This window comes from Lygodium microphyllum, chromosome 23 (assembly GCF_053477565.2).
Source record: "Lygodium microphyllum isolate KBCC chromosome 23, Lygodium_microphyllum_v1.1.10, whole genome shotgun sequence".
Taxonomy (NCBI): domain Eukaryota; kingdom Viridiplantae; phylum Streptophyta; class Polypodiopsida; order Schizaeales; family Lygodiaceae; genus Lygodium; species Lygodium microphyllum.
The window spans coordinates 49,608,986-49,681,074 of NC_141157.1; the positions used below are offsets into that span (position 1 = coordinate 49,608,986).

At 39.4% G+C, this 72,089-nt stretch overlaps 1 protein-coding gene across 1 annotated transcript; it reads right to left on the bottom strand.

Moving 5' to 3' along the window:
• Positions 1-31,427: 31,427 nt before the first annotated feature.
• Positions 31,428-45,532, bottom strand: LOC148016164 (3-dehydrosphinganine reductase TSC10A-like). Its single transcript, XM_087664357.1, has 4 exons — positions 44,887-45,532; positions 32,328-32,475; positions 31,923-32,214; positions 31,428-31,659 (listed from the first exon to the last, which is right to left on the bottom strand). Exons 1-4 carry the CDS (start codon positions 45,415-45,417, stop codon positions 31,650-31,652), a joined length of 981 nt encoding a protein of 326 aa, XP_087520483.1. The 5' UTR covers positions 45,418-45,532; the 3' UTR covers positions 31,428-31,649.
• Between the last annotated feature and the right edge of the window lie 26,557 nt (positions 45,533-72,089).

Below are 72,089 nucleotides of genomic sequence, written 5' to 3' on the forward strand. Positions count from 1 at the left end.
TAAAATTCACACAAAGAAGCCAAATCAAGTGTTGTCAAGTCCATAGCATAGCTAGATATACCTAATACTATCTCAAGTCAATAGACACCAAATGTGAATTCCACCAAGAGAATAGGACACAATCTTCTCATTACGTTGTGTGGATCTAAGGACCACTTTAGTAATTAGGAAATTGCGTGACTTATCTCATGGAAATATCCATAATTTCTTATCTTGGAATCCAATTGAGCCATTGTATAAAGCAAAACCTAGCCAATTGTGTCAATCACTACTCCAAGTAGTGCAACTTTAGTAGCAAGACCCAAATCTAGAGCCAAGATACTCCAACTTGTCTTGTTGACTAGAGCTAATATCTCCTCAACTTTGATCAAAGAGATTCAAACAATTGCATGGTGTTTTGTGGTTGATGTGTTGAATATTGGGGCTTTGAAAGTGAGGTGTGCAATTTCCCTCGATTGATCCATGCTTCAATGACTCAAGCATTTATGTCAAGAGATGTTAAAAGAGGAAGCATCTCTATCTACAACTTGAAGATTCTAGTGATCCTAGGCTAAGCTTGGTTAGGATGAAAAATTTGTGCTTGTAGAAGACTCTTATTGGCTCCATACATGCCTAAGAAACATCTTGGACACCTCTTATTAGAACATTGTAGCATGCGACTACTCAACTAAAATCCACTCATAGTTGCGAAGAAATGTGTTTCATACCTCCTATTTTAAAAACCCATGGTAGCTATGCTCACTGTAAGGGGTAGTGATATCTCATGCAAATCTTATAGTCATTGTAGCTATTCTAGTATCAAAGAGTGCATACAAGATCATAGGAGACTCATCAAACTTAGACAACACATTTACAATTGACAATAACTTGTTCCCATGTGCATCCTCAATGTCATAGAAGATTCATTGAATTCAAACATTGCACATAGAATTGACTCCAACCCTTGACACCTTATTCCTAGTAGCTAACAACATGCTACAGGGAGCTCTTAGTAATCCATTGTGTTTGTAGCTAGCTTGAGCTAAAAAATGCATTAGAAATTGATTAGCTCTTTAAAGTAGCCCTAGAGCATGCTAATTACTAAAATTTTTTGTAAAAGGTCACAGTCTTAGAGATTGTATGTGTCCCATAAGCCAAACCATGATTTGGGAGTATCCAATCATCTATAAATGAATAGGCTACCCACCATTTGCTATGGTTGGCCAAGGAACAACCCTAATGGTGGCCACATGAGTTGTAGAGACAAAGGTGTCATTCAAGCCCTATTCTTGGCCACATGAGCTGTACGGACAAAGGTGTCATTCAAGTCTACTCTTGGCCACTATGCAAATCCTTTGGCAACTAATCTTGCCTTATCTTTGTCCAATGTGCCATCGTTGAGATACTCGGTCTTCCATGGCATCTTAATCATGCTCTTGCTCTTCTCCTTCAATATGCCATTCTCTTGAGGTGCGTTGATGTTAGCAAACTCTTGATGAATACCTTGATCTACTCTTGGTCACTATACAAATCCTTTGGCAACTAATCTTGCCTTATCTTTGTCCAATGTGCCATCGTTGAGATACTTGGTCTTCCATGGCATCTTAATCATGCTCTTGCTCTTCTGCTTTAATATGCCATTCTCTTGAGGTGTGTTGATGCTAGCAAACTCTTGATGAATACCTTGATCTAAACATAATAAAGCAAATTCATTGTTACAAACCATGCAACCCAAAAAGAAGTAGAGGAAGACCAAGGAAGCCCAAGTTGGGAATGGAAGACGGTCGAGGTGAGAAAAGCATAAAAGAAGGCAAGCTCAGAAAGAGTGCACCGAGTATTCTAGCAAGGAAAGTGCCAGGTGCAATGCAATTTATTTTATAAAAGAGCACCATGTTCCCTCCTGTGCAAATTGTAAATGTAGAAATGCAAGAGCATAAGAACAGTCGGTCATGTAAAAAAGGGGATGGGTGCCCAAAGGGATGAGGGCATGTAAAAAAGTCAAAAAGTGAATAGAGAAGCTCATTCTTGATGTGTGGCTAAAGTGACTCTCTTCTTCTCTTCTTCCCTTCTTCTTGCTTGTGCTTGTGCTTGTGTATGAGAGAGGGAGTGTGAGAGTGTGAGAGTGTGAGGGAGCGAGTGAGGGTGAGAGACCATGGTGGAGAAGCCCTCCATCTTCTCCAATATTTTCTTTTCTCTTGTGCACATAGTTATGGAGGATGGAGCTTGAAGGTAAAGGGTTGACCTTGCTTGAGCTCCCATCTCGAATTGTGGAGCTATTGGAGTGCTTGAGGAAGGAGGCTATTCTATTGGGCATCAAGGTAAGATCACTATCGAGAGCACGCACGACTAGGTGAGAGATAGCCATTAGTTGCTCACTTGAAATGCTTGAAGCAATAAGTGGTCCGTGGGTCTTGGTGGTCGAGCGTGAGCTCCCACTTCATTTTGGTTTTGTTGTCAAGACAAACAGATTCAAGCTTGAGCACTTGTGCACTTCAAATCTCGAGTGTCAAAGTAGGGTTTCATTCTTGAATCTATACTTGATGTAGGGAGAAGATTTAGGAGTTTAATATTCAAAGCAAGTAATTATTTTGAGTTTTTAATGAGTAGGTAAGTAGGTTAATTCATTTCAGTACTTGAGTTGTGATTTTTGTTACATTTAGAGTAGGATAAAACTAAGAAATCCAAGAGAATTAGTTTAGGGTTGCTATTGTAAACAGGCCCATAACAAGGAAAAAATAAGGGAAAAAAGGGGTTAGAATCCATTGACAAGGCAAGAGCACAAATGGGGCAACACTCAATATTGGACCGGGGGTTTAAGACCCAAGGGAATGAGAGTGAAGGCTCATTTGCATTTGCAACACAAAGAGAGAGAGAGAGAGAGAGAGAGAGAGAGAGAGAGAGAGAGAGAGAGAGAGAGAGAGAGAGAGAGAGAGAGAGAGAGAGAGAGAGAGAGAGAGAGAGAGAGAGAGAGAGAGAGCTAGGTTTTCTTGCAGGTGTGGGAGATTACAAAAATCCTTGTGATCGTTGCGAGTCTTTGTCATCCTTGCTCCAAGTGAGTTACACTAGTCCGTCAGGTGTAGGAGCTCAGCCCCATGTAGTGTCAGTAGGACAAGGAGGCATTGAATAAACAAATCATCGAGTTTCATCTCTTTTGGTGAAAAACACTACTACACTCACCATGTTGGAGTCTAAGAAGTTAGATGATTACAATCAGCCAAAAGCTCTTGGCCATTCGGCCACTTTGATTTGGCTACTCGGATGGGTGCCCTGTTTGAGTCGGGACACTCGGATACTTGGCCATGCGTCATTTGGCCAGGTGACATTTGGCCCACCTACATTCGGCCATTTGAGTCAAGTCTCAGACTTATACCTTTCCAATTCGGACCACATGGGTTGATTGTGAATTTAAACAAAATTGACATCCTCAAACCCCGCCAAACTTGGAACGAAGGCCAATGAACCTCTAGAAGCCTTACATACGAGTTTAATAGCTTCCACACATGAGAAGCAAAAGAAACATTGATCCGACGACTTAGAAGCGACCACTAGCTACAGTTATCCACCCCCATGTAGTGCCCCAAATTGACCCGCAAATCCTGATTACACCCTGACCAAGCTAGGAGACACAGTAGAGACCCTAATCAACCCTTGAAAGTAGCCAACAATCACACCTAGAGCTATGTTTGGCTGAAATCGGAATGAGGGAAAGCGAGAGTTGCATAGTTCATCTAGTATCCGCACCTCACATTGTTTTTGACACTTGAAGTGCACTCGAAAGCTGAAAGCTTGATTTTGCCCCATGCATGAAAAAGAGCACCACACACACATTGAGTATACTTAAGTTGAGGGTTGCTTACAATAATAAGGAACACAACGAGACATAATAAGTGAATCAAACCCATTAATAGGAGATGACTCTCACATTCTTAGCGCTAGGAGACACCACAAGAAAAGGGATTGTGGACACAAGAGCTGTAGTCAGTGTACTTAGCCACATGGTCCTCTAGGCTTGGGGTAACCCTCCTATCGAGAACGCTAGGTTTAATGTCACATTGGAAAATGGAATGAAAGTTAGGCCATTCGGAGTGTTGAAGAATTGACTATTGAAGATCGCAAGAGTCCAGTTCTCAATTGACTTCATGATCATGAAGGGAGTCGACTATGACATCTTGCTAGGCTGACCCTGGATGCAGAATGCATGAGTTATAGAAGAATGGGGCAATGGTCTAATCTTCTTGAGCAACCGAATGGAAGCAATGAGAGTGGAGATGGATAGCTGGAAGACAATGCCAGCCGACCTGAACACCATTTTCATTGTGCCAAAGGGTAATGCTCAAGTTAAGAAATCTTACTAGCCACTAACAAAATATATCCCTAGCCTTGAGGATGAGCAAGATTGGATGCACGTACTAGCCACTATCGATCTTTTATTCTCAGATAACGAGGAGGAATATGAGCAAGCTATCAAGATAGCTGATGAGCTCACGAATAAGCCCTCGGTACCATTATGCATGATGGCCAGAAGCTCTTGTAGCTGGCACACCCCTGCCATGTTCCACATCCCGAACAACAAGTTAGAGCTCCACGGGATCTTAGAGTACTTGATGAACAAGGATGCTAGAAACCTAGCCACTAACCTTAAACCCCTCAAAGATCTCATGGATGAACCCAAGTGGAAGTGGACCAATATACACAATCTAAACTTGATGCACAATTGGGCATTAATCACAGATGAGAATGAAAAAATGCATAGAAACCTAGGAGATGACAAGCAATCAGATGAGGACAACTTGGATGACGAGTACGAAGATTGCTCTTTCCTTAGTGAAGAGAGCAAAGAAGAGATTGACACATTAGAGTATGACACTGCAACGGACACATGATTGAGCAAATATGAGTAGATTCCAAACCACAAAAGGGGAATACCTTTAAAATCAAGAGAGGATTCGTGCGAATGGGGTGTGATCACACGTGGTTGGAACATAAGGGTAATTGATTACGAAACGAGTAGGATTCACCTAACCAAGTGTTGCACCATTATTTAAAATAGTATCACCTTTAGAGCTACGACCACCAGGAGAGACTCCCTCTTTTAGCAAAGACGGAGAGTTCAATTCCGAGCCAAAGCAAGCTTAGATAGCGATCCTAAAATACCCTAACCACCTCAGACCAAATGCACCAAGGGGGACCTACTAGATCACCTAAGGCGCAGACGGTTGAGGGAGGAGAGAAAGAGACAACCTAGAGAGTCAAAAGCTGAGGAGTAGAAAAAATTACAAGATCTACCAAAGTGATTCACAAAGTTCAAGAAGGGTGATAAAGTAGTAATCTTTCTGGGTGCGAAGAGGCAAGGATAAGCAAACAGAGGCCTATCAAAGTCAAGGGGGTTGACTTGGCCAGGGAAGAGGAGAAGCCCTGACCTATTTTCATAATAGCTGATGACTTGACCAAGGAAGAGGAGAAGCCCTGACCTGTCTTCATAATAGGTTGACTTGGCTAGGGAAGAGGAGAAGCCCTGACCTGTCTTCATAATAGCAGGAAAAAGAAAATCTCACTTCACTTCTATGAGAGTACATAGACATATTCACTTGGTCCCTAGACGAGCTGAAGGGAGTAGATCCAAGTGTAGTGACTCATAATATCCCCATGACACCATATGCAACACCAATCAAGTAGTGGCCCTATCCAATGTATCCCAAGCATGCTCATGCATTAAGAGTTGGATTTATCTATGAAATTGAGCACATGGATTGGGTTTTGTCCATTGTAATCATCTTGAAGAAGAACAAAACAAATCCAGAGTGTGCGTCAATTATAAGAAAGTCAATGGTGCTACGAAGGGAGACAACTATCCACTACTATACACAGAGCATATGCTTGAGAGAATGGCTAGTAAAGAAGCCTACAATTTCTTGGATGGCTTCTCACGTTACAATCAGGTGCAAGTACATCTTGATGACATGCATAAGACTGCATTCGCTATCGAGTGGGGCGTCTTTACCTACATAGTCATGCCCTTCGGGTTGACAAATGCACAAGCCACATTTCAATGGCGCATGTGTGCCATCTTCATCAGGGACATGCTTAGGTGCAAGCTAGAAGTGTTTGTTGACGATTTGTGTGTTCATACAAGTTGGAGGGAACACCTAGACAAACTCCGTGCAATCTTTGAATGATGCAAATTGTATCATCTCTCATTGAACCCCCTTAAGTGCCAATTTTGGGTGAAGCATGGATGCATCCTAGGGCATGTGGTGTCCAAGAACGACATTGCTACTGAGTTCTCGAAAGTCAAGGTTATTGTCAACATTCCACCACCAACCAACTATGAGGGAGTTTAGTGCTTCCTAGGACATATAGGGTACTATTGACGATTTGTGTTGAGCTATGCGCTAATTGCTACTAAGATGACTCTACAAACTTCTGGTACTATTCGAATGGACTGAGGAATGACAAGGCACATATGAAGAGTTGAAGAAGATTCTAACAACCATGCCAAAGAGCCAAGACTAGACCATAACCTTCCACGTATATATTGATGCCTCGAAATTTGTCATGGAGCTGTTTTGTGCCAACCAGGTGAATACAACCTAGACTATCTAGTGAGCTTTACTAGTAGAAAACTCATGGATACTGAGATGAACTATTCCACACCTGAGAGAGAAGGGCTAGCCATGGTGTTTCCTTCTGAATAAATTTTGGCATTATCTTTTAGTCATGCCTTCCACTTTCTTCATAGACCATCACGCTATCTCTGTTGTATCTCGTAAACAAACCTTGTGCTATAGGACACATAGCTAGGTGGCTACTAGTTTTGCTAGAATTTGACTTCTCTTTGGTTGTATGCAAAGGGAAGTAGCACTACATGGCCAATCACATGTCCTGCATATCCACGAGAGAAGTTGCATTGGACACGGTATCATAGATGACTTACCAGACGCACATCTTTTAAACCTATCTAGTGAGAAGGATTTATTTAGAGCTGACTTGACACCATACTAGGCAAATGATATAGTCCAACTGATAGAGCACAGACTATCAGAAAGACCTATCGAGAGAAAGCCTAAGTTAGGCAACTTATCCTCAAGATACAACCTTATCAATTAATAGCCAGTTAGCATTATAGATTAAGGCAAGATGGCCTATCGCGATGATGTGCGTGGTGCAAACATGAGATGCATGATGCACTTTCCGTTCCAATACAATATGAGCCAAAATGAACATCAGATGTAGAGGCACTAAAGTAATAGCCAATACCCTATAGAAGGTGGAAGCTAAATAAGTTGGGTCGTACTCAAAGGTTTTGAATGCATGTCTCTACTCAACATTGGTCATAATTTGGTAGCCCTCTTATTCCAATTAAAGCCAAAGAGCATACCATTTTTGTAAGAAAGAGGAGTCAATGTCATCTCCAGGGTTTTCAACTCTTCAATTTCTTGGTTTGTGGCCAAGGCTGTGCTCTTGTCATAAGATGTGATGAGTTGCTATTGGCACGCTTGCTCACGAGAAATTTTTTTTGCCATTAATGCTTCAACTACCATGGTGGGGGCCTTAACGAACACGAATTTTGATTCCTCTTAGGTGTGCGCAAGGCATTGTATGCACTTCTGTTGCTAAAGGCTCCCCTAAAAGACCTAATTCTAATCGCTCATAGCTTTTAGTAAGCATGGTAAATGTAGCATCCAAACGTCGAATGCAAGTGACCAAGTCATCCCCTGTATTTTCAACTAAGTCAGAGGCCAAGGTAAGGATGGATCGCCACACATAAGAGAGTCTAAGGCTTGCAGGAGGTTGAGGTTTGACTGGGCTAGATAGCTCAGTGACTAGTGTTTGCGACTTCTTCAGTTGATCCTAAGGGCACAATTTAGCCTCTTATGTGATAGGCATGGTTTGTGGCACTGATGTTGTGCTCTTAGATTCTTGTGATGCCCTTTTAGAACACAAGCAGCGCTAAGTTGAGGCTGTTTGGAAGCAACAAGCTATGGTCTCTATCAGTAGACATGTTGAGGCTCTACAGACCTAGCAGTTTTTTGGGTTCTAGAGGCTTAGCGGCTTGAGTTTCCTGTGGTTTTGGTTCCTTAACTATTGTGCGGCCTTGTGTAAATGAGTTCAAGGTGGTGCTTGAGTGGTGCCCTTGGCACTCTTGGATTTAGGTACCCATATCCAAGTATTTCCCTCGTAATAGCCTTGCACTTGCAAGAGGGTTTTGGGGACCCATAGTGGCTTGACCGTTCGTTTATGCCTATAATGTCTTCATTCCCTCCTAGATCTTGAGTATGAGTTTCTAGCAACGCAAGGTCATGTTTGCTTATTTCTAGGTGGGTATCCTTGGTGCTTAGGCACCCACTTGAACTTGGAATCATTGGCCTTGATTTCACGCTCGGTAGTTGGCGAGCATTGAGGCTTGGCGGGTTGTGACAAGTCACGACCCCCCACCTTAGACTAGGTTGTAGGTTCATCTATCGATGGCTTTGTGGGCTTTGATGGAGCTACTGTGCCTTTGCTAAAAGCTGACATGATGTGTACATTGCCGATGACAAAGTGAATGCATTGCAACCCATAATCAATATTGCAATATGCATGCTTCTTAAATGCATGTCCCAATACGATTCCTTACTAGCATCCTTTGTGTTTAGCAACACATAAAAAACCATGGATATGCACTCAAACTCGATATAGAGACTACAACCTTGCACTTTTCCAAGAGCGCATATGAGTGATCCCCAAATGAGCTAAGTTTAGTGTTCGTGGATTGTAGTTATGGTCAACCAATGAGAGTATAATGATTGTGAGTTAAGATATTACAGTTGGCCCCCTCATCAATCAACATGTTGAAAGTATGCGATTGTTGGGTGATGACGTTATGCGTAGATAAGCGGGTGCTACTACTTCCTCATCTTTGTCCTCCATGTCTATAATTGTGGCAACTTATATGTTGGCAAGGGACTCTCGCATCAGAGGCTCGTGAAGTGGATGTGTAGGAGGATGGTACTTCTTTATGCGGCTACCATTGAAGAAGCCTATGCTCTCTCCATCTAGGGTCTCAAGCTCTACATTGCTAGTTTAGCTGATGATGCAGACTTTGAAAGGCCCTAATGCCCTAAACTTCATCTTTCGTTTATGGCCTTTTACTAAGTATAACAATACTAGGTCACCCTGCTTGAAGTCTCACTACTTGACATGCTTGTCAAACTAGCTCTTACGCCATGCCTTTCGTAAATTAGTGCGTATGGGTAGCTAGAAGTTGAGTCTCTGATAGGCATTCTAGCTCAACTAGGCATTCCATCCATGCCTCCTTTCCATCCCATCACTCTTGGATGGTGACTCTTAGGCTAGGGACAAAGAATTCCACTAGTAGAATGGCTTCAGTGCCATAGGTTAACTTAAAGGGATTTTGCCTCCACATCCATTTTATAGGCTATTCGATAGGCCCATAAGGCTTCCATTAGCTTGTTGTCCCAGTCACTACGTGAAGCAGAGACTACCTTAGTTAGGACATTCACTAATATCTTATTTGCGGATTTTGCCTGGCCATTTGCTTGAGGGAAGTAGGGTGAAGATTTGTTGTGGATGATCAAGAAGGTAGACAGGAGGTGGGCAATCACTTCATCGATTAAGTGCATACCTTGGTCACTAACTAGTTCAGTGGGGCAGCCACCGAATCATGAGATCACCTGTTCCCAAAAGAAACTTGGACGTGGTCCTAGTATCATTTTTCCTAGTGGCTCGTTCTTCTATTCACTTTGTGAGGAAATCTATGGTGACAATGATATACTTGGTCTACAAGTATTGTGATGCAGGACTAATCAACCCAATGAAGTCGATCCCCCATTTTTTGAATGGTTGCCTTGCAATGATAGGGGTTAGCTCCATCCTGTCCTTACGAACACGGACCTTGGTCCATTTTTGCACTCATCACATTGCTTCACAAATCGTGCTGCATCACGAAAAAGAGTGGGCCACTACAATTGAGACTACAGCACCTTGCACATTGTCATGTCTCCTCCACTAAAGTTTCCTCTAGTGATTTCGAACTGACCTCTAAAAGAGCATGTCATGACCCACCCCTATTTAGATCGCATCCTTACTAAAGAAGAGCTATACATTTCTAGTAGAATCAACTCTTGTGACTTCCTAATGGATGTCCTCACCTACATCCCTCAAGTAGGCATCTTACCTTTCGACATGGAGCCGCTATGCTAACTTCGAGTACAAGCCACACTTCTACGCTTGGCTCGTGCAAAAGTAAAGCACCCTGAGCATGCACTGAATGCCCTCAACCCTTCAACCTATAATCTTCAAAAGGATTCATAGCATTCCTGGGGGGGGGGGGGGGGGGGGAGGGGGAGGGGATAAGGTGGAAATCAATTGAAAATCAAAACAGGTGGAAATCAATTGAAAATCAAAACACCAAAAAACAAACAAAACAAGTACGAAAAGAAAACAAAACAATAAGAGAATCTTAAAATTGAAAAGTGATTTTACACTTTAAAAAGAATAAGGAGGAAATTCTTGCTTGGAATAAATGAATTCCTTGAAGTGAAAATTGTGCTGCAATCCCTTTGTCTTCTTATAGAGAAAACAATTTTGCAAATAAACTAATGGAAGCTTGTTGTGCTGCAACAGGAGCTAGAAATGGCATGATAGCAAGACTACGCTCATCGACTTCCATTCACACAAGAAGAGAGAAGACAATATGGCATTGCCCTCGAGAACTGGGCCTATAATCAACTGAAGTTCAGGACCATTCATAACATCGACAAGGTAGTGGCCGAGGAGGAAGCAACCAAAAGGATCATAGAACAATGCAACCTTGCAAAGTACATCGAGAAGTTTGGGTAGGAGGTCGACTACAATCAGTGCATGGAATCTTGAGAACCTGTAAGACTCTGATAGAGCATGTAGCATTGTGACTATGGGCAGAGGCGAAGAGGCCAAATAGGTGCACGTAGAGCTGAGCAAGGCCTTGGTGGGGAGAAGGTACTGGGGCTAGCATACAAGGTGGAGAGGAGACCAAAAAGGGATGTCTATGCCATGCTCAACATGAACAAGGACCCAGTCCTAACAAATGATGGCATCAACATCCAAGATATCCCCAATCTTGAAGTGAGACTGCAGGCCAAGGTTATCCATACACTATTTTCAAGCGAGAGGTACAACTCACTCATGCACAGGATTGGAGTGCCTCTATTGGAGAGCTTGGCAGCCCATTCACTTGATGAGATCAAAAAGAATGCTATGCGCAAAAGACAATCGACCAATCTGCCAGAGCACTAGCCTTAGCCGACAGAGAATCTTCATCATCAAAAGCTGGAACAGAAAGAGAGAAACCTCTCTCAAAAGCCTCATTCATAGGGCTCAGTGGAGTACTAGCGACCCTCATCTAGGAGGCAATGGGAGAGGTAGTAGGTGAAGAAGAGGTAGAAGAGACACCCGAGAGGACACTGCCTAGGAGAAGGAATAGTCTAGCGAGAGAACAATAAGGGAGAAGGAAGAACATGAGACACAATCTAGCCAAGGAGTGCTTAAAAAGCCAAAGAAGAAGACTCCCCAAAAGCAACAATAAGGAGCCAGGGAAAGAATGACAAAAAAAGAGAAGGCAGACTTGCAAAAGGCACAAAAAGGTGTCAAAAAAGGCTAATAAAGAGAGATAGAGGAAAGAAAAAGTTGAACTACGAAGGATCCAATAGGAATCTAAGAGAGCCAAAGAGAAAAGAAAGAGGAGACAGATGAGCTACAAAGAAAGGAGGAGGAAAACATGGCTCTAGCAATACGCATGTCAGCAAACCAGCCCTCTAAGGCAGGAGGAGTCGATTGCAATGAGCCTGCTAGAAGAAGAAGGCCTAAGCACAAGTGCCCAAGTGCTAGAAACTGCATCACTACTAGCAACAAAAGGCAAGGGCAAGAGCCCATTGTATCCAATCCTAGCTGTTCTTGTGCTTACTACCCTAGCTACCACATCCACCCAAGGTACCTCAACCACAGTGGATGGGAGCAATCTCATGGTGTAGGTTCAATTCTTGGTAAATAAGGTGCAAGAGGAATCCCAAAATCCAAGTTGAGGAGCCTTGAGAACTAGAACAAAAACACTGGCAGCTACAAATCTTGAGTCAAGACAAGACCCAAAGAAGCTAAAAGTAGAGGCATCCACAACATCCATTCCTACAACAGTGCTGCCATCAATGGGCTACGATGAGTACGTTATAGAGCTCCTCTCTCAACTAGAGAGGGCTAAGAAAGAAAAGAAAATAGTAGTGGATGACTTAGAAGCAGAAAGAGAGACACTGGCAGCCTTTCAATTGGAGAGGACTCGCGCCAAGTGGCCAACTATAAAAAAGAGATAAGAGAACTAAAGGTAGCCAAAGAAAGAGACAAATACAAGTGGCAAAAAAGGCTTGCAAAAGAAGCACAAGAACTAATAGGATTACAAAGACAATACAAGCTATTAATAGTGTGTAGCATGAGGACCTAGCAGGGCAAATGAGAAGAGTTCAAGAAGCCATGGATCAACTCGCCGCAGGAGAAACATAAAGGGGTTAGGTAGGAGAAGAGCATCAAAAAGAGGTGGAGGAAATGAGGTACAAACTGCTAATGGAGATAAAGGAGCAAGGACAATTGGAAAGAGAGATCAAGCACTTGGAGGAGGAGAAGGAAAGGGTGATCCAAAAATGGAGAGACTAAGAGCCAACGATAATGGCCTTAGCCCAAAGGCACAATGAGAGCCTAAAGGAGATGAAACATAAGGTTGAAGCATGGGTGATCTAGAGGAAAGTAAGGGTAAAAGATCTAGCAAGCCATTTAGCTCATGCAGAAGGTGATAGGGTATTAGTGAAAAGCAGGGCAAAGGCTGCTAACACAAGATTGGAAGCCCAATAATGCACCTTTCTCACTACCATCTTGGATGTCACACAGTCAGAAGAAGAGGAGGCCATTGAAACTCTAAAGAGGAAGCTGGAGATTGCCTACAGAGCCATAAAGCATGGGGTGTGTGTCCAACCCCAAAGAGTGGGAATCAACCTAAGCCAACAAGAGCAACATGAGTATCTATTAAGGATAGGGCTAACAATCCAAGAGGTGGAGCATCTAAGATTTAAGGAGGAATGATGATTGCAAGAGCCAATGACAGGAGAAGAGCAGCAGGTGCTGCTAGAAGAAGAGGGGAAAGACTTTGAAGTAAGGCAACAAGATGAGGAATAGGTTTTCCAACCACCCTCCCCAAGACCGGAAGCCCAATAGGAAGTACAACCTAAGGATGAAACAATTGAAAGAAGAGAGGAGGCCAGGAAACGAAGAAAAAGGCTGCTAGAGCAAGGATGACGAAGATTGCTAGAACATGTTCCCCAACCACCCTCTCCAAGACCGAAAGCCCAACAGGAAGTACAACCTAAGGATGCAACGACTGAAAGAAGAGGGGAGGCCAAGAAATGAAGGAAAAGGTTGGTAGAGCAAGGATGACAAAGACTAAGGGCAGGATCCCTAGCAACCCCAAAAGCCCCCATTCCGCAAAGAGAAGAATGCTCTCTAGTCACTTGGAACCTAGAACTCATGGTGTGGAAGCAGTGGGAGAACAAGAGCAAGCCCTTCGAGTTCACCTTCCATTACCCATCCACACTAAGTATGGAATTCAATTCACATTTTCAATCAATTGGCACTATGACGAAGAATATTCCACCAAAATGATGCTTTATCTACTATCAAAAGTAGTTGGCAATATACTTGATTTTATCTTTTTTCAAAAAAGCTTCTTCATAGACATTGAACTAGCTCAACTAAGACAAAAAAGTTTTTCCATCCCATTTTCATTAAAAAAAAATTTAAAAAAACACTTATAATTGATTTTTCGATCCTTCTTGATTTGTTGCACTTTAAAGATGCCTGTTAAGATGCAAGTGATGCAATCATCCTTATCCTTGCACATTAGGATTTCCTTATTTTTGCTCTTAAATAACTTTCATAACTTTGGGTAAGTAGAGATATCTTGAGAAGAGGAGATTCCATATTAACTTTGTTTGTGTTAGAAAGTCTTAATATCTTTGGAGTCTATGTCAATGTGTTGAAAAATGTCTTTTAGGTAGAAAATCCCTCTTACTGCAAACAATCATTCTAAGTTCGCCAAAGGGTCCCAAAATAAATTTCTTCCTTAGTGGAAAGGGTGGAACAAAATGTTGAAAAGTTGTCTACTTTGTCAAGTTCAAGGGGAAACTATTTATAAGAGTTCCCTCCCCCGTCCTTCCACAATAGTCCCCCCCCCCCAAACTTTTCATTTCTAGCTTTAAGCTTTAATAGAAAAGCTTAAGAAAAAGAAAGAAGATGCCTTTGTATCATTCCACAAGCGTAGGGTGAACGGCAACCATCCCCATGGAGAAGGTAGTAAGTTTGGTAGTTTTGGTAGTAGAGAAGGGCATGTTAGAATGTATCTTGCTAGCACATCTTGATCCCTATCAGCACAGCAGCTGATTGAGCTAATTCAACTCTTTTGAAAAACCATATCTACTACCAAAGCCACATCTTGTGGTGGTTTTCCTATAAGACTCGTGGTTTAGTTGAAGGCTAATGGTTAAGGTCTTAGTAAAGGGATGGCAATGGTAAAAGAGAACTTCTTGGAGCATGAACCACTGTACTTTCTAATTGTCCATTAGATAGATCCATGGGTTCCCCTTCTTAATGTTGATGTGTAGACCAACTAGCTTGCTTCGATACAATGTTGTAGTCCTTCACCATATAATAACCTAATCGCAAGAAAATTGAGAGAACTCACAAATTGCAAGGAGAGAGAAGAAGAGTGCATGATGATATAAGCATTGGATATAAAATTTTAAATTTTTTATTTATATTTTCCTTTAATACTCAAAATACAATGAAAAGACATCCTTTTTGGGCTTCTTGCTTTCTTTGCATAAACATCACAAATTTGTCCTAATAATTTCTATCTCTTATCTAATACATCTATTGTAAGGTTTAGAAAATAATAGTTTAGCCCTTTAGGCATTTCACAAAGTTTACAACCAAATACATTATTGTTGAGATTTTTGCAATACACCTACTTAGCCTCTTTGTATGGAGCAGTTTGGGCTCAGGACTAGAATCCCATAAGCATAGTAGGAGAAGTGCTACCATCCAGTTTCTATAAAGCATTGTACTTGCTCTCTTTTATAATGCAATGTCATAGTACTTTTGTCATTCAATAAAGTCTCTATGCCATTGTCAATCTATACACAAGATTGTGGTTATGAGTCCAAGCTTCCATCTTGAAACCTAATTCACTTGTGTAACAGTCAGTCATGTCAGTGTCTTCATGAACTCACTCTTTCTCTTCCAACCTCCATAGCTTCCGCCTCAAGCCATATTCTAGATCCATGTTTTTACATGTATGTGTGTACATACTGTATCTCTATACTAAAGAATGCATAAATACAATAATTTCGCACTAGTAAAGCACCCAAAAATAATTAATTCTTATAGGTTAAGTTGTATTCTACTCTAAATAATTGATCTATGTGACTTGGTCTAATAATCTACTCACTGTAATAGAAAGCACATTAGTTCCCTACCATCTATCTACCAAACACAATTGCAATTAGTGCTACATATGAGTCCTTGCATAATAACAAGTTAAGAGGAGTTGTGGACAAAAATGGATGACTACACCTAGTGAATTGGCTATCATTAATGTCCTCTAATAAGGCCATGCAAAAGGATGGAAAGAGGGCAACTTGCATCATTAACCTAGCCATGGTGCAGCTATCTATGCCAACATTTAGATCAAAAAATAGGGGTGAAAGGTAGCATTCATGATAAGTAGGCAGTTGCTTGAGAAACACCCTAAGTAGCCTAAGGTAATTACAAGTTGTGATAAAGGAAAGATCAAGGCAGGAGGAAAATTTGTCAAGGAAGTGGGTGATTGAGGGTTCTAAGTCAGTTTCAAAGATATAAGAGTTGCCTCTGACATAGTAGCGTTTATGTTGTAGATTTTAGGGAAGTCGTAGCGACCATGGATGTCAAGATTGAAGTCCACTCCTACCCTTCTTGGATATGGCATGTACATTGGGTTGTTTCTTTCATGGGGTAGGGTGCTACAAAATGACATCCATATGTCTACATTCCCATCCTAGATTCTCCTCCTCCATTTCGGTTGTGATTCGTACCCTTTGATAGTCCTAGGCACCTCCATGACCTTGTCTTCCTAGTAGTCATGTGCTTCTTTCCCCCATAGCGTTGGATGTGTTTCGCTTTTTGTGCTCCACCACTCCCCAAGCCTTCGGCCCATGTTGATCACTTCCTCCACCACTTTAGAAAAGAATCCTTCATTCCACCTCAGTACCATCTCCATGCAAGGTGAAATCATGCTAACTTCTCTTGGAAAGAATGTGATACCATGACTACTTACACTGAAATATTTTAGCAACATCTAAAGAGCGAAGCCCAAGTAAAAGCATGAGCAAGTAGAAGCAAGAGAGATGTGAGTGATGGTGGATGGAGCAAGAGAGAGAGAGACAAGATGTGGGAACTCCAACAATCACAATGTGTGTCATTCCTTCCCTTATTCAATAGTCACTAAAAGAATAAAGAATAAAGAATAAAGTAACAGTGATGGGCACACACCACCTATAATATACAAGTGTGTGATCATGATGTGTATAGTAAATATAGGGCAACATAGACACATGCACTTTTACCCCAAAAACAACTTCCCACTTAAAGGCAAAAGTGCCTTGAGTGAGGAGAGAACAAGAAAAAAGTGACAAAGTATAAATGTATATAAAGTACAATAAGACGAGGAATGGACATCATCTCATCCTATGCCCATCATCTTCCTAAGTATGGCAAAATGTTCCGCTGAGAGACTTTTAATGAGCAAATCTATAGGATTCTCATGAGTTGAGATCTTAATAAGCGCAACAAACTTGTCCTCTAACACCTCCCTGATGAAGTCCGCAATGGGTTTATAAATTACGGTAAAAATTCATGGAAGGAAATATCTCAAAAAATGTTACATAAAGTTATATAAAACATGCCACGAATGCACATGATATAAAGGATTTATACATAGTGACCCCCACCCCCTCCCCCGGCGGGCCTCAAGTTTATCTACAAGACATTTGTGTTTCTTACAATAATCTTACTTTTGTATGGGCCTTTGTTTTGGGTAGAGATAAAGCACATGTAAATATTAGTGATAAAAATTGACAAAAATGAGGCTATACTCTAAAGGAATGAATCGATTGAGGAGATAAGTAATTATATGCTTTTTGACTTTCTTCACAAAGAAATAAATTAATCTAAGTTCAAGAATATCAAGGCAATGTTGAATGTTCCTTTCAACCTTCAAGAGCTTATGGAGGATCTTATTGTGACATGCTTCAAGTTATATGAAAGATTATATTATATATTATAGAGCCTTACAATTGATAGTTATATATATTATACTAGTTCAAGCAACCAGTGCTCCCAAGTTAATTCTTATTACCATGTGAAAGCTTTAATAATGAGGAGCTCAATCTCAAAATATCTTGAAAATCAAGTGAATGGATATTTTGTTAACAAAGTAGGGAATTTATCTAAGTTCAACTATATTAAGGTAAGGTTGAATATTTCTTTTAACCTTCAAGAGCTTCTAGATGATCTCACTGACAAGCTTCAAGTTAATAGGGATGATTATACTAGGTATATAGAGAATCTCACAATCAATAACTATGTACATTACGCTAATTCAAGTAACCAGTGCTTCCAAGACAACTCTTATTATCATGTGGAATCTCATTGAAATTAGGTTAACCCTTATCAAAGAGTATATCCATGAACCACAAATTTGGCATGTGAATTAGATGGATCTAAATATTATCTAGAATGCAAACTTGTTACATATCATTGTGCAACTCTTGAAACAAGGAATCTTAATGCATAATTTGCAAAACATTATGATTTGATTTATAAAATTTGATTGTTTGCCTATTTTCTTAATATGTTAATGCTAATAAACACAAAATCTATACTAGGTTAACTTGCCTTCACCATGCAACAACTCATCTCTATGTTTTGTTAATAAGTGATTTTTCAATCTCAAAACATCTTTCTCTACAGCAAGATTGAGTTATATCCTTAAAAACAATTATAACCATCACCAATACAACTCATCAATGAAGAGTTTTTGTAGAAAGGAGATGTGCCATTGTTTATGGGAGCTTTAGGATATAACCTTCCATTCAAGAAAATATAAAGTTTTTTTCCTTCAAATCTCCACACATGCTTCATAGACTCTAAAACAATGTTGAGTTTTGCATTTTTTATGATTGGTTCATACTCATATTGTGGCTAAATATAAAGATAGTAAGAGAGCTTTTACAAAAAATGTAAAGATTATTGGATGATTGATCTATAGCTAAGGATGTGATTTAAATGTCAATATCAAAAAACTATATGAACTTGGAAAAAAAGAAGAACGAGGAAGAAACTAGCAAGAAGAAGGAGAAAGGAATAAGGAAATGAGGATATGGAGGGAGACTAGCAAAAGTTAGCTATTAGCATAGTTATGTGTAACCATATGCCATGTGAACACAAGAAAATATCATTGAGGGTAGTACCCTAGGAGGTATGAGGCTCTCATATTTATTAGGGTGCACAAGTATTTGATTGGTTTGAATACTCACATAGTTATGTTTGAATAAAATTACCTTAATTTTCCTATGTATCTTAGGCTAATGTTGCTATTAGAACACCCCAAATCCTAATCCTACCCACCACACTGTTTAGGGTAGAGAGAGAGAGAGAGAGAGAGAGAGAGAGAGAGAGAGAGAGAGAGAGAGAGAGAGAGAGAGAGAGAGAGAGAGAGAGAGAGAGAGAGAGAGAGAGAGAGAGAGAGAGAGAGAGAGTGTGTGTGTGTGTGTGTGTGTTGGTGGTGTGCTTGCCTCACTCACGATAATTACTCATTTCTAAGTTCCATCAATCTCCTAACTTGGGAGTTTGTGACACTCTCAAAATCCTAAACTCCTTGCCCCCAAAACACCAACCTTCCTTACAAACTTGAGTCTTCCTCTTGCCTCTCTCCCACAAAAAGGGAGAGACCTTAACCCTTGTCCCAAACCCTTGATTTCCTTTGAACATCATAATCTCTCATGCCCTTAAGCCTAACTCTCTTATTTATTGCTTTACCCCAAACCTCCAAAACCCCTACTCTTATTAAGCCCTTAGGTCTTTAGGCCACTTTCTCCTCATGAGAGCAAAAGAAACAATGATATATTAACATCTATTGAGGCCAAAGTTGGACTATGAGATATAACCATGTACAATGATGATCCTCCCTAAATATCAAAGTGTGACATAGTATACATACATAGAGAGAGAGAGAGAGAGAGAGAGAGAGAGAGCCTATATTTACTTCCCAAAAGACTCCTAATCCCTAACATAATAGGTCCACAGTCCTGAATATACATATTTTCCTTGCAAAATGTTTGACTCATTGTCCTCTTAAGCACTAATTAATGCTCCATACTCATCTAAACCCCCTCAATTTGCATGAGAGAAATTTTCTTTCCTCATGATATGTATTTTTAGCAACTTTGCACATCACGTGGAGTTTTTATGAAGTGGCCTAATGTTCTCTACATGCATAATATCATTCTTCTTTGGTTGAATTACCATGAGGGATATACTTTGCTTTGTTGCAACTTTAAGTGATAAGTGACCTAGCATTCCTTATGTATAGGAAAATTTTTACTTTCTCTTATGGATGGTTCAAGAAATTGGTTCAACTTTTTTTTTCTTTCTCTTATGGATGGTTCAGGAAATTGGCTATGTATGTTAGTATTGTTGCTTTAAAGTGTTGTTGTTTTTTTACATGTGTTACATTAGGGGAGTTTTGAGGTCCTGAAAATACCTTCTAAGAAATCTTAGAGAGGGAAAATATTTGGAAATTAAAAAGTCATTTTTGTTTTTTCAAAAAATTTATTTTTGGTAAATAAGCATATCTGAAATCATAAAATGTCATTATCATAGCATTCTCATAGCCTACATCAAATTTAGAAATCTAGGGCTCCATTTAGTATAGTGATTGGAAGACCTTAACGATAGTTCACTACTCATTATTTCAATTAGAAATATAAACAAATACATAACATGGATTTCAATTTTATCTAGTAATCATCATCAAACAATAGGAAATAATAAAAGTACAATGCTTTGCCTCCACCACTAATAAGAAGTTATCATCGAGTAGGGTGCTGCCATGGATAACTAAATCTTCTTGGGATTCATGAAAGCCATCATGATGAGAGTAATGTTGTTCATACCATTGTAGACCACATCACTTTCTCACCAAATTAATGTTATTGTAAGGGTAGGGTCTCTACCTAATGTTGCCCCTATGGTGATGGCAAGTTCAATCAACATGAGGGGCTACCTCTCCATCTTGTGGATGGACCCATAATACATCATGGAGGTTGATCTCCTATTCAAGATGGTGAACCAAGTGGATTTTGACTCTGAGCTCTTGGCACCTCTCATTGTCCTAACTCTATGCTTGATTATCATGAGGCTCAATAGCTACGAGTGTTGGGGGTAAAGGCACCTTAAGATGGCTGAAAATGGAGTGGAAATCATTTAAATGAGTAGACATAGGTATATCCTCCTTTATGGGAAGGTCCACAAGCTTGTTCAGCTAATATAACTGAGATGTAGGGCCCTACTTATCATAAAGATCACAAATCCTTTTCCATGATGCATAAGCACAACCCTTAGTATTAATGACATTGAGACACACCTACTTTGATAATGATAGAACGATAGTGGATTTGCATAGCTCATCAATTTTTGCCCAAACCTCTACATCATAAAGCTTAGCCTTTACGTCCTCTAACTTTAATGGTTTAACCTATCTCTTTTACACCAAGACTTACCATATTTGTGTCTTCCAATATTGGAGGGTATTGCCATCAAGCTTTTCAATGTTGAAAATAGCACTCTCAACTGATGTACCTGCCATAATGGCTACAAATGTCTACAAACAATGAGAGTATGGGCTGGTGTAATTATAGCAAAACAACCCCAAAAGTGATCCAAAAGGATGGGCAAAAGGGAAAGAACAAATGAGGGTATAGATGTCCATAAAATGCAATCAAGAGAGTACCCAAACAAATCGTCTACTCTCTAAAAGAATGCTAAGAACTATAATTATAGCACAGCTATAATAAATGCAATAGTGTATATTGGTATAATTATGGGAAAATAGACAAGAAAACAAGCTTCCATTGCAAAGGATATCTAGGTAGCAACTAATATATAAAGATTATAACTAGTAGTGAATGAGCATAGACCACTAGAACCAAATTCTATTACGAGCTCAAAGTGTTAGTAAACCATATATCCCATAAGCATATACATCCTACATGTAGAAGATCTCAAGAGCAAGTGTTGAGATCTGCCAAATGTACAACTAACTAAGCAAAGAGCAATGATGCTCAATACATAACCAATGTGCATGTATACATCATTGACAAAGGCAAGTGCTAGTGTCCAAAGCATAAGAATCAAATTAGCCCACAAGCAGAAGTAATTGCATCCAATAGCATACAAGAGAGCATATACATGAATCAAGAGTCCCATTGATGGTATGATGATGTAAAAACATGTGCATGACATAGATTTGACTTATGGATGTTCTTTTCATAGTACAAAACACATGTGCTTGGATGGTGGAAAATTCTCCTTCAATCAAGGAGTTAATTTCTCTTTTACCACCTTTACTATAAGGAATTTTGTAGAGTTGATATCTCTCAATCTAACCATTAAATTTTGGAGAGTAAAAAGATGAATGTCCATCTCTTTGTGTACTAAAACTTCACTATTGGGATCTTCCAATATAATCTTTGGATCATCTTATATAGCCATCAAGTCAGTTGGTCACCTCTTGGAAAAAATATGGATAAGATATACCTATCTACTTGGTGATCTAAATAACTAAACGTAAAGCCATTATATTGGCAAAATTTTGAACTATACATACTTATGTACCTAGGGATCTAAATAACTAAAGCTACATTCATTTTCTCAAGATGTAATGTGAAAAAGAGTTGTTCCCCACTTCATGGATCATGTATCTATCAAACAGTTCCTCGAGATTTAGTCAACCTACACAGATAAGAGTAGCTATTCTATATAACTAGATCATAGTCCTAGACTGTTAGTATGATAATAGAGAGTGAGACACTATAAAGGTATACCATTAAGTATGGAGTGGTTTTGAGTGTAGCCCACAATCTCAGCAATGTATGCATTGTTATATTAGAGCTAGTTGAGCTTGTTAGTGTTAGTTCTAGGTTTGGGAGTTAGCCCATCACTTATGCTTGGTAGCCTTTACTATCTTTTTCTATTGAATAAGGACAACTATTATTTTCTCTAAATTTTCATTTTATTGTTGATTGCCATTAGGTTTCATTTCCTCCTCCTCACCAAATTTTTCTACATGTTTGATAATATTCAAATATTCTACATCTATGGATATGAATATTATTGGGGATGCAGGATAGTAACTTTTTGCTATTGTGCACTTAAGTACAAAAATTAGTAGGGATGCAACATAATAAATTTTTCTATCATGCACTTAAAATCCAAAATGAGAAACTTTAAATCGCATTTTAACAATATGAATTCCCAAAATACATGCCATATCAAGTATATGTGCTTTCAACTTTGTGTTAAATAGTAATTTTTCAATTGTCGTTATGGTAGCCTAGTACTAAATATGAAAATGTAACAACCTAATGATGAGATTTGGAAACCAAAATAATACTCAAATTTTGGACTAAATTAATAATAATAATGGCATTCTAATGTGCAAAAAAAAGTGATATAAATCTTGAAGCTAAGAGCAACTCCGCCACTTAAACCATTGGAAACAATAGCGAGAGGGCAAAGCAAGAATGCAAGTAGTGATGAAGCTTATAAATATTTTATTCAAGATAATGATGGAAAAGGAGGTAGAAATCATAAATACACAATCCTAAGGTGAATACCAATCTAGGAGAAAATCCACTTAAGGAGGAAACAAACCTAGGTAGTCCTAAGTGTGTTCACACATCACTACCATAGTATATGCTACAAATCCCCCTAGGAGAGATGATGTGAACAAGTAAGGGACATGGAAAATCATGGTGGAATCATTATGATGTTTCACCTTCTTTATGGAAAGTTTCAAACTTCTCATGAGTGAGCCTTCACGAAGAGATTTGTGGAGTTATCATGTGTAGGACATAAACCAAGTTGATCTCACATTAAAAGAGTTTCTTCCATGCAAAATGGTAATATATAGCAATGTGCTTTATGCAAGTGTGAAGGATTAGATTCTTTACAACTACTAAAGCACTGTGATTGTCCTTATAGAAGTGGTAGGGCATGACTAATCAACAACACTCAATTTGTCTGAGCAATACACACTCAACTATAGCTTTGAAGGTACCCTATACTCAACTTTAAAAGTACAAGTGGCCACTATAGTTTGAAGAGGAACATAGGATGTATACTCATCTTGCATGACATGCATGTAATGAACAGACTATTTTTCTTCTTCAAATGAGATTGATTCCTCTCCATCACAAATAGAAGCAACAAGAGTGTGATCATCAAGAAATGAAGCATGAAAAGAAATCCCAACACGTGTCTTACTAGGCAAAAGAGTAGCCAATTTACTATCTCTTATAGTTTGTAAAGCCTATTTGGATAAGTATTTCGATTCATCATCTCTCTTCAAGCACCACCTCATGCAAATCCATTTTATCAACATATTTATTAGTGGGCAATATCTTTAGCTACCATGAGCGTTTGTAGATGTCAAAGAGCCCTAATATCCATTAATTTCTCAAGCACCAAACAAGGGAAGGATAGTATCAAATATTATCTTCTATAACAATGATTTGTTGCCTTTTACATGTGAGAAATCATGAACTACATTTTCAGTGAAGACCGCATCCATGCTAATAATCACTTTCTTTATAGCAATATTACAAATTCTAAACCCTTTACTTTCATTGATGTACTCGTCAAATTTGCATCTCACTTATTTGCTATTTTTTTAGCAGGAGAGAACAAGCCAAGCATCTAAAAACACATAGATATTATCCCACCTCATAAAGTGTAATTATTTGCAAGGCCTTAGTTGTGGACACCTATTCACAGCATATAATCAGTACACAAAATACCTTCCAACCAAAGACTATGAAGCAAAATCTATGCTTTTAGCATGTCATCTCCATGATAGCATCGTACATTGATTCTTGATACTGTCGTCGAATCAACGCATGAAACTCATAGACATATACTCCTCTCCATTGTCTCTACATAATGTACTAAGAGTACAACCTTTCTTATTCTCGGTCATATATAGAAAACATTTAAAGAACATAATATACTAAGAGTAAAACATGTCTCATTCTCGACCATAGATTAAAATTGTTTAAAGAACATAAATACCTTACCTTTAACTTTAAGGAATAGACCCATGTAAATTTATTGCAATCATCAATGGATAAGACAAATTAAAAATAACTACCAACTAAACATGTCTACATAATACCACAAATATTACTATAAACTAGTTATTACATCTTATTCACCTAAACAAAACCATCCTTAGAAAATGCAACATGTTGAATTTTACCAAGGATATAGCCCTCAAATGCATGTTTTGGGGGAGTCTTCAAATGCGGCAAATCAAACACCATGTCTTATCGAACTAGATACAATCCGGAACCATAATTCAAATGGCCAAAGCATGCATGCCACAATTTAGCATCATCAATAGAATTGGTACCAATAACACATGCATCATGTGCAAGCTCTCATTGACTTCCATCCTATAATGTCCACCATACAAGGTCCTTGATGCAATCATAAATGTGATCATTTTTTGCACATTAATAATCCACTAATATAACTAAAAAGCTAGCTTTTGTCATTACAAAAACTGACAACAAGCATTTTCTTCTTGATCATAAACACCAATGAGAATGTAAGTAAACTACCATTAGTTGTTGTAATGTGGAGTTTACCAATACCTTTAACCAGGTATGAGATGTTACTGCTACACTAAATAGACCCTTTCTACAATGCATTTCCAAAGAGCAAAACAACTCCTTTTGAGAAATATGCTTCCTAACACCACTATGAAACAACCAAAAGTGAGATTTATAAACTACCATACATGTGTCATGCACAAGAGGATCGTAACTACAATGTATGTTGAATGCACAAACCACTTAAACATAAGGCACAACATTCTTCTTCTAGGAATCGAAATCTAATACATCAACAATTGCCAACCTTGCTCTTTCTCCTTTTTCTCTCTTTCCTAGAAGTTTTGATAGTCCTTAAAAATGTAACCTTCATGCTTGTAATCATGATAAAAAAGCTTCCTCCTCTTTTGACCCTAGTCACCTGTTTTACCAAGTTTTTTCATAATTAGAATTAGATTTTAAGCCATCAACAAAAGAGGCCTTTATCATGACTTTTTAATGACCTATAACAAATGCATAATCACATGTACACATCACAGGCCGATTTCTACTAGATTATTCTTCTTACAATAGCACTAAAGTCAGCTCATCGACTAGATTGTTCTTCCTACCTTGGTAACCAACGTGCCATTTGGTACAATTTGGTCAATTGCACCAAGTTTCTCCTTGAGATCATTTATTCTCATGAGAAATACATACCTGGAATCATCGTCATTCATATACTCAAAATTCAATTGCTTCCATATCTAGGCAACATACCACACATACCTCATTACACACTTGATAGAGCTTAGCAAGTGCATCTCAAACCTCCTTTGCTGGTTTACATGATTAAATATGAGGTATGATTGCCATTTTTACAAAAAGAGCCATTAATACATGAGGTTTTGCATCCTTTGTATCCCATCTAGATTGTTATTCAGTAGATATAAAACATTTGGCACCACATTACTTGGACATGCATTATCCTCCTCCACTATGCCTTCAAAAGTAGTAGCTACAGTAGCAATTGCAGCAACAGACTCAAGCTACTTCTCAATACTTACAATAACATTCCATAGCCCTTAAGCAACTAGCACACATCAAATCCTATAGGGCCTAAGTAGGTAGTTTGTCCCATTAATCTTTTCATATGTGACAACAAATTATTGACTCCATCATTGCTCCCCTATCTCCATTGCGCCAATCAACTACTTAAGGCACAACCCATGAAGTATCCCCAAATCACAAAAGCAATTTGTATGCTTCCAACATGAGAATGACGTTATGGAGTTGTTGTACTTGATGTTGCAAAATCGAAAAAAAAAAAAGTATAGAAAAGACTATATCAAGAGAAAATTTGTTGAAGTTGAAAATTATAATGGAACTTTGTGCAAGACTTAATCACGTAAGGTAGCAAAATGGCCAAAAAAGTCTCCTTTAATCAAGTAGTAAATTCCTAGCTACCACCTTCATTGTAAATAGTTTTGCAAAGCCAATATCTCTCGATCCAACCATTTCCTTTTAGAATAATGAAAAGATGAAGTATTCATCTCTTTGTGTACTACAACTTTGTTGTTGGGATCTTCCAAATTTGATCTTTGGGTTGTTTATACAAATATCAAGTTGGCTAGATATCTAGTGGTAGAAATCTGGACTACATCTACCTATCTACCTAGGGAGCTAACTAACTAAAGCTATAGCCATTATCTCAAGCTAGAATGTCAAGAAGAGTTGTTGCCCACATCGTGGTGCATCTACCTACCAAAGGGTTTCTCGATATTCACTCAACATGCTGATACACATCAATTGTTCTATATAATCAATTTGCAACCTTAGACTGTTAGAGAGTACTTGTCATTGTAGACATTGCTATATTAGAGCTAATTAGGCTCCTTGGTGCTAGTTATTGGCTTGGGTATTAGCCCAAGTGTATTAGCCCATCACTTATACTTGGTAGCCATAATTGCCCTTCTCTATTGAATAAAGTTTATTATTCGTTCAACTACATTATCATTGTCTTGTTGATTGCAATTGTGCCATATCTCCTCTTTCTCAATAATTTTCTCAACAAGAGAGCAAGGCAAGAATGCAAGCAATGATGGCTGAGAGATGAAGGAGCAAGAGAAAGATCATAGCTCTACTATTTAAGATCATGAAGGAGAAGAAGATACAAAAGATAAGTGCAAACTATAGATAAAGTGTGTACTAACCCAAGGGAAAACATCTTAACGAGGGAAAAGCCCAAATAGTTTTAAGTGTATACACATATCACTACCATAGTATATGTTATAAAAACATTAAAACACAAACTAAGGTGAAAACACGATCAAATTGTATCCTTCTAAGGTGCTAGGCAATAATAGTTTCAACTTGAACAACCTCAAGTCGGCCCTGCCCATTAAGGCATCCTCCACACCCGTATGTTCCCAACAATGAAACAAGATCACCAAGAGCTACCCCTTAATCTCTCAATTGGCTATGATGAGAACAAAGAAGTGGTCCCTAAAAGAGATTTACGACATGATCTCAATTTCATGAATTAACATCTACCACAATCTAACTTTCTTTTCTGCTTTATTGACATTAATAAATTGGGTGACTTCTTTTATCAATATTAAGATGGGCATTGTCAAATAGCATAAACATGGCACTCCTACCTCAAATCTCCTAGATAGTGTAACATCAAACGTAGCGATCTTTGAATTTTCATGAGTAAAAGCATAACATATGCATTTGGTTCACAAGGCATGCACTACACCTTCACTCGTTGGCTAAAAGACCATGACTCTACTAAGAGGAGTGTATTCAAGAAATGACAAGCTAAATGTCATGAAGTGTTGTCTCAAAGACAAGGTGGACCAATTGTTATACAATAAACTCAAAGAATAAGCAATTCTAATGTGGCAACTTGGAAAGTCCATCATCACTACATGGTTGAGAAGGCCATGAAAGACATTGCTATAACTACACATTGTGAAGTCACATGAAGCACTACATTAGGATCATGGTAAGTCATGTTATGTTGGTGATCGAGTATGAGGCTAGAGCACGCTACGTATTATTATGGTCCATCAAACCGTACCATTTGGGTGGTGAGTGGCCCAAAGTAGAAACATAAGGAAAGGAACTCTCATGATAGTATATAAGTTGACACCACCAAGGCCAAAGAACAATGGATGAGGCAAAGATTGACATACATTGTTACTATCAATGGAGTGGGAGAGTTGTCAATGTAGAGAATTGCATGGAAGTAACCTAAGGCTAGATATGGCTCCCATCTACATTTGGTAAAGGATGTAATTAGCCATGGTTGTGTTCCATAAAGCAAGATACATATTCGCATATTAACTCTCCACCATACATATTATATGGCACTCTTGCATCTTTACACAATACACCATTCACAAGTAACATTTGGCCAACTATTCATGCCATGTTGCTCAAGGACACCATACATGATAGTACAACTTGTCGATTCCAAGCAAGAGAAGAGAAGCAAGGAGCTAACACGCAAAGGTAGGAGAAATATGTATTGACACAAGACCAACTTAAAGATGCTAAGACCTAAATTGTAAATTTAAGACAATTGTACTTGCATGAATGTGGACAACACAACTCTCAACTCTACAATTTTGGGTAACATATTCAATGGCCTTTACATACCAACATTTATAGACAACTATTGTTTTTCTCATTTGACTCTACCAATTGATGTGACTGTTGATGCTTTGTTCTTTGTTGTGTCACCATTCATAATGCCCTTAAGCAACAAATATGGGCATAGCAAGTTTTCATTGGTTCCACGAAAGAGTGAATGAGAGAAGTTATGTGCATAAAGAAACAAGCATCAGTACACTTGAATCATATATATTAGGACACATACTTTGGTGAATAAGTAAGGTCACAATATTTTTCTTTACAACCTCACCAACTCTCCACTACATGCTGCATAGCACTCTTGTAGCTTTACACACTATACATCCAAATCTATTTCTTTTTCTATTAATTTGGGTAATGATTTGATTGTTTATGCCTTTTTATGTGGAGCTACACCAATTTCCAACAATATGGAGCAAGAAATGTTGGCATCACATGTATTCATCAATTCAAGCAACACCAAGTGTGTTTTTTGGAGCCTTTCCTTGTACTTACACTACTATAATTGACTATCTAACTTCAAGACCTGCGCCAAAAGCTTAACATAGCAAAACTAGTTCTCTAGCTTATAGCTTTGGGTTTCAACTTTCCCCTCACATAGTTACTTTTCCCAAAAGTCAATGCTATGCAATCAATCAATATCAGATAACCCAAACTCATGAGAAGTAACAATAATGACTATAGTTGACATAAACTTGCGAAAAATCTAATATTGGGTCTCTTCTTTACTCAAATCAAATGAATTAGCTCCATGTTCTTTATCCCCATCTAAAGTAGCTTTTAAGGTTGATAGTTCTAACTTGTAAAAAGTAGTGAGAACACCTATAATTGTTATAAACTCATAGAAAAAAATAATAACAAGGCTTCTTGAATCAAAATCAAGTGAAAAATAGTAGTAACATTTGCAATTGTCATAAACTCTTAGCAAATTGATGAGTAAAATGTGCATCAAAGTTGTAATACATGATATACACAAATTTGGATTTTTCTCCTAAGCCCTTATGGGCCCATCATCATACAACCATTTCCATCATGTCTATGAAGTATCTATATTTTGTCTAATGCCGACTTCATTACAAGTCTCAATTAGAGGTACTTCTGAGCTAAAATTGAGTCATGTCCATGCAAACCCCTAAATGGGCTATGGGCTAACTTTAGTGGATGCTTATGTTGGAATTTTAGCTATTCTAAGATCTCACTGTTTTGGTGAATCCAAGATGTACAAGTTTCACAAAGCATTAGTCTTGAAAAGAAAAACCTTTTCAATGTATATATATTGGCACAAGCTTACATTTGATAATGCCTCTTCCTTGGCAAAGGGTTCAACCAAGCATCAACAAGTTTGTCATTATATGCTTGTCCAAGGTCTTCCTTTGTCCTCCACATTTCTCCCACTTCCTTCCTCCTATAATGCAAGCTCATTTCCCCACACCAATGGATGTCCCTTCACCTATGGCTACTTGTGTAACAATCAACATCCTACTACAAAGAGGCATGGCAAGTGACAACAAGAACCTAGAAGTTATCCATAGTCAACACATTCTACATGTCATTGGATCACAATAAGTCGTCTTCCTTTTTCTTTTTCTTTTCTTCTTTCTTTTTCTTCTTACCACCACCACATTTCTTTTAGTTGCAAAAAGAGTGAAATTGTTCTACCACTTCCTTCAACAAGCGTACATGTTGGGGCAATAGGTTGGACTAGTAAATTGCAAGAGATGTTCGATTGTTCTTCTACCATGGTGAGTGACAAGAACCTAGAAATTCTCCACATGCCCTTTGATACCAATCACTTTTTTAGTTCCAACGAAAGGTATACATCTCCTGCCATTTACATCAATGAGCATACATGTTGAGGGGATAGGTTGGATTGACAAGTTGCAAGAGAAGAGGTATATAAGTTGACACACTAGGTTGGACTAGCAAGGAAGAATCCCATAAAAGAATAGAAACATGAAAAAACTGTATGGAAAAATGATCCTAAAAACAAACTCAATTTGGTAAATATGGCAATTGCAAGCCGCCTTACTTACAATTGATGCCTCCTATATTTCTATAAGACACATTATTTGACTACAATATTTGGCTATTTCCACACTTTTCAATTCAAATGCTTCTGATTAACAAATTCTATAACATACTCTACCCAATTCCGTAACTAAGGCCATCTACATACCAAGAGATTCAATGCAAGGCTTGCCCGAGTTCATGTATTGAGCACTATGCAATTTGTACATATATCATAGATTCAATGCAAGGCTTACCCGAGTTCCATGTATTGAGCACTATGCAATTTGTACATATATCAGAACCTTATCGAAAAGCATGTAAGGAACCATTCTTTAAAAATAGTCAGACCTGCTACATTTTGCCAAGAGCGTTGGACCTCACTCATTCATTGAGAAGGTAAAAACCATGCAACACTTTAATATTACATTGTACTAATGTTCTCTAATAAAGGATGCCGACTAGAAATCCCCCCTACCCCCAAAAAAACAAAAATAAAAAATAAAAAAACGAAGTGTGTAAAATCACTATCCACAACCTCCACTATTTCATTAGGTCAATTGAGTGCTATTTTGAAGCCTACACTTCAAGTGCTCTTCTACTCACATATCCAACACAATAATTAGCTTCACCATTTCTTGAGGAAATCTCTAGGCATTTGTTACCCGGTTAAGTTCCTATTTGCAAAAATGTTACCGTTTGCTGTGTTTTGGCTTGGCTGCGTTTTGGATTGGGATAATTTGCAAAAATCTTATAATTTACAATATTTCAGTTGAGAAATCAAGAAGCGTGCCAAATAACTTTGAAACAATCACATGCAATTAGCTTCACCATCACTAAAACTGGCATGGTTAACACATCCAACACAGCAATTAGCTTCACCACCACATGGAATAAATTGCTGAGAAGAAGCATCTCCAGAAATCAAGGAGGAACTGAACATTGCAAGTTGCTATTTCGTGGAGAAAATGCTTGTCAACTTTTTCAAATTAAAAAGGTCCAAAAGCTCGTGGAGTTCTGCACCTACTTGACTCTGAAGCAGCCCAACCACATAAAACAAGAAGAGAAAATCATATTAGTACAATCATCCTGCTAAACAATCTAATATTACAAGAAGGTGCTGCTTTGACTACACACTATTAACATTGGTGAGGGAAAGCAGGTGGAAAAGCAGATTAAGCTCTAAAAGTATCATTTCATACACAACATTCTTATACACCGACAGCTAGATTACTATAATGGTTTTTCAATTAGAGTGGTTTCATCATTAAAAGAAATTTCAGCCATGGGACTTACTTGTTTTGGTTCTTATGCCACTTTGACAAAATGTGGTACCAGTTCCATGTCACACAAAGTGCAACTATCCGCATCAACCCTGACAGCATAACTTCTGCAAATGCATGTAGTACAGACGGTTGAGGAGACATCCCTGCCGTTGCAATGCATAGCATGGACCCATCAAAGTTGCAAGGAATGGAAAACTGCCCTTGCTTGATGCCATTCAATGCCTTCCTTGCAACATCTATAGCACTCATGACACTAGAGGAATCTGAAAGCAACTTTGTGATTTCTGGTTTTGAAGCATTCTCTATCCAAACAAAGTCATGAGTGAATCATGTAAGTCCTTGGGAGAAAACCGTTGTTGCTCCCAATCAACCAAAAGATGTATCCACTTAAATGCTTTTAAATGGGACAGATTACCTTTCTCAAATCCTGGTGTGATTGTGTCAGGTGGATAGATGACTGAAACTCGAATATTGTAGCAAAGGACTTCCTGCTGTAAAGCCTCCGCAGTTCCTCGAAGACCAAACTTGCTTGCAGAATAAGCTGTATAGCCATATAAACCCACCTGCATTAAAGTGAGTGATTAAAGGTTATTATTTTTTTGGATAACCATGTAATAGTGTCTAAAACAATGAATCAAAAATGCTCAGTTTACACCTTTTATGTGACGACAGGTAAATAATACTTATAAGTTTCATACAGTTTCATATGCTTCCAATGCTTCTATAATCTATTTCACAGCTGAATTAGCTTACCCAATTGATCCAGTATGTCACTGTGCCCTACGTGCCTTCTTTGTGCACAATCACAGTAATACTTTTTGTAGAGAAACACAAACTTGCATTAAACTATAGGCTTCATAAGAGTACCATGGAATGTATGCTCATCCTATTTATTACTGGCGTTAAAATTGGGACTACACATCAGCAAGACTACCTATACCTAGACTTGAAATCTCATACTTGAACAAAACTCAGGACTTTTGTCTCATTTTAGGCTGGATTTTTGGATCAAAAGTTACAGTTGCAAGATGGATGTGATCAGGCACATTTGGAGTTCAATATGTACAATTCCATCGGATTTTTTGCCTCTAGTTTTCATGTATTTATATTTGGCTTAGTCACTTCAGCTAGGCACTCATGTACTCACTGTTGATCAAGGTCTACGTATAACTGATTTGGTATCAACCCTCTCTCTCAACTTGGTCTTCCTTCCCTATGTATGTGCATGGGGGTTCAACCTGCATCCACTCAAGACTTGCAGATTTGTGATCCCTGCCATGTGGGCGACGGGTTAGATCAAAGGGCAACGGGTTAGATCAAAGTACTGTAAGCAACTATCCCCACTAGAATATTGTCCCAAACCAACATCATCCATCGAACTACCAACTATGTCAAAATCCTCTACAATACTCCTTTGGAAAAATCGCCTACATGTGGCTCATCCGTGATATCTTTTGAGAATTCATGAAATGGTGGATTGAACTTGCATAAGGTTTCATGCGGAACAAGTGAGAGTTAAAAAATCAAGAGCTACAAGCAAATTAAATAACCATCAAAATAATTTTGAGCTTGAACCCTTCAGCCTAAACCCATGTGGTGGATGAATGATGGCATGCATTCTCTAAAGATTGTCAAGCCAAAGACACACGGAGAGATCCCCATGATTAACCCTTGTTCTCTCCGTTTTCAACATCTACTATCAGTCCCTGCACATGCCTCCACATCGCTGCACTTTGACATGGTATAACAGCAGTGTTAGGGGCTGATTATGTATGGAGAGACTTGAAGAGGAAGATTCGGCATGACACAAAGGCCGTGTTTTCAGCATTTGGGTGCAAGCAAGAGTGTTGCGCATCAACACACGACTAGAGTGAGCGAAGCTACGTGCAACCAGAGACTTGTTTGCTGTTTTTTGTGTAGGAACAATTGTCAAGGCGTAAAAGAAGCTATGTTTTGAGCTAAAGCATCATGTAAAGAAATAGGTTCCTCATTGCACACAATAGCTACAAGTACCTATGCAACCAAGTTACCCTGTGCATGGCAAGTGGCTGCTCTAGTCCTATCAGGAAGCGTAACGGACTGTTTGCTGTCCCATAATCTATCCAACATCCATCTAGGGACTGTTTTAGGTACCTGAATAGCAGCCCTCTCATCGGCCACTTCATCATTAGCAATGCCCTAATCAATGGGCTGAAAATTAGGCTATTGTTCAGCATGTAAACCCTCAATAGGTTGTTGAAATTGACCAAAATCGGGTGCTGAAATTGACCAAAATAGGTTGCTCAAATTGACCAAAATCGGGTGTACTGTGCTGAAACAATGGTAGCAAACTGTTAAACGTATCCATTGTTGGAAATGGAGGAAGAGAGAGAGCGAGTAAGAAAGTGAAGACAAGGCAAAGAGCAAGGGTCGTAATTCTACACTCAAAAGATGCAAGTACTTGAATGATAGAATGAAAGTATAATAGGTCTTAAGTAAGGCAGGCTATCCGTAACTCTAACTGGAGTTAATTTAACTTTAGACTCTTGTGTCACTACTTTTAAAGTTCTAAACACACTATACTTTGACACTTTAATAAGTGTCTACACCACACAACTTACATGGGGCACTCCCCAAAATTGGCAAATTCTAACATCCCCTTGCAATGCCAATGCAATGAGATACAAGGATCATCAATCACCAAAGGGTAACAAGTTCAAGGACTTGTGGAAATCCTGAATCTTTTGACATGATAAAGCCATGGTGATTATATTTGCAACATGTTCCTATGTGTCTATACTTTGACACTTTAATAAGTGTCTACACCACACAACTTACATGGGGCACCCCCCCAAATTGGCAAATTCTAACATCCCCTTGCAATGCCAATGCGATGAGATACAAGGATCATCAATCACCAAAGGGTAACAAGTTCAAGGACTTGTGAAAATCCTCAATCTTCTGACGTGATAAAGCCATGGTGATTATATTTGCAACATGTTCCTATGTGGAAACATACATCAAGCTAATCTCTCCTGCATAAGATCTCTCTATGACATGATGGTAGTGAATTTCAATGTGTTTCATGCAAGCATGAAACACAAGATTTCATGCTACTGCAATAGTACTAATTGTCCAAGAGAATGGGTATAGAATCCTTCAACAAAACCTACAGATCAACTAGCAATCTACGCAACCATACACATTCAATTATTGCTATAAAGGCTGCCCTATACTCAGCCTCACGAGATGAGATAACCACTATAGATTTCTCTTACTAAGCCATAAAATACATGGACAGTCCAAAAAGAAAAAATATCCACTAGTAGACTGTCAAGTGTTTAAGTCTCTAGCCCAATCTGAATCGCTATAAGTGTGTAGCTGCAAGTCTCTTCCCCCCCTCCCTCCCCACCTCTCCGGCCACATAGGGGCAATGCTTGCTCACCTAAGATACTACAAACTGTATGTCAAACGTATGTTGCAAAAATAAATAAGACAACCAACAACCTATGTGTAGATTGCAACATCATGCATCTCACTACCATCATGCATGGACAGTTTCATCCCTAGCTCCATCAAAGTGCTCATATGTTGGACTAAGAGGGGCACAACTAAGAGAGATGGAGATCGAGCAAGAGTGAGCGTGTGTGACGGCTAAAGAGAGTGTGAGCAGAGTGAAAGTACGAGTCGATTAGAGTGTACTAACAATATGTGTTGGTACACAAAGAATAAAATGTATTTATACTTAGGAAACGTAAAGGGTATGTTCACATGTACAATGTGCGTGTACTATACACGGAGGTTACCGGGCCTTTATCCCAACAACCTTCCACTTAAAGGTCCGATATAAACCTCTAGCTAACCAACTCCCACTAGTCGAATGCAATGCTTGTGCTAAGCTTTGCTTAGACTTTTAGTGAGAACATCTGTAGGATTATCTTGTGTTTTAATCTTGGTCAATGGGATTTGACCATCTTCCAGAATCTGTCTGATAAAGTGATATCGCACATCCATATGCTTTGTGCGTGAATGATACATGGTATTCTTAGCCAGATACACAGCACGCTGGCTATCACATCCCAAAACTGCAATACCCATAGACATGCCAAGATCATCTGCAAGTCTGCTCAACCATATAGCTTCCTTAGAAGCCTCAGTAGCTAATATGTATTCAGCTTCAGTGATACTCGGTGCAACAATGTTCTGCAACCTTGAACACCAAGAAACAGCTCCACCAGCTACTGTAAAGACATACCCGTTGGTGGACCTACAAGTGTCCAAGTCACCTGCCATGTCTGCATCACAATAACCCTGCAAACTAAGTGTACCCTGCCCAAAGCAAATACTTTTTCTCTGTGTACCCTTAAGATATCGAAGAATACACTTGACAGCCTCCCAATGTGCTTTGCTAGGATTTGACATAAACCTGCTAACAACTCCCACTGCATGAGTAATGTCTGGACGAGTAGCACCCATAGCATACATAAGAGAGCCACAAGCTGATGCATAAGAAACACCCTTCATAGCATTTGCTTCCACGTCATCTTTCGGGCTGTTGGCTTTGCTAAGCTTGAGATAAGGAGGTAAGGGTATCCCAAAAGGCTTAGCTTCAACCATGTTAAATCTGTCCAGTACCTTTCCAATGTACTTTTCTTGAGATAAAGACAGCAATTTCTGCATTCTATCTCTATGAATCCTCATGCCCAAAATATGCTCTGCATTCCCCAAATCTTTCATGGAGAAAGCTGATTTCCGATGATTTTTGAGAGCATCCAAGATAGTCTTTCTTTTCCTAGCTAGTAACATATCATCCACATACAAAACAAGTATTATGGGGCTGCCATCTGTATCCTTTTCATGTACAAGCAATAATTTGCATGGCTGCGTGTAAACTCATGAGATAGCATAAAAATGTCAAACTTTTTGTACCACTGCCCTGGTGCTTGCTTTAACCCATATAGGCTGTGTTTTAGTTTACACACCATCTGCTCTTTTCCAGGAACTACAAAGCCCTTAGGCTATTTCATGTAGATTTTCTCATCGATGTCACCATGCAAGAAAGCTATTTTTACATCCATTTGATACAGCTCTAAATCCAAAACAGTAGTAAGAGCAAAAAGCACACATAAAGTGGTCATCTTCACAACACATGAGAAGACCTCTTGGAAGTCAATCCCTTCCTTTTGTGCATACCCTTTGGCAACTAGCCTTGCCTTGTACTTGGGTTTCCTGTCAACTATCTTGACTTTGTATACCCATTTGTTTGGAAGTGGCTTCCTTCCCTTCGATAGTGACACAAGATCCCAATTATCAATTACATATAGAGATTTAATCTCTTCATGCATAGCTAGCTCCCAGATACTGCTGAACTCACATGACTTGGCCTCTTTGTATGTAAGAGGCTCACCCTCGTCACTAAGCATCACATAATGTAAGGAGGGGTCACACCTATGTGATTGCCTTATTACGCGTGTAGACTTGCGTACCTAATGATCAACATTTTCAGGAATTGGGTCCACATCTAGAGGTATATTATTTTCAGCATTTATTGGCTGCTGTAAGCCATTTTCAACATGTTGTTCATGCTGTACAACACCTTCATTTTCATTTTCAACACTTGCATTTTCATAATCACAAGTCTATCTTGCTATCCATGACCTCCTTGTGCTTCTACTTGGTATCCATCATCATCTAGTTCAAAAATAACCGGCTAATCATCAGTTTCAGTCTGTGATACACCACCATGATGCCCATTTTCTGAAGTAATGGGTGGCTGCAAACTCTGAAACTTCACATTTTTCATATCTTCATTAGAGGCTAAAGCGCCTTTCAACAATTATGCCTCATTAAACACAATATTACGACTATGAATAATTTTCTTGGACTGAGGTAACCACACTTTGTAGCCAAATTCACCCTCATTACCATAGCCCATGAAAATGCCTTTGGTGGATTTTGGGTCGAGTTTGTTCCTCAACTCATCCCTAATATGTACAAAAGCATCAAACCCAAATATGCGTAAATGGTCATATAAGGCCAATTTGCCAGACCAAACCTCCTCAGGGATGCCATTATTTAAGGATCTATTTGGAGAGTGGTTGCAAATGTGAACCGCGGTTTTGAGTGCCTCTCCCCAAAATGCAAGAAGGGAGATTAGCAGTGGACAGCATGCACCGCACTCTTTCACATAAAGTCTTGTTATATCTTTCCACCACCACATTTGAAGAAGGATTGTAAGGGATTGTAAGCTCCCTCTTAATACCATGCAAGTCACAAAAGGACTTAATTCAATCAATGTGAACTCACCCCCATTATCAGTTCTCAAGGATTTCAGCTTTCTACCTGTCTGAGTGGTCACAAATGCATAAAAAGTTTTAAAAACAGCAAACACTTCACTTTTCTTTTTCAACAAGTACATCCGAATCTTCTTGGAACAGTTGTCTATAAAGAAGACAAAATATGCAGCACCACCCAACGATTTCACGAGCATACTACATACATCAAAATGCACTACATACAAGACATTGGACTTACGAGAGACACCAGAGTAAAAGGAATTTTTAATTTGCTTTCCAAACTGACACTCCTTATAAAAGTCATGTTTAGAGCCTTTTCCATGAACCCTCTTCAAAGAGGCAAGGACATCAAGTCCTTTTTGGCTCATATGGCCTAATCTCTTATGCCATAACTCCAAGTGGCTGCAAATTTCAGCAACTATAAGAAACTTGTCATTTAAGGCTTTGCAATGCAAACAATACAAAGTGCTCTTCTTGGTTCCTTTTGCAATCAGCATGGACCCCTTTTTCACTTTCCACCAACCACCACCAAACAGTGTGGTGTAGCCATGCAAGTCAAGCTAACCAACAGATAGTAAACTCTTTTTAATGCCAGCTAACATCTTTTAGCACAAGCTCTTAACCATTGTCTAAAGACAAGTGTACTGTGTTAATCCCATCAATACTGCAAGCATGGTTATTTCCAAGATACACCTTTCCATAAATGCCTGCATTGAACATACCAAAACACTCCAAGCAAGGAGTCACATGGAAAGAGGCACCAAAGTCTACAATCCAAATCTGAGTGACACCATCATCAACTCACAAGAGTACATCAATCCATCAACATGAAAAGAGGCACCAAAGTCTACAATCCAAGTCTGAGTGACACCATCATCAACTCACAAGAGTACATCAATCCATCAACCTTGGTAATCTGCATATCCTGCAAGTGCATACAAGGGCATCACAATCAGCTACGCATAATACCATATAATTGGTCAATGATTTTGTGATCAAATTATTAAAGGCATTTCTATGTGTTTCAAGTCTTCATATCTCTAGATGCTAAGTGTTGATTGTGTGTGTGTGTGTGTGTGTGTGACCTCTCTCTCTCTCTCTCTCTCTCTCTCTCTCTCTCTCTCTCTCTCTCTCATATATATATATATATATATGTGTGTGTGTGTGTGTGTGTGTGTGTGTGTGTCATTCCCTCAGTTCCTGTTCCCTAACTTTGGGCGTTTCCCCTGTTCCAAGGGGTTCCGTTCCCCATTCCTGGTAACTATGTTAGCAAATCTTTTGGGTCTCTCCAAGATTGTATCTAATGGAAGGATCCCTAAATCTTGCATAGTACGCTAGTCCCAATAAGGTAACGCATCCACAGAAGGGGGCCCAAGAGTCAAAGACTCTATTGGCAAGTCAAGAGTGAGTAAAAGACCAAGCTCAAACAGCACAATCTCAAAAAGTGCAAGCTGAGAGATAGGCTCAAAGGAATTGGTCGATACAGTGGACTACACAATGTCCCTCTCATCAAAGACAACATCTCTTGTAAAGATACAGCTTGTATTATGTATATTCACGTTTCGGCATTGTCTTCTTGTTCTCGACATCAACATCCCTTCCATATTGTACTTAGCCTTTGCATCGCATAATCATCATCATCTTTGTAAAAATATGCTTGGGCAAGTGAAAATTTTCCCCCACAAGGGACACTATCCAAGTGGCACCTTATTGCATGAGCATTCTTATTTGCATCATGTAGCATTACTCTATGCATCTCATTGCGCACAGCACCCATAAGCACCTTGCTCACTTCAAATCCTGAGTAGTCTCCACCTATGGTTTAGTCACCTACATACCTCTTCACCATTACTTCATTATCAACACCCTTGTGGGCGGTTGAATAGTTTCCCTATTGACAAGCATGTGAGCTAACCATTCCTTTTCCATTGGACACATACTAAAGAAAATTTGACGATTTTTAAAAAAATCAAAAGAAAAGAAGAATAAAAGTCCATAAAAAATACTTGGGCTCCTAAGGAAAGAAAACTATCACTTCTATAGTCTTGGTAGATTCTTGGGCAGCCGACGAGCACCCATTGACTAATCCCCTTGCTACTTTGGGATGGGAACTCTCGGGGTAAAATAGAGGTACTTTCTAATTGCCTCTGTAGCCTTGGTAGGCCATTAGGCAGCTGATGTGCATCCTTTGTCCAATGCCCTAGCTACTTTGAGACCAAGCTAAGCTTTGCAGTCCCTCTTGGCTAGAGTTTTTGAGTTGAGAGGGGATGTTAGGCAACAAATGATTATTCCATGCATGAGGCAATGTGGTTGGATGATCTTGATTCAAGTTGACCTTTGAAAACAACCGCACCGCTAATGGGGGAAATATAATGAACCTAGGCACCGCTCACATTAAGGTCGTCATTAATCCACCAACACAAGGGATGGGTAGCATGGTCACCTAGCAAGCAAACAATAGAAGTGTTGATGTTAGCAATTGCCATATGGCAAACTGGTCAACAGCAATCTACTAGCAAGGCAAACATGTGGCGATGCAGCAAGTTGAACTAATGCTAGGCAAATACCATCTTCCCTTTGTTAAAAGACAGGCATAGGAACCCACTATAAGCAAGGAAGTATAAGGGCAGATGAGTGTGAATAGTTCTAAGGGCAGGGAAAACCCTAACCCTAGCTTGGCAAAGGCTATATAAACATCCTATGGGTCACTATCATATGTGGGAGAGTGTACCCAAGTTGTACTCTAAGCAACTTAGTAAGCAAGATTTTGTTCTTGTACTTTGAGCTCGCTTCTCCCTCTTGTGCACACATTCCAATGCTGCAACTCTGATTTCCAACATGGTATCAGAGCCTCCTCTGATCCCCTCAGCTTCCTATACCCTCAGCTACCACTAAGTGCACATGAGCTATCATCTCCTTCATCTTATCCTTCTTTTCTCCATAGTTGCCTGCAACCTACCTCCATTAGAGGACTTGGGGAGGACAAAGGAGGCCATATCAGCTCTTGGTTCCTTCTGAGGAACTCTTCCACATCTCAAGGCGCAGCTGCCTATCACCATAGACCGTGGAATAAGACGCGCAAAAGGATGGCATTACGTTCTAAGTCAGAACGGCACAGTTCTGGGCAGGCGACTACCTCATGTTGAAACACGGGTTGTAGGAGGTGCATTAATGGTGGCTACCATAGGGCTTTTTTAGCCCCCCTAGTGGGCCATCTACCCCTAAGAGGGCTCTGAGAAATTCAACCTCTGTTGGCTGCTACAAGCCAAACCCTAACTATGTGTTTTGTGGTAGCCATAGCCAGCAAGCTCTAAGCTTGACATTTTGTCATTTTTTCACTCTGAGCTTCATTAACAGTGATTCTAATCACTGAAGCATAATCTCTGAAGCTTATTCCAGATTCAAAAGCTCTTGGACATGCTCAATGGACATTGGGAAGCCGACTTCCAACCGGGTTCCATTCAAGTACTTCACTAAGCTTGACATTAGTGTTTCTAAACACTAATCATGAATCATCTAATCATTTGCTTGCTAGGCATTCACTAAAATCTAGTGAGTTTTTTTATTTCTCTTCGTATATTGTTGTAAGGTTATGTGTACAATTATAAACACATAGACCATCATACACTAGAAGTGTATTGCCTACCGTGAGTGACTTTGTTTCAAGTACATTGGTCAATGAAATCAAAAGGATTGAGTGTCATTGTACTCTCCTCGGAATCATCAACAACAAGCATTGAGATCATAGACCAACCTTGTTCAACCCAAGCTTCATCTACTAAGCCATACCACAAGAAGGAGCCTTAAGTCCAGTCTAGGTTTGCTTCATTAAAACCTAAAAAGACTATTAAACCTCGGAAGAAGTTTGCACATAAGAAATGACCACCACAGTCATACTTTGAAATATTACATTTATATGATTTTCAGTCTTTCTCTTCATTACAACTTTGATTTCAAATTGTCTAATTTGCTTCCGCATTCAGTGGAAAATTTGTAAGGGACTAAACACTGCCCTTGTCCTAACAAGTGGTAAGACCTTTCCAATGACCACAACATATGCTGATGTCCATCCTCAAATTCGAAAGTTTGATGGCAAAGATTTCCACCCATGGCAGGTACTTATAAAATACAAAATGATGGAGAGAAGGTATTGGCCTCTCATTCAAGGCAGTAGAGCTGTAAACTCTGCAAATCTAGTTGATATAGAGGATGACCAATGTGCTCAAGCAATTATAATGTTACGCTTAGATAAATCCCTGATTCATCATGTTGATCAACTAAACATTGCGAAAGAAATATGGGATGAGCTTGAAAAGCTCTATGGAGCCACTAGTAAAAATACTAAAATCTTCCTTAAAATTGAATTCTTTAGCTTGGAATATCGATCAGGAGAAGATTTGGGAAAATTCATCTCCCATATGAAGGGACTTATGGCACAGCTTGCCTCTGTACAAGCTCCAATACATGAAGAAGATGCTATTGCTATTCTCCTAAAAGCTGTAAAACAGGTGTTTCCTACTCTTGTAACCACTCTCACTAACATTCGAGATCCTATATTGGCAAGTACCATTCAATCCTGTTTGGATGAAGAAAAGAGGAACCACAAAGAAAGCAGCAACAGTCAAGCAACTTCAACTTCCCGTGATCAAGTATTGGTACATACAGCTCTCACTAGATGTTCTTTCTGTAAGAAAAAATGACATCTTGTAAACAACTGCTGGAAGAAGTATCCTGAGAAGATGAAATGTAACAAATGCAAGAAGACAGGGTATATCACTAGTAAATGTCCCAACACTCCTAATATACCCAAAGAATTGGCGGCCAACTATGCCTCCAATCCATCTGAAGATCGACTGTTTTGACTCTTTAAATCATATACCTAAAACAACCTTGTAAGCCAGATTTATAAAGACATCCCAAGAAGGGGGGGAACCTCTTACATGCTTTGTAATCCAATGCCACCTTGGCATTGAGGGGGGGTGTTAGAAGACAGACATAGGAACCCACTATAAGCAAGGGAGTATAAGGACAGATGAGTGTGAATAGCCCTAGGGGCAAGGAAAACCCTAACCCTAGCTTGGCAAAGGCTATATAAACAGCCTATAGGTCACTATCATGTGTAGAAGAGTATATCCAAGTTGTATTCTAAGCAACTTAGTAAGCAAGATTTTGTTCTTGTACTTTGAGCTCTCTTCTCCCTCTTGTGCACACATTCCAATGCTACAACTCTGATTTCCAACACCCTTGGCCAACACCAATCCGCTAGCAAGGCAAGCGTGTGACAATGTGACAAGTTGAACTAATGTTGGACAAGTATCATCTTCCCATGGCAAAGTCACAAAAAACTATTGTTTTCTAGCCTTTTCACTCAAAAACTCCATTTCCTATGAGTTTTCATCGTCATTTCCATTTCCCTGTTTTGTAATATTTGGCCCAAGTGTCATGCACAAGTTTCCATCGCTCAGTTTCTCACTACCTTTGGAAGTTATGTTAGTTGCTTCTCAAAGTTTTCAGCTTTGCATCATGAAGAGTGAACAAGTATACATGTTTCACAATTTTCAATCATTTTCTAGTTATTTCCTTTTCCTATTCTTTAGCCATTTCCATTGTGGTAGACTCCGCCATTGCCAATTGTTGTTTTGATTGCATGCGACTATGGCCCAACGGCCCATTTAAGGCAAAACACTACACAATCATAATGATCTTACTCTATTGACCAATGCCTTCTTTGGTAATCATCATCAACCACCATTAACAAAAATGCAAAGCCGAATGGCAAGCACATGGATCAAGGTGCACAAGCATGAGTGTTCATGACATTAGTTTTGTTGTCAGGTCTTTCCCTGTTGCTTTGTCATCTTGAGATGAGGTTGCCACTTAGGCAAGGCTTTCCCAATAGACCACTTCCAATAGGGTGACTAAGGCTATTTGGAGGCAATTTTCTTCGTCGTGAGCAATAAAGAAACCCTGCTTAAAATCAATTGGTGAAATATCAAAGTAGCACATAGCTGAATCAAGTTCTGTGAATGATTGCCATTGCAAATGATAGCAAATACTGCGAATGGATCTCCATCATATATATCCAGGCTTATCCAAGGTTCTAACAACTATAGCACAGGACAAGCATATGAAAATACATGGATCTAGGACATGGCTATGGAGATTGAAAGAGGAAGAGTGAGCTCATGAGGACATAGACATTAAGATTGACTTTCACACAAGTGCATTAGGTTCCAAGATTAAGACTTGGACTCATAAACAAAGTCTTGTGTGTTGATAATGACACAAATACTTTGTTGGAAGGACAAAAGTACTATGACATTGCATTAAAAAAGAGAGCAAGTATGATACTTTATAGGGATAGATTGGGCTACACTTTCTACCACTGAGCATATGGGATTTTGCATCCTGAGCCCACACTCCTTCGTACAAAGCAGCTAAGCTGGGTGTGATTGCCAATATCTCAACAAAGCATACATTTTTCACTCCAACGTAATTGTGTGTATGAATTTGAGGGACCTCGAAGGCAAATCATGCAACAATTACTATTAAACAGTCATTGAACAAGCGGGTACAGACTGGTGAAACTGGGAAACGGTCAATGAACAAGGGACATGTTCAATAAAAACAAAGCCTACACTGCTTCTCAAGACAACAAGGAAGTAAGGTCCAGAGACAATATGTAAAATTGTGATGTACCTGACCGGCCTGTGAAGACACGAGGGCAATGCAGGCAGGATAAGGATCTTCTGTTCGGTGCTTTAGAAGAGGCAGCAAAGCTTTGACAACATGCAAGGTACCTCTCAGATTGGTATCCAACACATGGTTCAAATCATCTACGGAGGAATCTTCCAGGGATTTGGGAACGGACACGCCATGGCTGCAGATCAAGATGTCAAGAGGCCCAATCTTGTCGGCGGTGGCCTTGAGGCTGTCGAAATTCTTCACATCCGCGCTGTAGACGCTCACTTGTTTGCCTGTATCCTTCTCTAGGGAGCGCTTCGCGTCCTGTAGGCGAGCGAGATCGCGAGCCATGATGGACACAGAGGCGCCTTCGAGGAGGGCGAGTTTGGCGAGCTCGAGGCCGATGCCGCTGGATCCACCTGTGATGAGGACATGGCGGCTGCGGAAGGGGATGCGCGTAGGGCGAGGATAGCACACGAAGGAGACGACGGTGAAGAGAGCTGCAAGCACTGCCAGAAGCACCAGCGAGGCTACAAGGAACACCATGGCCGATCGGTATGATAACTGCGGCAACTTTAATGTATAGATAGAGTGGGGCTCAGTGGGCTAATACCTCCATCCTCGAATCAACCCGGTTTCACCAGCTATATGAGAGGGGCAGCCCCAATTTGACCCACGGAGTCCAAATCATCAAGCTGCCATCTGCATGGAGCACTAGGGTAAAGGGGCCAATAAAGTAGCGCCATGGCCGATCGGTATGATAACTGTGGCAACTTTAATGTATAGATAGAGTGGGGCTCAGTGAGCTAATACCTCCATCCTCGAATCAACTCGGCTTCACCAACTATATGAGAGGGGCAACCCCAATTGACCCACGGAGTCCAAATCATCAAGCTTCATCTACATGGAGCAGTAGGGTAAAGGGGCCAATAAAGTAGCACCTTCCAAAAGGAAAATACACCCCACCCCAATTGAGTGATAATTTTACAAGAAAGATATGTCTTTTTTAGTCACTTAACAATATAATATGAATTTTTTAAAATTACAGATGAGCTTAACTTAAATCACTTAAGTCAAACAATTGAGCCATGTAAATTTTTTTATATTTTAAATTTTATAAAACCTAAAGCAATGCATCCTCGAGTGTTACTCGATTGGCCCCTCACTACCCCTCTTTTATGAACCTTTCGTTTGTAACTAAGGCTAGTTGATAAAAATATCAAATATCGTAATATAGAACTATTTAGAGTCTCACTCGATTGGCCCCTCACTGCCCTCTACAATGCAGGTGCGGCTTGTTTTCGAGCACCTTCTATAGATATGCATTGTAGAGGGCTAAAAATACAACCCTTTAGAACAAGCCGCACCTGCTGTTGCACACCTTGTGGAGGGATGTCCTTCCAATATTCTTGTCAAAAGGTAAAGAAACATCCTATATTTCTCCTTGCATTTGATGCATGTGGATTCGATCCTCACCTACTAGCAAGTCCAGATTTCTATAGTGACCCTTGCTTGAGTCAATCTCCAATATCCATGTTCATGGAAAGTTGTTGTTAGTGCACTCCAAAACTAAGATACCTCAGTTACTCAAGGAAGTCGTGTAAAAAGGGCTACCAGCTATTGGTTGATCATCATTCTCTCATTATGACTTCCAAGCTCCTCTCCTCATCATGTGAATGGCCAAGGGGATCCATGGAACTAGGCTTATGTACTGACTATAATAATGACTTCATAGTAGTGGACCCTCCCACACCAACTCACTTAACATGAAATAAGGCTCATTCAATGTGCAGGTCCAAAAGACTTACTAAAGTTGTTGTCTTTGTCATATTTATCAATACATGGGTAAGTTTCAATCACAATACTCTCTCAAAAGAGGGTACTATGTTTGTTAAAACTAGTCTTATTTAGTTGTTTTTTATCTTTTATTTGTTAGAAGCAATTGTCTTGAGCCTTTTTTTTTTTTGCAAGTGTGTTTTTTGCTTCTTTTATCTGCATTATTGTCTACGTAAATTTGTTCCGAGCTTCAAAGACAAGGGAGACAAGTTACTATGTTAGAACATAATGCAATGTAGTAGATGAACTCGAAATGACACTAACCTTGTTTTAGGCCGTTCTTATCGAAATAACATTGAAGATGTCATCATTAAAAAACAATGACTATAGTGTTTGTAATAATGTACTTATAGAAGAGATGTTGAGTTAAGGAAAATGGATAATAGGTGTAGAAATGGTGCAAAGTCAAGCACTGCTTATATCTTTTTTCTTATTATGTCCACTAGGTTGGACCTTCTTAGTATAGTCTTTTGGAGGACCATATTGAGGAGTTAGTCAAGTAGACATGTTCCATTGCATATATTCAATTATTTGCATCTCAAAGTCCTTGTTGTCTTGCACGAGGTTTTGTATTTGTTGGCGCATGACGAAGTAAGAGTCAATCATATTCTCCATTGACAATAACTCCATCTCTAATCATCAATTGGTGCAACAAGACACTTTAAAAGAAGGCTTTTATGTGTTGACCCAGATGATAATCAATGCATCACATAAGCTTATTTCATAGTGAAATGTTGTTTCCAAGCATGCTAGTGAGTGGGCCTAGATTGTTAGTGTGGCCAAGCTTGTCTACAATATAACATCCCTTGCACTTGTAGAACATATTTTTCTTGAGAGTAACAATCCTTGTGCATTACAAACCAACAGGGGAGCATGAAGACTACCTCAACTCAAGTGTACCAAGGATTCAAGATAATGGGAAACCTTGCTTTTCATAATGATGGATATTGGGAGGCAATCCAAAGAAACTCCATTGTTAAGATTTGGTTTTTCAATAATGTTGCATTAATGACCTTTAGCTTGGCAATGTCTAGGTCTTGTAACATCCTCCATGCAAATGTTTAAATGGTCCATTGACTCGACCTTCATTATATACTTTAGAAGATAGTGCAAGAAGAATGGGTTGGTCACTCCTTGGATGTTCATTTGTGTGCCCTACTGTAAGAGAAGCATGAAGTGGTACCACACAACATTTTGATCCTCGTAGCCTAGCTAATGCTACAATGATTTGAGTGGCATGGATGGGATTTGCTTAAAGCTAAGTCTAATGTGAAAACATGCATTTGCATTGTGTTGTGCTATGATGGCTACAACAAGCACCGTAGAGCTTGCGAATGACGAGTTCTTGAAGCTTGTCAACTTGCATGTCAATGCTTATAGTCATGTGGACACCAATGTCATTTGTTGTCACTCAACATTCTCCTTATTCACCCATACTATAACATGGACATGCAAGGACCCTTTGTCCTAGATATCATAGCACGTGAGGTGATGCTACACTTATGAAAGAACTTTCTTGCCTTGGAGTACATCAATGTCGAAGAACAGGTAGAAATAGATGTGCAATTTGCAACACAAGGTAGCCATTTTAGATATAATGAGGGTCGAATTCCTTCACAATTGATTGTTTGTACCTTGATCCACTTGGTTTTCTAATACCTTGTCTATGTGAACATCATGAAGTGTCCAATAAACCCCATGCATCCACCACATTAATCAATTCTTTCAAGACCTAGTGATGCCACAACGATATGCTTGGCCATAATACTTCTATTTATATTGGATGTCATTCCTTATCAAGTATTTGCTTGTAGCATTCATGTTTGCTCTCTTGTAGCTGTTGATGTCATGTTTGAGCATTGCAATGTTAGTGTTATTTGTGATCATAAAGTCTTACTTCAGTTGATATGATAATAAGGGGTGTGGTTTATATAGTGTGTACAATGAGAACTATGTGGATATTCACAACTTGATGTAGCCAATAAAGAACTAATGTCCATCTGTAATAGCCAAATGAAAGATGGTATAATTTTGGATCAAATACTAGCTTGCTTATCCATTGTGCCTAAATCTTGCTATATGATTCTCCAATAGAAGAATGTCTTGAGCTAGATGGAGTAGAACTCATAGGTGTCTTCTGAGTTATAAACATGATGCTTTGTTGACTTAGGTATATTATGAAGGATTGAATGGTCATTATGTGCCTTTGCCTTGCTTTTGAGATTTAACATCATATGCTTTGTTGCGTCAACGTATTATTTCTACAAGAGGCCCTTCAAGCAAAACACACACCCATGCCAGTCATGACTTTGCTTTGTCATTGTCATATACCTCTTCGAAATCAAATTGGCCTACAAGTTGTAAGTGAGAACATCTATAATTTTTGGATGCAACTCATTGCTCACTTGTGATGTTCGCCTAGCCACCATTGAAGATAACAAGCTTTGAATGAAATCAAGCATGTGAATAACAACATTTGCTACACAATCACCTTCATTGATGTATGATTGCATGCACTTCATCTAGCTTGCACATTGGACCATTGTACAACATTAAATAATAGCACAAAAGAAAGAGTTGCATGAGAGAAGTCCTTTTGCGTGAATATTCTTTATAAGAAAGGGTACACATAACAAATTTAGGACAAATCTCAATATTGTGGTTGAGTTTCTAAGCTTGGATAATCCAACTTCTTAACATCCATCAATGTTAAATGAGGACCTATCATGCATGCTTTGACACTCCTTAGGACCACTTATCACCCTAATAACAGTGAGTCCTTTTAGTAGGAGGTTTTGTTGGACATTCTCATGTTAACCTAAAAAGATATGGCTCCTCATTGTTTTAGAGAAAATTTGCTAATGTAAATTCAATTATACTACAATATATAGAAACTAGCATGTATTCAATGATGATATGGAAAGTTTTAATTGTTATGATGTTGAATGTTTCCATGCAATTGTGTAACATGATTGAGATACTAATTCAATGATAATTTTCTAACAAAATGGATCAACCTTTGATAAAGTTAGGTAAAGATAAGCAAAAACAATATATTGTTACATGACCACATGCCTTGACCCTACAAAAAGTAGGTCCTCAAAGTTTTAGAAATTGTAAACTTGAGATATAGTATTACATCATACATGAACACAATATTAGTGAGTTTGGGAATCTCCCAATTCCCATTTTTTGAATACTAAAAGGTGGCACCCGGATAACATGCCCATAAGTTTCTTAAAACCATATGATGTGACCTATCATTGGAAAGTGCTTGAAAAATAGAATCTATTGAGCTATAGAGTGCTTGATTTGGAGTTATAGTGTTCAAGTTATGGAAAATCCAAATATTTGACCACGTGTCCGAAACTTACGGAAAATTCCCATATTCCCTAATATGGTGTTCATGTGATGTGCTCATCTATAAAATGTGTGATGCAAAATGTATGGTGGAGAGATGGTACAAACCTCTTTTGTTGAGGTAAAAAACAAGCCATCCCTTTGTTACTCGATGTGCATGCCATTCTATGAAACACATCATAACAAGTAGTAATATATCACGAACTTAGCATTAGTGGTTTGGAGGAATCACACGCAAATCATGTCCTTGTTTTATAGACTAAGAAATACCTATGGAGCGATGATTGGGTTCTTCGCGAAAACTTTGAAGTCCCCAAGGTTATTAAAACACATAGAATATTATATCATCATCAATATTGATTACACAATTTATCAACATCAACTATAGCCACATGATCATCATTGCATTCAAATCATTATAAATGAGTTTCTTTTTGTAAGCAGAGCTGTAACATAAGCACAAAATTTATAATTATAAAACCTCCTTTTTTGAATGGAACCTTCAATATAAGAGACATCATCATATTTTGCATTAATCATTTCTTACTGTGGATCAAATTTAGGTAGAATGCTTACATGCATTAGGCACCACAATTGATTGGAAAGAAAGGAATCTCTTCATTGAATTATGGCTAATCTTACCTAGTACAAAATATATTGCCATGGTTCTTGATGATTGGCAAGCATTGACACAAGTTATCAATGCATGGATATGCAATCATGGTTAATACTAGAAGCATTATCATTGGTTGTTCATTTTGCAATGTTTGCTGAAACCCAAGGTGAGATGATTGACATTGCACATGATGACAAATTGATATAGCTTTGAGTGATGATGTGCTATAAGAATCAATTAACTCTCTCAACCTTTGTATTCATGATGAGAATCAAAGTTAGTGCCCAATGTCCATATATCACATATAGCAACCACATGCATATAGTAGTATTTTGATCACTCATATGCATAACAATATTCATGCAAAAGTAAAATTGAGGTTGGACCCTCTTTATTTGTATATCCAAATTTGGCATGTAACCATTCAATTGATCATGCATCCATTTGAGGCACAATTACATTAAGAATCTTAACTTATAAGGAAAGATTAGCAATAATGAGTGCTTCCAATTGTGCACAAGTGATTAGTCCAAACGCTTGCATTATAGAAATACACTATCACAACATAAAAGGCAACAAAATTGAGCTTTCTAATCACATGATGGGGTTTGTGCCCAGATTTACCTCAAACTCTCAACTAGGATCATGGTATCAAGTTTGGATAAGGTAATGGTACCACAACCAATGAATGCATTGAAGATGCAATTAAGTTTAGAAGTGAGTAAACTTTAACAGAGTCTAGTTGTGCTAGGTGCAAAAATTATGTTGATGTTGATGCTTTTGTATGCCCAACTATTCATGTTGATGCTAATGCTTTTGTTGCTTCCTATGTCCTGATAGATGGCTAATGCTTTTAACATAATTGATTTGTGCGTCTTGGTAGATGATTAATGCTTCTTAACATCATTGATTTTTACCATCCTTACAAATAACAATTTTTTGTTTAGTTCTTTTAATTTTTTATTGTTACATGGATGCCACATGGCTTATGATAAGCTTCAATTCACAAACTACTATGTTGACCAAGTAATCAGTATTTTATTGCATTGTGTAAGCCCATAGGAGAAATAGATCACTCTATACTCTAGTGTGTGTTCTCTTTCCATTGCCCAATTCTACTCATTCATCATTGGTGAAAGAGTGGTCAAAAGTAGAAGACATAAAGACACCCAATTTCATTGCATTATACAATAAAAAATCATTGTTTGCATAACACTCAGCTCATCGTTATTGCATTTTATTGCAACAAACGATACATACATCATTATTACAACAAGTGACGAGAAAGCAAAGGTGAGTCACTGCTTCTTAATTTATAGAACTTGCAATAAGAACTCCCCTAAACTTAGGTGTTTAGAACAGGATGAGAAACTACTCATAGTCATTAAAGACAATGCAAATTCAAAGTAGCATTACATACATCATTTTGTTTTTACCATATGCAAAGTAGACACATACACAAACGGGTATGAAAATATGTTTTGAGTATTTTTTGACACCTCAAGCTAAATTCTAGTCAAAATATGTAGATCATAGGAATGGAAAAAGAAATATTTTACCTTCAATTACAAGTTATAACATAAGAAAGCTTGAAACAAAATCTAAGAGAGAGATAAAGAGAGTAAGTTGGGAGAGAGAAAGGGGAATTGCTAAGTGTAGACAAGCTCAAAGTTTGCAACAACCACACATAACACAAGCAAAAACAAGTTTTGAACAAAAAGATCAAGCATCTTCTTTAAAGGAGTCAAATAGACAAGTATGGACAAGCCAAAATTACACTTTTAAAAGGTCCAATTATTTCTTTAAATGAAAAAGAAAAGGCTAAAATGTTTCTACCAAACATACTCCAAAACATAACATACATTTGCAAACATTTGCATTCTCAAGCAAACATGTCTATTAAAATGATTGAGAGGATTTTGACCAATATAGCAAATCATGGAGTACAAGGATCAGAGACATCTAATGTTGCAATAGTGCTACATAAATCATCATCACAAGGGGTCAATTATTGCACTATGTTGAGCGAGGAGTTCTCGATCCCTAAGGCCATGATCTTACTGTCCTCATCAATAATACATTTTTGTTATTATTACGCCCCCAAAGAGATGTTCATTGTGCGACACTTCAATCCCCCTTATGCTAGAGCACTTGATGCAAAATTTCTAAGGGTGAGATTGGGAGAGAAAATACCACATCAAACATATGGGCATGATGGCATCTTATTTAGAGTTATGCATGTTAATCATACTTTGATTGAGAGTTTGATTGTCTTCTCTTTGACGAACTCAAGTCTCATTGGTTAGTTTGGGATTTTGTAGACAACAATATATCTTTCCTTGTCTCCCGTTATTGTATCAACCATCATTGAAAGTGACTGTAGCCAAGAAAGCTCAAAAGAGATCATAGTAAGGTCTATCCAAGGTTTACGCAATCCTTAGGTGACAATGTTTCTACAAAGAGATTGGTGCAAATACCTTTGAAAGTACATGTGCCCATTTGAAACAATATCCTTAGAGGTAGTTGAGTTACTGGTGTAGAGTAGCCATAAAGCTTCAAAAAAGATCACACTAAGGTATATACGAGCCTCAAGCAACAAGGTTGTTAAAATAGCAAATGTGCAAGAATATTGTAATGAAAGTGTAGCAATTAGAGATTATCATCTCAAAAGTAGCCACCTTATGAGGGCTCCATAAAGTCCATCCAAGAAAAGTATCTAGCCTAAGCATTCAATTTCCAAGTTATAAAATTTAAAAAGCCAAAATACAAGTGAAGTCTAAGAGATAATGATACCCCATAAGGAGTTAATGATCTCAATTGAGTTATATTGTGATTCCAACTACTAGTAGAGACCCCATTTTTGCTAGCTATGGCAAGTAAAGTCTAAATTATGGATATTTCCATGAGATAAGTCACGCAATTTCCTAATTACTAAAGTGGTCCTTAGATCCACACAACGTAATGAGAAGATTGTGTCCTATTCTCTTGGTGGAATTCACATTTGGTGTCTATTGACTTGAGATAGTATTAGGTATATCTAGCTATGCTATGGACTTGACAACACTTGATTTGGCTTCTTTGTGTGAATTTTAGAGATAGTTCCACAAGCTAGGTCTCTTCAATCTCAACATGGCTATAGGAGCCAATTAATGTGATTGGAACTTAGTCTCCTATAATCACTTAATAGATCTATTAGTGGTGTTTGAGATTATGAGCATGTACTTCCATAGTGTAGCCCACTTAGATTTTAGATGGCTTCTCAATTAGGATTCAAAAGACAATCTCCTCATATAGGTCTTTGCGAGTCTTGCATGTCCAAAAAAGGGTCACAAATTCACTAAACATCATTTTAAGGTTATATCCTAGCTATAGGATATGGTCTATCTAGGTGGTTTGAACTTACAATGCCATAATAGGGATAGTCTAGGCTATCCAAAATAGGCATTTGTGAAATTGACCACTCATGGAGGATTTTGGAGGACTTCTCATAAAGCCACTCCTAAGACAACATGTTGAATTCAAGCATTTTAGCCCTTTTCAATGGGATATTCTCATGTTATTGAGCCAATTGATTTGATAGTCACTCTCTAAGAAGTTTAAGGATATTATGTGAGCTATGCACAGATAGTAGAGGTGATTTATGGCTTACTCTAAGTATGCTTGATTATATTTGGGCTCAATTAAGGCGTTTTTTGAGTCAAAATTTCAAGACGCCAATTGTGTCAATCACTACTCCAAGTAGTGCAACTTTAGTAGCAAGACCCAAATCTAGAGCCAAGATACTCCAACTTGTCTTGTTGACTAGAGCTAATATCTCCTCAACTTTGATCAAAGAGATTCAAACAATTGCATGGTGTTTTGTGGTTGATGTGTTGAATATTGGGGCTTTGAAAGTGAGGTGTGCAATTTCCCTCGATTGATCCATGCTTCAATGACTCAAGCATTTATGTCAAGAGATGTTAAAAGAGGAAGCATCTCTATCTACAACTTGAAGATTCTAGTGATCCTAGGCTAAGCTTGGTTAGGATGAAAAATTTGTGCTTGTAGAAGACTCTTATTGGCTCCATACATGCCTAAGAAACATCTTGGACACCTCTTATTAGAACATTGTAGCATGCGACTACTCAACTAAAATCCACTCATAGTTGCGAAGAAATGTGTTTCATACCTCCTATTTTAAAAACCCATGGTAGCTATGCTCACTGTAAGGGGTAGTGATATCTCATGCAAATCTTATAGTCATTGTAGCTATTCTAGTATCAAAGAGTGCATACAAGATCATAGGAGACTCATCAAACTTAGACAACACATTTACAATTGACAATAACTTGTTCCCATGTGCATCCTCAATGTCATAGAAGATTCATTGAATTCAAACATTGCACATAGAATTGACTCCAACCCTTGACACCTTATTCCTAGTAGCTAACAACATGCTACAGGGAGCTCTTAGTAATCCATTGTGTTTGTAGCTAGCTTGAGCTAAAAAATGCATTAGAAATTGATTAGCTCTTTAAAGTAGCCCTAGAGCATGCTAATTACTAAAATTTTTTGTAAAAGGTCACAGTCTTAGAGATTGTATGTGTCCCATAAGCCAAACCATGATTTGGGAGTATCCAATCATCTATAAATGAATAGGCTACCCACCATTTGCTATGGTTGGCCAAGGAACAACCCTAATGGTGGCCACATGAGTTGTAGAGACAAAGGTGTCATTCAAGCCCTATTCTTGGCCACATGAGCTGTACGGACAAAGGTGTCATTCAAGTCTACTCTTGGCCACTATGCAAATCCTTTGGCAACTAATCTTGCCTTATCTTTGTCCAATGTGCCATCGTTGAGATACTCGGTCTTCCATGGCATCTTAATCATGCTCTTGCTCTTCTCCTTCAATATGCCATTCTCTTGAGGTGCGTTGATGTTAGCAAACTCTTGATGAATACCTTGATCTACTCTTGGTCACTATACAAATCCTTTGGCAACTAATCTTGCCTTATCTTTGTCCAATGTGCCATCGTTGAGATACTTGGTCTTCCATGGCATCTTAATCATGCTCTTGCTCTTCTGCTTTAATATGCCATTCTCTTGAGGTGTGTTGATGCTAGCAAACTCTTGATGAATACCTTGATCTAAACATAATAAAGCAAATTCATTGTTACAAACCATGCAACCCAAAAAGAAGTAGAGGAAGACCAAGGAAGCCCAAGTTGGGAATGGAAGACGGTCGAGGTGAGAAAAGCATAAAAGAAGGCAAGCTCAGAAAGAGTGCACCGAGTATTCTAGCAAGGAAAGTGCCAGGTGCAATGCAATTTATTTTATAAAAGAGCACCATGTTCCCTCCTGTGCAAATTGTAAATGTAGAAATGCAAGAGCATAAGAACAGTCGGTCATGTAAAAAAGGGGATGGGTGCCCAAAGGGATGAGGGCATGTAAAAAAGTCAAAAAGTGAATAGAGAAGCTCATTCTTGATGTGTGGCTAAAGTGACTCTCTTCTTCCCTTCTTCTTGCTTGTGCTTGTGCTTGTGTATGAGAGAGGGAGTGTGAGAGTGTGAGAGTGTGAGGGAGCGAGTGAGGGTGAGAGACCATGGTGGAGAAGCCCTCCATCTTCTCCAATATTTTCTTTTCTCTTGTGCACATAGTTATGGAGGATGGAGCTTGAAGGTAAAGGGTTGACCTTGCTTGAGCTCCCATCTCGAATTGTGGAGCTATTGGAGTGCTTGAGGAAGGAGGCTATTCTATTGGGCATCAAGGTAAGATCACTATCGAGAGCACGCACGACTAGGTGAGAGATAGCCATTAGTTGCTCACTTGAAATGCTTGAAGCAATAAGTGGTCCGTGGGTCTTGGTGGTCGAGCGTGAGCTCCCACTTCATTTTGGTTTTGTTGTCAAGACAAACAGATTCAAGCTTGAGCACTTGTGCACTTCAAATCTCGAGTGTCAAAGTAGGGTTTCATTCTTGAATCTATACTTGATGTAGGGAGAAGATTTAGGAGTTTAATATTCAAAGCAAGTAATTATTTTGAGTTTTTAATGAGTAGGTAAGTAGGTTAATTCATTTCAGTACTTGAGTTGTGATTTTTGTTACATTTAGAGTAGGATAAAACTAAGAAATCCAAGAGAATTAGTTTAGGGTTGCTATTGTAAACAGGCCCATAACAAGGAAAAAATAAGGGAAAAAAGGGGTTAGAATCCATTGACAAGGCAAGAGCACAAATGGGGCAACACTCAATATTGGACCGGGGGTTTAAGACCCAAGGGAATGAGAGTGAAGGCTCATTTGCATTTGCAACACAAGAGAGAGAGAGAGAGAGAGAGAGAGAGAGAGAGAGAGAGAGAGAGAGAGAGAGAGAGAGAGAGAGAGAGAGAGAGAGAGAGAGAGCGAGAGAGAGAGAGAGAGAGAGAGAGAGCTAGGTTTTCTTGCAGGTGTGGGAGATTACAAAAATCCTTGTGATCGTTGCGAGTCTTTGTCATCCTTGCTCCAAGTGAGTTACACTAGTCCGTCAGGTGTAGGAGCTCAGCCCCATGTAGTGTCAGTAGGACAAGGAGGCATTGAATAAACAAATCATCGAGTTTCATCTCTTTTGGTGAAAAACACTACTACACTCACCATGTTGGAGTCTAAGAAGTTAGATGATTACAATCAGCCAAAAGCTCTTGGCCATTCGGCCACTTTGATTTGGCTACTCGGATGGGTGCCCTGTTTGAGTCGGGACACTCGGATACTTGGCCATGCGTCATTTGGCCAGGTGACATTTGGCCCACCTACATTCGGCCATTTGAGTCAAGTCTCAGACTTATACCTTTCCAATTCGGACCACATGGGTTGATTGTGAATTTAAACAAAATTGACATCCTCAAACCCCGCCAAACTTGGAACGAAGGCCAATGAACCTCTAGAAGCCTTACATACGAGTTTAATAGCTTCCACACATGAGAAGCAAAAGAAACATTGATCCGACGACTTAGAAGCGACCACTAGCTACAGTTATCCACCCCCATGTAGTGCCCCAAATTGACCCGCAAATCCTGATTACACCCTGACCAAGCTAGGAGACACAGTAGAGACCCTAATCAACCCTTGAAAGTAGCCAACAATCACACCTAGAGCTATGTTTGGCTGAAATCGGAATGAGGGAAAGCGAGAGTTGCATAGTTCATCTAGTATCCGCACCTCACATTGTTTTTGACACTTGAAGTGCACTCGAAAGCTGAAAGCTTGATTTTGCCCCATGCATGAAAAAGAGCACCACACACACATTGAGTATACTTAAGTTGAGGGTTGCTTACAATAATAAGGAACACAACGAGACATAATAAGTGAATCAAACCCATTAATAGGAGATGACTCTCACATTCTTAGCGCTAGGAGACACCACAAGAAAAGGGATTGTGGACACAAGAGCTGTAGTCAGTGTACTTAGCCACGTGGTCCTCTAGGCTTGGGGTAACCCTCCTATCGAGAACGCTAGGTTTAATGTCACATTGGAAAATGGAATGAAAGTTAGGCCATTCGGAGTGTTGAAGAATTGACTATTGAAGATCGCAAGAGTCCAGTTCTCAATTGACTTCATGATCATGAAGGGAGTCGACTATGACATCTTGCTAGGCTGACCCTGGATGCAGAATGCATGAGTTATAGAAGAATGGGGCAATGGTCTAATCTTCTTGAGCAACCGAATGGAAGCAATGAGAGTGGAGATGGATAGCTGGAAGACAATGCCAGCCGACCTGAACACCATTTTCATTGTGCCAAAGGGTAATGCTCAAGTTAAGAAATCTTACTAGCCACTAACAAAATATATCCCTAGCCTTGAGGATGAGCAAGATTGGATGCACGTACTAGCCACTATCGATCTTTTATTCTCAGATAACGAGGAGGAATATGAGCAAGCTATCAAGATAGCTGATGAGCTCACGAATAAGCCCTCGGTACCATTATGCATGATGGCCAGAAGCTCTTGTAGCTGGCACACCCCTGCCATGTTCCACATCCCGAACAACAAGTTAGAGCTCCACGGGATCTTAGAGTACTTGATGAACAAGGATGCTAGAAACCTAGCCACTAACCTTAAACCCCTCAAAGATCTCATGGATGAACCCAAGTGGAAGTGGACCAATATACACAATCTAAACTTGATGCACAATTGGGCATTAATCACAGATGAGAATGAAAAAATGCATAGAAACCTAGGAGATGACAAGCAATCAGATGAGGACAACTTGGATGACGAGTACGAAGATTGCTCTTTCCTTAGTGAAGAGAGCAAAGAAGAGATTGACACATTAGAGTATGACACTGCAACGGACACATGATTGAGCAAATATGAGTAGATTCCAAACCACAAAAGGGGAATACCTTTAAAATCAAGAGAGGATTCGTGCGAATGGGGTGTGATCACACGTGGTTGGAACATAAGGGTAATTGATTACGAAACGAGTAGGATTCACCTAACCAAGTGTTGCACCATTATTTAAAATAGTATCACCTTTAGAGCTACGACCACCAGGAGAGACTCCCTCTTTTAGCAAAGACGGAGAGTTCAATTCCGAGCCAAAGCAAGCTTAGATAGCGATCCTAAAATACCCTAACCACCTCAGACCAAATGCACCAAGGGGGACCTACTAGATCACCTAAGGCGCAGACGGTTGAGGGAGGAGAGAAAGAGACAACCTAGAGAGTCAAAAGCTGAGGAGTAGAAAAAATTACAAGATCTACCAAAGTGATTCACAAAGTTCAAGAAGGGTGATAAAGTAGTAATCTTTCTGGGTGCGAAGAGGCAAGGATAAGCAAACAGAGGCCTATCAAAGTCAAGGGGGTTGACTTGGCCAGGGAAGAGGAGAAGCCCTGACCTATTTTCATAATAGCTGATGACTTGACCAAGGAAGAGGAGAAGCCCTGACCTGTCTTCATAATAGGTTGACTTGGCTAGGGAAGAGGAGAAGCCCTGACCTGTCTTCATAATAGCAGGAAAAAGAAAATCTCACTTCACTTCTATGAGAGTACATAGACATATTCACTTGGTCCCTAGACGAGCTGAAGGGAGTAGATCCAAGTGTAGTGACTCATAATATCCCCATGACACCATATGCAACACCAATCAAGTAGTGGCCCTATCCAATGTATCCCAAGCATGCTCATGCATTAAGAGTTGGATTTATCTATGAAATTGAGCACATGGATTGGGTTTTGTCCATTGTAATCATCTTGAAGAAGAACAAAACAAATCCAGAGTGTGCGTCAATTATAAGAAAGTCAATGGTGCTACGAAGGGAGACAACTATCCACTACTATACACAGAGCATATGCTTGAGAGAATGGCTAGTAAAGAAGCCTACAATTTCTTGGATGGCTTCTCACGTTACAATCAGGTGCAAGTACATCTTGATGACATGCATAAGACTGCATTCGCTATCGAGTGGGGCGTCTTTACCTACATAGTCATGCCCTTCGGGTTGACAAATGCACAAGCCACATTTCAATGGCGCATGTGTGCCATCTTCATCAGGGACATGCTTAGGTGCAAGCTAGAAGTGTTTGTTGACGATTTGTGTGTTCATACAAGTTGGAGGGAACACCTAGACAAACTCCGTGCAATCTTTGAATGATGCAAATTGTATCATCTCTCATTGAACCCCCTTAAGTGCCAATTTTGGGTGAAGCATGGATGCATCCTAGGGCATGTGGTGTCCAAGAACGACATTGCTACTGAGTTCTCGAAAGTCAAGGTTATTGTCAACATTCCACCACCAACCAACTATGAGGGAGTTTAGTGCTTCCTAGGACATATAGGGTACTATTGACGATTTGTGTTGAGCTATGCGCTAATTGCTACTAAGATGACTCTACAAACTTCTGGTACTATTCGAATGGACTGAGGAATGACAAGGCACATATGAAGAGTTGAAGAAGATTCTAACAACCATGCCAAAGAGCCAAGACTAGACCATAACCTTCCACGTATATATTGATGCCTCGAAATTTGTCATGGAGCTGTTTTGTGCCAACCAGGTGAATACAACCTAGACTATCTAGTGAGCTTTACTAGTAGAAAACTCATGGATACTGAGATGAACTATTCCACACCTGAGAGAGAAGGGCTAGCCATGGTGTTTCCTTCTGAATAAATTTTGGCATTATCTTTTAGTCATGCCTTCCACTTTCTTCATAGACCATCACGCTATCTCTGTTGTATCTCGTAAACAAACCTTGTGCTATAGGACACATAGCTAGGTGGCTACTAGTTTTGCTAGAATTTGACTTCTCTTTGGTTGTATGCAAAGGGAAGTAGCACTACATGGCCAATCACATGTCCTGCATATCCACGAGAGAAGTTGCATTGGACAGGGTATCATAGATGACTTACCAGACGCACATCTTTTAAACCTATCTAGTGAGAAGGATTTATTTAGAGCTGACTTGACACCATACTAGGCAAATGATATAGTCCAACTGATAGAGCACAAACTATCAGAAAGACCTATCGAGAGAAAGCCTAAGTTAGGCAACTTATCCTCAAGATACAACCTTATCAATTAATAGCCAGTTAGCATTATAGATTAAGGCAAGATGGCCTATCGCGATGATGTGCGTGGTGCAAACATGAGATGCATGATGCACTTTCCGTTCCAATACAATATGAGCCAAAATGAACATCAGATGTAGAGGCACTAAAGTAATAGCCAATACCCTATAGAAGGTGGAAGCTAAATAAGTTGGGTCGTACTCAAAGGTTTTGAATGCATGTCTCTACTCAACATTGGTCATAATTTGGTAGCCCTCTTATTCCAATTAAAGCCAAAGAGCATACCATTTTTGTAAGAAAGAGGAGTCAATGTCATCTCCAGGGTTTTCAACTCTTCAATTTCTTGGTTTGTGGCCAAGGCTGTGCTCTTGTCATAAGATGTGATGAGTTGCTATTGGCACGCTTGCTCACGAGAAATTTTTTTTGCCATTAATGCTTCAACTACCATGGTGGGGGCCTTAACGAACACGAATTTTGATTCCTCTTAGGTGTGCGCAAGGCATTGTATGCACTTCTGTTGCTAAAGGCTCCCCTAAAAGACCTAATTCTAATCGCTCATAGCTTTTAGTAAGCATGGTAAATGTAGCATCCAAACGTCGAATGCAAGTGACCAAGTCATCCCCTGTATTTTCAACTAAGTCAGAGGCCAAGGTAAGGATGGATCGCCACACATAAGAGAGTCTAAGGCTTGCAGGAGGTTGAGGTTTGACTGGGCTAGATAGCTCAGTGACTAGTGTTTGCGACTTCTTCAGTTGATCCTAAGGGCACAATTTAGCCTCTTATGTGATAGGCATGGTTTGTGGCACTGATGTTGTGCTCTTAGATTCTTGTGATGCCCTTTTAGAACACAAGCAGCGCTAAGTTGAGGCTGTTTGGAAGCAACAAGCTATGGTCTCTATCAGTAGACATGTTGAGGCTCTACAGACCTAGCAGTTTTTTGGGTTCTAGAGGCTTAGCGGCTTGAGTTTCCTGTGGTTTTGGTTCCTTAACTATTGTGCGGCCTTGTGTAAATGAGTTCAAGGTGGTGCTTGAGTGGTGCCCTTGGCACTCTTGGATTTAGGTACCCATATCCAAGTATTTCCCTCGTAATAGCCTTGCACTTGCAAGAGGGTTTTGGGGACCCATAGTGGCTTGACCGTTCGTTTATGCCTATAATGTCTTCATTCCCTCCTAGATCTTGAGTATGAGTTTCTAGCAGCGCAAGGTCATGTTTGCTTATTTCTAGGTGGGTATCCTTGGTGCTTAGGCACCCACTTGAACTTGGAATCATTGGCCTTGATTTCACGCTCGGTAGTTGGCGAGCATTGAGGCTTGGCGGGTTGTGACAAGTCACGACCCCCCACCTTAGACTAGGTTGTAGGTTCATCTATCGATGGCTTTGTGGGCTTTGATGGAGCTACTGTGCCTTTGCTAAAAGCTGACATGATGTGTACATTGCCGATGACAAAGTGAATGCATTGCAACCCATAATCAATATTGCAATATGCATGCTTCTTAAATGCATGTCCCAATACGATTCCTTACTAGCATCCTTTGTGTTTAGCAACACATAAAAAACCATGGATATGCACTCAAACTCGATATAGAGACTACAACCTTGCACTTTTCCAAGAGCGCATATGAGTGATCCCCAAATGAGCTAAGTTTAGTGTTCGTGGATTGTAGTTATGGTCAACCAATGAGAGTATAATGATTGTGAGTTAAGATATTACAGTTGGCCCCCTCATCAATCAACATGTTGAAAGTATGCGATTGTTGGGTGATGACGTTATGCGTAGATAAGCGGGTGCTACTACTTCCTCATCTTTGTCCTCCATGTCTATAATTGTGGCAACTTATATGTTGGCAAGGGACTCTCGCATCAGAGGCTCGTGAAGTGGATGTGTAGGAGGATGGTACTTCTTTATGCGGCTACCATTGAAGAAGCCTATGCTCTCTCCATCTAGGGTCTCAAGCTCTACATTGCTAGTTTAGCTGATGATGCAGACTTTGAAAGGCCCTAATGCCCTAAACTTCATCTTTCGTTTATGGCCTTTTACTAAGTATAACAATACTAGGTCACCCTGCTTGAAGTCTCACTACTTGACATGCTTGTCAAACTAGCTCTTACGCCATGCCTTTCGTAAATTAGTGCGTATGGGTAGCTAGAAGTTGAGTCTCTGATAGGCATTCTAGCTCAACTAGGCATTCCATCCATGCCTCCTTTCCATCCCATCACTCTTGGATGGTGACTCTTAGGCTAGGGACAAAGAATTCCACTAGTAGAATGGCTTCAGTGCCATAGGTTAACTTAAAGGGATTTTGCCTCCACATCCATTTTATAGGCTATTCGATAGGCCCATAAGGCTTCCATTAGCTTGTTGTCCCAGTCACTACGTGAAGCAGAGACTACCTTAGTTAGGACATTCACTAATATCTTATTTGCGGATTTTGCCTGGCCATTTGCTTGAGGGAAGTAGGGTGAAGATTTGTTGTGGATGATCAAGAAGGTAGACAGGAGGTGGGCAATCACTTCATCGATTAAGTGCATACCTTGGTCACTAACTAGTTCAGTGGGGCAGCCACCGAATCATGAGATCACCTGTTCCCAAAAGAAACTTGGACGTGGTCCTAGTATCATTTTTCCTAGTGGCTCGTTCTTCTATTCACTTTGTGAGGAAATCTATGGTGACAATGATATACTTGGTCTACAAGTATTGTGATGCAGGACTAATCAACCCAATGAAGTCGATCCCCCATTTTTTGAATGGTTGCCTTGCAATGATAGGGGTTAGCTCCATCCTGTCCTTACGAACACGGACCTTGGTCCATTTTTGCACTCATCACATTGCTTCACAAATCGTGCTGCATCACGAAAAAGAGTGGGCCACTACAATTGAGACTACAGCACCTTGCACATTGTCATGTCTCCTCCACTAAAGTTTCCTCTAGTGATTTCGAACTGACCTCTAAAAGAGCATGTCATGACCCACCCCTATTTAGATCGCATCCTTACTAAAGAAGAGCTATACATTTCTAGTAGAATCAACTCTTGTGACTTCCTAATGGATGTCCTCACCTACATCCCTCAAGTAGGCATCTTACCTTTCGACATGGAGCCGCTATGCTAACTTCGAGTACAAGCCACACTTCTACGCTTGGCTCGTGCAAAAGTAAAGCACCCTGAGCATGCACTGAATGCCCTCAACCCTTCAACCTATAATCTTCAAAAGGATTCATAGCATTCCTGGGGGGGGGGGGGGGGGGGAGGGGGAGGGGATAAGGTGGAAATCAATTGAAAATCAAAACAGGTGGAAATCAATTGAAAATCAAAACACCAAAAAACAAACAAAACAAGTACGAAAAGAAAACAAAACAATAAGAGAATCTTAAAATTGAAAAGTGATTTTACACTTTAAAAAGAATAAGGAGGAAATTCTTGCTTGGAATAAATGAATTCCTTGAAGTGAAAATTGTGCTGCAATCCCTTTGTCTTCTTATAGAGAAAACAATTTTGCAAATAAACTAATGGAAGCTTGTTGTGCTGCAACAGGAGCTAGAAATGGCATGATAGCAAGACTACGCTCATCGACTTCCATTCACACAAGAAGAGAGAAGACAATATGGCATTGCCCTCGAGAACTGGGCCTATAATCAACTGAAGTTCAGGACCATTCATAACATCGACAAGGTAGTGGCCGAGGAGGAAGCAACCAAAAGGATCATAGAACAATGCAACCTTGCAAAGTACATCGAGAAGTTTGGGTAGGAGGCCGACTACAATCAGTGCATGGAATCTTGAGAACCTGTAAGACTCTGATAGAGCATGTAGCATTGTGACTATGGGCAGAGGCGAAGAGGCCAAATAGGTGCACGTAGAGCTGAGCAAGGCCTTGGTGGGGAGAAGGTACTGGGGCTAGCATACAAGGTGGAGAGGAGACCAAAAAGGGATGTCTATGCCATGCTCAACATGAACAAGGACCCAGTCCTAACAAATGATGGCATCAACATCCAAGATATCCCCAATCTTGAAGTGAGACTGCAGGCCAAGGTTATCCATACACTATTTTCAAGCGAGAGGTACAACTCACTCATGCACAGGATTGGAGTGCCTCTATTGGAGAGCTTGGCAGCCCATTCACTTGATGAGATCAAAAAGAATGCTATGCGCAAAAGACAATCGACCAATCTGCCAGAGCACTAGCCTTAGCCGACAGAGAATCTTCATCATCAAAAGCTGGAACAGAAAGAGAGAAACCTCTCTCAAAAGCCTCATTCATAGGGCTCAGTGGAGTACTAGCGACCCTCATCTAGGAGGCAATGGGAGAGGTAGTAGGTGAAGAAGAGGTAGAAGAGACACCCGAGAGGACACTGCCTAGGAGAAGGAATAGTCTAGCGAGAGAACAATAAGGGAGAAGGAAGAACATGAGACACAATCTAGCCAAGGAGTGCTTAAAAAGCCAAAGAAGAAGACTCCCCAAAAGCAACAATAAGGAGCCAGGGAAAGAATGACAAAAAAAGAGAAGGCAGACTTGCAAAAGGCACAAAAAGGTGTCAAAAAAGGCTAATAAAGAGAGATAGAGGAAAGAAAAAGTTGAACTACGAAGGATCCAATAGGAATCTAAGAGAGCCAAAGAGAAAAGAAAGAGGAGACAGATGAGCTACAAAGAAAGGAGGAGGAAAACATGGCTCTAGCAATACGCATGTCAGCAAACCAGCCCTCTAAGGCAGGAGGAGTCGATTGCAATGAGCCTGCTAGAAGAAGAAGGCCTAAGCACAAGTGCCCAAGTGCTAGAAACTGCATCACTACTAGCAACAAAAGGCAAGGGCAAGAGCCCATTGTATCCAATCCTAGCTGTTCTTGTGCTTACTACCCTAGCTACCACATCCACCCAAGGTACCTCAACCACAGTGGATGGGAGCAATCTCATGGTGTAGGTTCAATTCTTGGTAAATAAGGTGCAAGAGGAATCCCAAAATCCAAGTTGAGGAGCCTTGAGAACTAGAACAAAAACACTGGCAGCTACAAATCTTGAGTCAAGACAAGACCCAAAGAAGCTAAAAGTAGAGGCATCCACAACATCCATTCCTACAACAGTGCTGCCATCAATGGGCTACGATGAGTACGTTATAGAGCTCCTCTCTCAACTAGAGAGGGCTAAGAAAGAAAAGAAAATAGTAGTGGATGACTTAGAAGCAGAAAGAGAGACACTGGCAGCCTTTCAATTGGAGAGGACTCGCGCCAAGTGGCCAACTATAAAAAAGAGATAAGAGAACTAAAGGTAGCCAAAGAAAGAGACAAATACAAGTGGCAAAAAAGGCTTGCAAAAGAAGCACAAGAACTAATAGGATTACAAAGACAATACAAGCTATTAATAGTGTGTAGCATGAGGACCTAGCAGGGCAAATGAGAAGAGTTCAAGAAGCCATGGATCAACTCGCCGCAGGAGAAACATAAAGGGGTTAGGTAGGAGAAGAGCATCAAAAAGAGGTGGAGGAAATGAGGTACAAACTGCTAATGGAGATAAAGGAGCAAGGACAATTGGAAAGAGAGATCAAGCACTTGGAGGAGGAGAAGGAAAGGGTGATCCAAAAATGGAGAGACTAAGAGCCAACGATAATGGCCTTAGCCCAAAGGCACAATGAGAGCCTAAAGGAGATGAAACATAAGGTTGAAGCATGGGTGATCTAGAGGAAAGTAAGGGTAAAAGATCTAGCAAGCCATTTAGCTCATGCAGAAGGTGATAGGGTATTAGTGAAAAGCAGGGCAAAGGCTGCTAACACAAGATTGGAAGCCCAATAATGCACCTTTCTCACTACCATCTTGGATGTCACACAGTCAGAAGAAGAGGAGGCCATTGAAACTCTAAAGAGGAAGCTGGAGATTGCCTACAGAGCCATAAAGCATGGGGTGTGTGTCCAACCCCAAAGAGTGGGAATCAACCTAAGCCAACAAGAGCAACATGAGTATCTATTAAGGATAGGGCTAACAATCCAAGAGGTGGAGCATCTAAGATTTAAGGAGGAATGATGATTGCAAGAGCCAATGACAGGAGAAGAGCAGCAGGTGCTGCTAGAAGAAGAGGGGAAAGACTTTGAAGTAAGGCAACAAGATGAGGAATAGGTTTTCCAACCACCCTCCCCAAGACCGGAAGCCCAATAGGAAGTACAACCTAAGGATGAAACAATTGAAAGAAGAGAGGAGGCCAGGAAACGAAGAAAAAGGTTGCTAGAGCAAGGATGACGAAGATTGCTAGAACATGTTCCCCAACCACCCTCTCCAAGACCGAAAGCCCAACAGGAAGTACAACCTAAGGATGCAACGACTGAAAGAAGAGGGGAGGCCAAGAAATGAAGGAAAAGGTTGGTAGAGCAAGGATGACAAAGACTAAGGGCAGGATCCCTAGCAACCCCAAAAGCCCCCATTCCGCAAAGAGAAGAATGCTCTCTAGTCACTTGGAACCTAGAACTCATGGTGTGGAAGCAGTGGGAGAACAAGAGCAAGCCCTTCGAGTTCACCTTCCATTACCCATCCACACTAAGTATGGAATTCAATTCACATTTTCAATCAATTGGCACTATGACGAAGAATATTCCACCAAAATGATGCTTTATCTACTATCAAAAGTAGTTGGCAATATACTTGATTTTATCTTTTTTCAAAAAAGCTTCTTCATAGACATTGAACTAGCTCAACTAAGACAAAAAAGTTTTTCCATCCCATTTTCATTAAAAAAAAATTTAAAAAAGCACTTATAATTGATTTTTCGATCCTTCTTGATTTGTTGCACTTTAAAGATGCCTGTTAAGATGCAAGTGATGCAATCATCCTTATCCTTGCACATTAGGATTTCCTTATTTTTGCTCTTAAATAACTTTCATAACTTTGGGTAAGTAGAGATATCTTGAGAAGAGGAGATTCCATATTAACTTTGTTTGTGTTAGAAAGTCTTAATATCTTTGGAGTCTATGTCAATGTGTTGAAAAATGTCTTTTAGGTAGAAAATCCCTCTTACTGCAAACAATCATTCTAAGTTCGCCAAAGGGTCCCAAAATAAATTTCTTCCTTAGTGGAAAGGGTGGAACAAAATGTTGAAAAGTTGTCTACTTTGTCAAGTTCAAGGGGAAACTATTTATAAGAGTTCCCTCCCCCGTCCTTCCACAATAGTCCCCCCCCCCCCAAACTTTTCATTTCTAGCTTTAAGCTTTAATAGAAAAGCTTAAGAAAAAGAAAGAAGATGCCTTTGTATCATTCCACAAGCGTAGGGTGAACGGCAACCATCCCCATGGAGAAGGTAGTAAGTTTGGTAGTTTTGGTAGTAGAGAAGGGCATGTTAGAATGTATCTTGCTAGCACATCTTGATCCCTATCAGCACAGTAGCTGATTGAGCTAATTCAACTCCTTTGAAAAACCATATCTACTACCAAAGCCACATCTTGTGGTGGTTTTCCTATAAGACTCGTGGTTTAGTTGAAGGCTAATGGTTAAGGTCTTAGTAAAGGGATGGCAATGGTAAAAGAGAACTTCTTGGAGCATGAACCACTGTACTTTCTAATTGTCCATTAGATAGATCCATGGGTTCCCCTTCTTAATGTTGATGTGTAGACCAACTAGCTTGCTTCGATACAATGTTGTAGTCCTTCACCATATAATAACCTAATCGCAAGAAAATTGAGAGAACTCACAAATTGCAAGGAGAGAGAAGAAGAGTGCATGATGATATAAGCATTGGATATAAAATTTTAAATTTTTTATTTATATTTTCCTTTAATACTCAAAATACAATGAAAAGACATCCTTTTTGGGCTTCTTGCTTTCTTTGCATAAACATCACAAATTTGTCCTAATAATTTCTATCTCTTATCTAATACATCTATTGTAAGGTTTAGAAAATAATAGTTTAGCCCTTTAGGCATTTCACAAAGTTTACAACCAAATACATTATTGTTGAGATTTTTGCAATACACCTACTTAGCCTCTTTGTATGGAGCAGTTTGGGCTCAGGACTAGAATCCCATAAGCATAGTAGGAGAAGTGCTACCATCCAGTTTCTATAAAGCATTGTACTTGCTCTCTTTTATAATGCAATGTCATAGTACTTTTGTCATTCAATAAAGTCTCTATGCCATTGTCAATCTATACACAAGATTGTGGTTATGAGTCCAAGCTTCCATCTTGAAACCTAATTCACTTGTGTAACAGTCAGTCATGTCAGTGTCTTCATGAACTCACTCTTTCTCTTCCAACCTCCATAGCTTCCGCCTCAAGCCATATTCTAGATCCATGTTTTTACATGTATGTGTGTACATACTGTATCTCTATACTAAAGAATGCATAAATACAATAATTTCGCACTAGTAAAGCACCCAAAAATAATTAATTCTTATAGGTTAAGTTGTATTCTACTCTAAATAATTGATCTATGTGACTTGGTCTAATAATCTACTCACTGTAATAGAAAGCACATTAGTTCCCTACCATCTATCTACCAAACACAATTGCAATTAGTGCTACATATGAGTCCTTGCATAATAACAAGTTAAGAGGAGTTGTGGACAAAAATGGATGACTACACCTAGTGAATTGGCTATCATTAATGTCCTCTAATAAGGCCATGCAAAAGGATGGAAAGAGGGCAACTTGCATCATTAACCTAGCCATGGTGCAGCTATCTATGCCAACATTTAGATCAAAAAATAGGGGTGAAAGGTAGCATTCATGATAAGTAGGCAGTTGCTTGAGAAACACCCTAAGTAGCCTAAGGTAATTACAAGTTGTGATAAAGGAAAGATCAAGGCAGGAGGAAAATTTGTCAAGGAAGTGGGTGATTGAGGGTTCTAAGTCAGTTTCAAAGATATAAGAGTTGCCTCTGACATAGTAGCGTTTATGTTGTAGATTTTAGGGAAGTCGTAGCGACCATGGATGTCAAGATTGAAGTCCACTCCTACCCTTCTTGGATATGGCATGTACATTGGGTTGTTTCTTTCATGGGGTAGGGTGCTACAAAATGACATCCATATGTCTACATTCCCATCCTAGATTCTCCTCCTCCATTTCGGTTGTGATTCGTACCCTTTGATAGTCCTAGGCACCTCCATGACCTTGTCTTCCTAGTAGTCATGTGCTTCTTTCCCCCATAGCGTTGGATGTGTTTCGATTTTTGTGCTCCACCACTCCCCAAGCCTTCGGCCCATGTTGATCACTTCCTCCACCACTTTAGAAAAGAATCCTTCATTCCACCTCAGTACCATCTCCATGCAAGGTGAAATCATGCTAACTTCTCTTGGAAAGAATGTGATACCATGACTACTTACACTGAAATATTTTAGCAACATCTAAAGAGCGAAGCCCAAGTAAAAGCATGAGCAAGTAGAAGCAAGAGAGATGTGAGTGATGGTGGATGGAGCAAGAGAGAGAGAGACAAGATGTGGGAACTCCAACAATCACAATGTGTGTCATTCCTTCCCTTATTCAATAGTCACTAAAAGAATAAAGAATAAAGAATAAAGTAACAGTGATGGGCACACACCACCTATAATATACAAGTGTGTGATCATGATGTGTATAGTAAATATAGGGCAACATAGACACATGCACTTTTACCCCAAAAACAACTTCCCACTTAAAGGCAAAAGTGCCTTGAGTGAGGAGAGAACAAGAAAAAAGTGACAAAGTATAAATGTATATAAAGTACAATAAGACGAGGAATGGACATCATCTCATCCTATGCCCATCATCTTCCTAAGTATGGCAAAATGTTCCGCTGAGAGACTTTTAATGAGCAAATCTATAGGATTCTCATGAGTTGAGATCTTAATAAGCGCAACAAACTTGTCCTCTAACACCTCCCTGATGAAGTCCGCAATGGGTTTATAAATTACGGTAAAAATTCATGGAAGGAAATATCTCAAAAAATGTTACATAAAGTTATATAAAACATGCCACGAATGCACATGATATAAAGGATTTATACATAGTGACCCCCACCCCCTCCCCCGGCGGGCCTCAAGTTTATCTACAAGACATTTGTGTTTCTTACAATAATCTTACTTTTGTATGGGCCTTTGTTTTGGGTAGAGATAAAGCACATGTAAATATTAGTGATAAAAATTGACAAAAATGAGGCTATACTCTAAAGGAATGAATCGATTGAGGAGATAAGTAATTATATGCTTTTTGACTTTCTTCACAAAGAAATAAATTAATCTAAGTTCAAGAATATCAAGGCAATGTTGAATGTTCCTTTCAACCTTCAAGAGCTTATGGAGGATCTTATTGTGACATGCTTCAAGTTATATGAAAGATTATATTATATATTATAGAGCCTTACAATTGATAGTTATATATATTATACTAGTTCAAGCAACCAGTGCTCCCAAGTTAATTCTTATTACCATGTGAAAGCTTTAATAATGAGGAGCTCAATCTCAAAATATCTTGAAAATCAAGTGAATGGATATTTTGTTAACAAAGTAGGGAATTTATCTAAGTTCAACTATATTAAGGTAAGGTTGAATATTTCTTTTAACCTTCAAGAGCTTCTAGATGATCTCATTGACAAGCTTCAAGTTAATAGGGATGATTATACTAGGTATATAGAGAATCTCACAATCAATAACTATGTACATTACGCTAATTCAAGTAACCAGTGCTTCCAAGACAACTCTTATTATCATGTGGAATCTCATTGAAATTAGGTTAACCCTTATCAAAGAGTATATCCATGAACCACAAATTTGGCATGTGAATTAGATGGATCTAAATATTATCTAGAATGCAAACTTGTTACATATCATTGTGCAACTCTTGAAACAAGGAATCTTAATGCATAATTTGCAAAACATTATGATTTGATTTATAAAATTTGATTGTTTGCCTATTTTCTTAATATGTTAATGCTAA

Bases quoted from the DNA above. Each gene is read 5' to 3' on its own strand.
- LOC148016164 (XM_087664357.1), bottom strand. From the start codon at position 45,417: ATGGTGTTCCTTGTAGCCTCGCTGGTGCTTCTGGCAGTGCTTGCAGCT. The intron at 32,476-44,886 runs GTACATCACAAT...ACTTTAATGCAG, and splicing joins TGTCTTCACAGGCCGGTCAG to GTGGGTTTATATGGCTATAC. The intron at 32,215-32,327 runs GTAATCTGTCCC...TTGTTTGGATAG, and splicing joins CACACCAGGATTTGAGAAAG to AGAATGCTTCAAAACCAGAA.